General features: G+C 40.2%; 2 pseudogenes; both read right to left on the bottom strand.

The window, feature by feature from the left end:
- Positions 1 to 14,558: 14,558 nt before the first annotated feature.
- Positions 14,559 to 16,041, bottom strand: LOC117975300 (small integral membrane protein 3-like; annotated as a pseudogene).
- Positions 16,042 to 28,020: 11,979 nt separating this feature from the next.
- Positions 28,021 to 29,308, bottom strand: LOC100980583 (26S proteasome regulatory subunit 10B-like; annotated as a pseudogene).
- Positions 29,309 to 72,089: the final 42,781 nt, after the last annotated feature.

Genomic DNA, 72,089 nt, shown 5'->3' with positions numbered 1-72,089 from the left:
CCCCAATGGCATCTTGGAGAATGTCTTGTAAGTAGTAATGATAAATATGTTTAACTGAAGAGTTTTTAAATACTGTCCAAAGGATTGAAAACGTTTCACTGTGCTTAAAAATAGGAAACCTTTCCTAATTGTGGTGCATGCAATCTTCATTCACATAAGACTGGGTGAGTATTTCTCTTATATTTAGTTTGCTTGATGTCTTAAGCTGTCACAAGTATCTTTTGATACTTATGATCTCTAGTGACATTTTTCATTACCTAAGTATCAGTAGCTATTCCTTGTAGTAGATTTGCAATTGCTTAATGATCACTCTTATAGTGCAGCAGTCCCCAGCCTTTTTGGCACCAGGAACCAGTTTTGTGGAAGACAATTTTTCTATGAAATATTGGAGTAGTGGGAAAAGGGTTGAGGGATGAAACCGTTCCACCTCAGATCATCAGGCATTGGTTACATTCTCGTAAGGAGTGCACAACCTAGATCCCTTGTGTGTGCAGTTCACAATAGGGTTCATGTTCTTATGAGAATCCAATGCCACCACTGAAGTGACAGGTGTGACAGGAGGCAGAGCTCAGGCTGTAATGCTGGCTCACCCATAGCTCACCTCCTGCTGTGTGGCCCGGTTCCTAACAGGCCGTGGACTGGACCCCTGTTACAATGTGTACTCTCACATTTTGAGCAAAATGGCATAGGTCGTAATGCCTATATAGTAGAGAAAAATAACAAAATTCTGTTTGTGAAATATTTCTTTGTATTTTTTGATCCCATGATGACATAATAAAACCCAATCCCTGCCTAAGAAATAGTTTGAGATAAAATCTAAGAATAATTTTGTTGGAGAGTTAAGGTGAACAAGAAACTGGGTTAAAAGGAGAGCTTTATTTCAGCTTCATATATCTGACAAAATTGGGAAATTGGATAAAAGGAACTTAGGAAATTGTACTGAATGAAAATGTACTGATATTTTGTATTCATTCTGATGTAAAAGCATCTATTTCCCTCACACAGAGATGGACACATAATGGTCTCAAATCTAATGGAAGTGCTCATTTCCAAGGGTATTGTAGTTTTGAAATGAATTTGTTTGAGGATTCTAGGTCTAATTTCACATTGTTAAACTCTAAAATTACAGAAGCCTTTTCCAAAGTAATACTTGAACCTCTGAATGGCCTCATGGTGCACCTCAAGCATAGGCTTGTTGTATACAAAGTTTGATGGGCTTGTTTGCAATACAACAAACCCTTCAATGCAAAACATTCAAATCCTCCTCTCTATAACAACTGATGCCATATCTTAGCTCTTGCCTTTCCCATGGGCTAGATTTCTTTTTCTTTTCCTTTTTTTTGAGACGGAGTTTCGCTCTTGTTGCCCAGGCTGGAGTGCAATGGCACGATCTTGGCTCACCGCAACCTCCTGCCTCCCAGGTTCAAGCAATTCTCCCTGCCTCAGCCTCCCGAATAGCTGGGATTACAGGCATGTGCCACCACGCCCGGCTAATTTTGTATTTTTAGTAGAGACGCGATTTCTCCATATTGGTCAGGCTGGTCTTGAACTCTCGACCTCAGGTGATCCACCCGCCTTGGCCTCCCAAAGTGCTGGGATTACAGGCGTAAGCCACGGCGCCCGGCCTTCCATGAGCTAGATTTCTTCCTTCACTCATGTAAGAGCTTGGCCTGGGTGATGAAGTGACAGCCACTAAAAGTTTCTAAAGCAGGTAACAGGGCAGAGGTTAAGAGTTCAGGGTTTGCAGGTAGACCTTGGTTTGATTTCTAATTCTACCATTAGTTCTGTGGCTCTGATCTAGTTATTTAACCTACTAAGCCTTAATTTCTTCCTCTGCAAAAGGGGTCCCATGCATGTTAAGAGCTTAGCATGGTGCCTGGCACAGAAAGCACACATCAATATATATTTATGCTGTTAATATTATTAACAGAAATATCTTAGTTTTACTTCAAGAAAATAGCCGCCTTTGCTTTTTATGCATGAGTCACGAATTGGGAATTACTTATTCACATTGTTATTATAAAATAGCTTTATTGTGCTAGTTTTAAAAACCTGATAGTTTGGATGGGGACAATTTTCTTAAAAACAGCTCTGGAGAATTTGGTGGTTGTGTATCTAGTGTTAAAAAAGCCAGCCCAGCTTTGCCACAAAGACACAAATATCAGTGGCTCCAAATAGATATACAGATGGCCTTATGGAGCCCCAGATATTGTCTTACTCAGTTCACTGTGGGCAGGAAGAAGACCTATTTTTAAGGAGAGGGAAGGCGACCATAAGTGGTTAAAAATAGGGTGCTTCTCCATCCTCTCTCTGCTACTTTCACCCTCCATGTTTCCGACTATCCCCATTTTCCCTAAATTCCTCTTATCATCTCTGTACATGTTTCCCTCCTCCTTTTCTACTCTAGAAATAGTACATATTATGAGAGAGCAAATACTTGACACCATCCCCAGAAAGTCAGTGGTGGGGATAATGCATTTTTAATCCCAAACACCTGGCCTCCTTTTATTTGCCCACCAGAATGAGGTTTCTTGATTATTCAAAAAAGTCCTCTTACGCTGGTGCTCACAAATGAGTAAAAAGGTTAATAAATTTCAGGTCTACTTAGTAATCCAGGGAGATAGAAGTCTGCAAACAGAGATTTTTCTTTTTAGGTTGAATCTGACATTATGAAAAGCTACCCATCTTTTCTCATACTCAAAGTATTTACCCAGGCTTTAAACACTGGGTAGCAAGAGTGTGGTGAAGGAGCTAACATTAATCGTGGGACCATTTTGCAGAATCTCATGCACATTATCTCATTTAATTTTCATGACAATCCCTTAAGGAAAGCAACATCGTTCCCATATGACATAAGTGAGGACAGGAGGGGGCTTTGACATATCCTATCACAGAGAGGCCCATGCTGATGCAGTTTCATTAAGCCCTGGTGATCCCTTGTAAAATTTAGTCATCCTCTGCAGCCAACCTCCCTCATCCACACAGTGGTATCATGCTGCAATACTTTGATATAAGTGCCTCTTTGCCACTGTGCAATGCCAGTTATGGTGAGATATAGCTCCCATTTCCAGCCACCTTCTGTGGCCAGCCAATTCATGAGACCATGGAGAAGTGCAGACTCCGTCTTACTAGGAGAGGAGACAGTGGAACTGATAGCCCCTCCCTCAGCAGTACAAATACAACATCTGTCTCCTCAAAGCTATTTCCTCTGCTCTGGTTATGTAGAGGCAGGCATGTGAGTGCCTTTATATTGGCTGGGGCAGTGGAGGTGGTGGAGGATGATAGCGGGAGGTAAGGAGAGTTTTCTGAATTGATACCTCTCAGTAAACCCTGCATGGCCATGGAAGGGGTACCTGGTGGTTTTGGTCTTTGGTTACAATTCTGGGACAAGAGCATCACTTACACATGGATTATCAAATTTAGCTCTTATATAACAACCGTATGAGGAAGGTTTGTTCATGTAATATAGTAGTTACAAACATGGGCTTGGGCTTTAATTACAGGTCTTATATCATTCACGTCAAGTTCAAACATGACCACTGTTGTGCCTATTTCCTCTCTGTATCATGGGAAGAATGATAGTTCCTACCTTATGCTATTGTGAACAGTAAAAGAGATAATCTACATGGTAGTAAATGCTGTGTAAGTGTTTGCTATTGTTATTTTTATTTTCCAGATGAGGAAACTAACACCCAGATAGGTTCATAGCTGTTGAAGATCACATAGCTAATATGTGCCTCTAAAACCCATGCTCTTAGCCATTCCTTCACGGTGGTGTTACTTAGCCTTTTCCACATTCTGGCACACATGGAAAAAATGTGTGGTTATAATAATGTTATTACTCATACACAGCATTGGGGACAATTAATAGGATAGCTCAAGTCTTAAAGTAATTAGTCTGGGAGGCCCTGACTGTCCCAGGTCCCCTCTGATTAACTGACACTCTGGCTGTACTGGAGCAGGGAACAGGACCTGCTTCTCCAGGCCAATAGTTAGGTAAGTCTTCATGGAGAAAATGATGTCTTAGGTGTGGCTGAAAGATTAGTAAAATTTAGTAGCAAAAGCAAAGGATGAGAATGGGGAAGTGGGGAAGTCTGCTTAATTTTCTCCCGTAGAAAATGGAGATCATGGTAATACCTGTTTCACAGGTTAAAAATGAAATAAAGGAACATACATGGAAAAGGCTTTGTAAGATGTGATATCAGTGTTAGCTGTTACTATTCTTGAGGTAAATGAATAAAATATTTAAAACCGTAAAAGTGAACAGGGCATAGTGGTTGCAGAGATAGAACACTTCTACCAAACATTCACTTGGGGAAAGTTTACAGCTTTAATAGGATTCGTATCCTTTCATTCATCCATTTATTCATTCATTCTTAACCAAATAAAAGTGAACATAAGCTTTCTCCAACATTTGTTATGAGGCTCAGCCTATTTTCATCAATAACTGAAGCAAGTAGGAATAAGATCAAGAATCCTATAATCTCAAGCCAGGTGTGTCTCTGAAGTCCATAGTAGTTTTGCCATATCTGGGAAATGGCATGCCAGGCTGTCTCTATGTGATAGTCCCAGGGCTTCTTGGGTGAGGACTTGTCCAGAGGGGCAAGGCAGCTAGGCAGAAGCTTCTGGATCCCAAAACAAAGCTTCGATCATTGGAGGGAAGGGGTTTGGGGCTGTCACTCAGGTTGTCTCTGGCTCAGGGAGGGACATCTGCATCCTATAGAGGGAGCATGGGAAGGTCATGAGTAAAACTTGCACTGACAACGTTGTCCATCCCTGGAGTCCAAGGACATCTGCCTTGGACCTCCTGCCCTAAGCTAGAGTAAGCCAAGAAAAAAGAAGGGAAGCGAGAACTTCTTTCCAACTATGCAACACAATACCGAGACACCTTGCCACTCTGAGGGCTCCATGGCATCAGCTGTGGTAGGAGATGTCAGCACCTGCTGGAAATGGTGGCAACCAAAGGATGGAGGCCACAGAAGAAGAGAGAATAGCAGGTGCCATGTGGATAAGAATCAGATTTATTTATGGAAAATATTCACAGAGTGATTAAGGACAAAAAGTAGGAAAACATGGGTTACATACAGAACAAGGCAAAGATAGTTAAACCTTGAAAATTTTCCTAAGTCTTCATAGCCAATTCATTTCTGTACCCTTCAGCTACATACATGTTGAAATCCAAGATGAGCTCTGTAGACCAATTCATCTCAAAATATTATTTAAGAAGTTTTTTTTTTCATAGAGAGTTCATTTAAAATTTGTCCAACTTTGACATTTTCTTTTCTGAATTTGTTGTAAAATTCAAGTTGGGTAATTTACACAAATGCATCAATATTTTAAAAGCTACCAATCTTACACATGCAAAAAAGAAGGTTTACAATCTTCAGTAATCTTTAATGTAACACATATTCATTATATATGAGCTCTCAAAGGAGAAACTTGCGTTGTTCGGAATCCTAAGTGCTACCCGATGGCGTCTTTGGGAAACTTAAATACCACACATTTGCTTTGTAAAACCATCGTTGAGTGACTTTAGTGGATTAACCCTGAAAGTCATCATGACTGTTTTGTCTTTAATAATCTGGACCAAGCAAAAGGAGAAAAGTTTCTATGATGTGACATTCTTGTGGTCATAGTTTTAACAAGATATACTGCTTGAAATTTGCCTCTGATGCTGGAATGCTCATTAATTCTCAGAGAAGCTGACTCATTCTTTGTGGCTGAACTCAAATGTCACCTCTTCTGTGAACTAGTCCTCAAAACCTCGAGCAAGATTAATTGCTCCCATGGAGGTTGGTACATGCCTTTGTTATGGCACCGTTATTACATAGTGTCTTAGCTAGTCATGTGTTTTTTTACCCAATAAACTATGAACTTCTTGGGGTCAGGAAGGGTTCTTGGCACAGGAGGCACCTAGTAGACATTTGTGGAATTAGAGTACGTATCTATCATCAGTAGATACTACATTTAAAATATGGATAGATTTGCACACTTGTAAAAACCAAGAGAAAAATGTTCAAGGAGCTGTTGCCATCCAGATGTAGGACAGAAAAACGAATTTTGGGACGTTGTCATCTCAAAATTCCTTTAACTGGAGAGATTCAAGAGAAGTCAACAATATTTTGAGGTGAATGACTGAGTTAGTAAATGAAAGTTTCTCTTTATCCGGTGTGTACTTGATTAATACCTACATTTAAAGCTATTATTCAGGGGAGGGAAGGGGATGGGTCTGGTATTTGTCGAATTACTTCTGCCTACTAGGTAGGCTCTGTACTAGGAAGTTTCCATTACAGGATTTCACTTTAGGTGCAACCATCCTGCTGGTTGGGTTCTATCATCTTTTTTGTCAAATGGAGAAGCAGAAACTGCAAATTACTCAACTTGTATTTTCAGAGAGATTTAGTAATGTGAACAAAGTCATTCATCTAGTAAGTGGCTGGACCAGAATTCTAATGCAAGTCTGAAAAAAAGTCTTAGCATATACCTATACATATTAGGAAAAAAGGGAGAATTCAGCAGTTATTATGATAAATGAGGGGCAGCCCTCATCTTGTAGTTTACACTTACCCTCTTAAATACGTATCTAAGGAGAAGCGGGAGGTGGGATGGGGCTTGGATTAGGCAATATGTATGGTGGTTAAGCAAGTGGACTCAGAGTTAGACAACCTGGGTACAGAGCCTGGTTCTGTCTCCTTTTAGTTGTGTGACCTTGAGCAAATTATTTAACTTCCTCGAGCCTCAGGTTCTTTAACTGTAAAAATTGGTGGAGGGGAATACTCATCATTTCTATCTCACTGGATGTTGTTAGAATGAAATGAAAGAATGAACATAAACACTTAGCCGAGTGCTTGGCACACACTAATGCTCAAGACCTTATTATCATAATTATCCAATGCTCCATATTTACTACCCAAAGTCAACAGATAATTGCTTATCTTCCTACTTTCTTAATGTTTGGTAAATGCAGTGTTAAAGTGGAAGACAATTCCACTCAATAGATCTGCAGCCAGAGTATTGGGTTTGGAATCATTCAATCGGCGTTTGGTTCCTGGTTCAGCTTCGCAATCTTGTCTAGACACGTTGCTCAGTTTCTCTGGACTCAATTTTCTTATCTGTAAAATAGTGATCAAAACTATACCTAGCTTACAGAATTCTTGCCAGGCAAGAATTGCTAAGACAAGGAGTACATGAAAGGGCATTTAAGCTAGTCTAAGAGAGTCAGGAGGATCTCCTGGAAGGGAATGAAGCCCAAGTGGACACCTAGAAAAGAAAAGAACTTGTCAACTATGATATACACTTATGTCAATAATACATTATTATTTAAATAACATAAGTATATATAACTGACATTTGAAGTTATTTTGGACTGTATTTCCCATTTTACTGATTTTTCTTCGGATAAAACCTTTGAATTTCATTAAGTTTTAAGAAGAGAAATGCCATGATTTATTTTTTTTTGGTAGATTGTAAGTATCTCCAAAATTTGGTCCATCATTTTCCTAAAGATGTTTCTAGTGAAACGCTAGTCTTCTGCAATATCTTCAATCATCAACTGTGTAAAGTGAGAACTAAAATAAATATAGACTGAAACTCTTTCTTGCTTTCATATTGAATGAGATAAGTGCATGAGCTGAGAGAGAGGGAGAGAGAGAAAAACACATGTTTACATCTTGGATGTGATCCTGAGTTATTCCCTGGATATAAATAAGACACTTTGAAAGGCACATTAACTTTTCTAGGTCACGAGGGTTTTCATTAGAATGCTGGACTATAAATAGTTCCCTAGTGAGGTAAAGGAAATGATGCCCTATTCCTTCTCACTCCCAGAGTTCTTAGCACACTGGAGAACAACATTCTTTTGCAAGTGTTTGGCTTACTATGTGCTGGTATTGTTTATAAGGTCAAATTTTGGATTAACCTTTTGAGATTTAAAATAAAATCAGACAAGGGAATCTTTGTGAACATTTTATTTCTTAGGGAAAATTATTTTACATGGAATTTACCTAGTGTACCACATAAAAATTCTTAACACAGAGTATCTCGCACAGTGTAAAAATATATTTCCCTTGAGTAGCTTAAATGTCATCATGTTTGGTACAAAATAGGAAATACTTCATTCTGCAAATTACCTTGCCAGAGCTTCTCTGCTATGATCTCATACATAACAGTGATATCTATATAGAAAAGGATAATTGAGGAATTACCTGGTGAATTCAAACAACAGCGTCAGTCACAAGTGATAATTCAGATAGTATTTTGTTTTGTTATCTTTTATTTTTAAATTTTTTTATTGTTATTATTTTTTAAGAAACAGAGTCTTACTCTGTCGCCCAGGCTGGAATGCACTGGCCTAATCATAGGTCACTTGCAGCCTCGAATTCCTGGACTCAAATGATACTCCTACCTTAGCCTCCTGGGTAGCTGGGACTACAGGCATGTGCCACTATGCCTGGTTAATTTTCTTTTTCTTTTTTTTTTTTCCCCCCTGGTTAATTAAAAAAAATTTTTTTGTAGAGATGAGTTCTGGCTGTGTTGCCTAGGCTGGTGGAAAACTGCTGCCCTCAAGTGATCCTTCTGCCTTGGCCTCCCAAAGTGTTGGAATTACAGTGAGCCACTGTGCTTGGCCTGTTTTGTTACCTTTTTAGAGCAAGGTTATCTGTCTAAAGAATTAAAAAATTACCTATACTTATTTCAATGTATTTTGTCTGAAGTATTTCTGGGAGATGCATTGAACAGGCCACATTGGGATGAAGTGGGTTTGTTAGAATAGTAGGATCTGGCACATGGCTGGTCATATCAGGTTTTTGCTGGATTATAACTGCTTGAGGACACAAACTGTATCTTATTTATCTTTGAATCCCTCTGGTGTCTTGAATGTAGTAGCCATTCTCTAAATAGTTATCAAGTTGATTGAAATTCATTTTGTTATGAAAATAATTTCTGGGCCTCCTAGGAATCAGACAGTGTTTGAAAAATATATCCCTCAATGCTCATTATTACATTTGTTTAGTTTCTCGTGGGGACCCATATATGTTATTGAAACATGAAATATATCTGTAATAGGAAAATATGGATGTGACAAGAAAAGTAGCAGCAAAAATTGGGTGGCAACCTTTGGTAAATATGAGTAAAATCGATGCAGACCTGCTGACCTAACAGAATTCGTACAGATTTAGAGTTTTTGGAAACTGTTTCCACGGTTCTTGTACATTATACAGTTTGTCTTACTTTTCTCTTTTGACAGTTTTATTATTAAGTAAGCCAGAAAATGAGATGAGGAGATGCTTATCTCTCTCTCTCTCTCTCTGTGTGTGTGTGTGTGTGTGTGTAAACAAGAAGCCAATACAATTTCATCTCAATAAGATGAGCCCTGCTTAGGAGGATAATGACCATTAATTGAGAGACTAATATGTACCAGGCAGTCTTTAAATACATTTACATAGTTAATGCATACAACAACACTATGAGGTACCTGTTATTTCCATTTTTAAAGTTTATAAGCTGATGTTCAGAGATGTTTAATAATTTTCTCAAGCTCACATAGTTAGTGGCTGAGCTGGGATTCACACCCAAAACTCTTTGACTAGTGAATCAGTTTTCTTCCCCTGTATTGTGCTTGACACAGAGGAGGCACCCACGCACGCTTATTCTTAGCAGTGTCAAAACATCTTTTTTTTTTTGGGCACCATTTGTCTGTAATTATTACCTGTAGGATCTTTCTTTGAGCCTTAAAGCCAGATTAAGGCTTTGCTTATGTACAGCAGTAAAATAGTCCAATCTTAGCTTCCAGTACTGGCGATATTTTCTGGAAAGTCGGTAACTGGACAAAAGTGAGTCACTTTGAATAAAAGAAAAAAAGTGAAATAAGGGTGTTTAAATAAATAAATAATAAAAAGTGAAATAACATTTTCATGTGGTTCCTTCTACTCAGAATTCAAATTGCTCAATTAGTTGCATTAGGAGAAGACAAAGGATTAAACACCCTCATGTAGTTTTTGAGACAAAGTCTGGCTGTGTCGCTCAGGCTGGAGTGCAGTGGTGCAATCACAGCTCACTGCAACCTCTGTCTCCCAGGTCAAGCCATCCTCCCACCTCAGCCTTCTGACAACTGGGACTGCAAGTGTGCGCCACCATGCCCATGTCCGGCAAATTTTTGTATTTTTAGTAGAGATGGGGTTTTGGTATGTTGCCCAGGCTGGCCTCAAACTCCTGACCTCAAGTGATCCGCCCTCTTTGGCCTCCCAAAGTGCTGGGATCACAGGTGTGAGCCACCGCACCTGGCCTCACTTTTTAAACTATTGAATTAGTATCCTAGAGTTTTTACTTTCAGGCAGTAATAAAGACACCCTATGGAAGAGCTGCAGGTGGAAGAGGTTGAGAAGGATTCTGTGTTTCATGAGTTGATATAGGGGTCAAGGTGGTATTTTGTCTGGGGAGGAGAATGGTGATATAAGAGAAGCATGAGCTAGTTTCTAGTCAATCTTCTTTCCTATGCACACAGGTAAAAGACAATTTACCTATCTGACTTTTTTGTTTCAGTGATGTCACACTCAGAAGCAGTTAAAATAGCAGATAAGGAAACCCCTGGGTCTGTTGAGATCTAAACAACCTGTTTCTTTGTTGTACTATGTACCAGGTAAAGTGGTAAACAAAAGAAGCACAGTTCCAAACCTCATGGAGGTTATATAGTCAAGGCATGGAAAGGCAATATTTTCATATAATAGTATGTAAGAACTTTCAAAGAGAAATTGCAGTCAAAAAAGATTCAACTCCAAGGGTGAAAACTTGTCTCCAAAAGGCTCCTGGAGCCAGGCTATGGCTTGGAGTGTTCAGAGGGACTGTGGGAAGACAAGATAATTGAAGGAAAAATAAGGGTTCCAACTAGTTTAAGGTATTGACATCAGCAGGAGATTGCACCGCACCTAACTGGGGTTACTGGTGTTATTAAGCAATACAGACTGCCTGGGCATTAAAAACTGACTGGAGTGGGTATCACAGTGGTTTAATGCAAACTACCTTCATTGGTAACTTGAGGTAGGTATATCTGAACTCTAGCAGCTGATCACATCCACTTTCTGTGAAAAGGCTTTCATAATACTTTTTACAAAATTATTTATTTATTTAGGTAACAGTAACAGCACATAAAATTAATCATTTTAAAGTGAATATTTTGGTGGCATTGAGTGCATTCACAATGCTGTGCAACCGTCACCTCCAGTTCCATGACATATTCATCACTCCAAAAGGGAACCCTATACGTATTAAGTAGTTGTTTCCCATCCCCCTTTCCGCCTGTGCCTCATATCTACAAATCTGTGTTCTGCCTCTGTGGATTTACTTTCGCTGCATACTTAATATAAATGGCATCATACAATAGGTAACCTTTTGTGTCTCACTTTTTTCACTTAGCATAATGCTTTTGAGGTTCGTCCATGTTGTAGCATGTATCAGTACTTCATTCCCTTTTATGGCTGAATAATATTCCATTATATGTATACACCACCTCTTGTTTATTCATCCATTGGCAGACATTTGAACTGTATCTCCCTTTTAGTTATTGTGAACAGTGCTGCTGTGTGCATGGGTATACAATACATGTACTTGTTTGAACACCTGTTTTTAATTCTTTTGGCACTATACCTAGGAGGGAAATTGCTAAGTCATATGGTAATTCTACGTTTAATGTTTTGAGGAACACCAAACTACTTTCTCCAGTGGCCAAATGACTTTACCTTCCAACAGTACATGAGAGTTTCAATTTCTCCATATCCTCCCCAACACTTGTTTTTTGCTTTTTTGATAGCCATCCCCGTGGGTGCGAAGTGGCACTTCATTGTGGTTTCGATTTACATTTCCCAAGTGACTAATGATGAGCATCTTCCCATGCTTGTTGGCCATTTGTGCATCTTCTTTGGAAACATATCTATTCAAGTCCTTGGGCCATTTAAAAAATCATGTTTGTGGTTTTTTTGTTGCTGAGTTGTCATAATAATTTGTGAGCCATGTAGTTTAACTATGTTATGTTCAAATCCAACACCCAGAGCTGTCTTAGTAATGGGCTTGTTGGGAGGTGTGGGCAGGGAGAAGGAACATAGGAGAGGTGGAATTTCGTGTGTGGGTGAAAGGGGGTAACGTCAAGATTCACCTTCCCTCATAACTCAGAAGAGGAAGTGCTAACTCTGGCATGGCACTTTGATGGATTTGCCTTCCTAGAATCTGTGATCTCAACTTCATTTTCACCGTCAATGTCTGGCTTAGTAGTAAAGATCTACCATTTTTGAGTGCACTGCACACAAATTATCCTACTTAAGCTTCATAGTCATGCTGGTTGGTGCTATTATTTTAATTTTGCAGGTTACAAAAATCGAAGCTTGGGGAGATTATGTAACTGGTCCAAAATCACAACTAGGGCAGGGTACGGTGGCTCATGTCTGTAATCCTAGCACTTTGGGAGGTTGAGGCTGGCAGATCACTTGAGGTCAGAAGTTCAAGACCAGCCTGGCCAACTTGGTGAAACCCCGTCTCTACTAAAATACAAAAAATTAGCTGGGCGTGGTTGTGCATGCCTGTAGTCCCAGCTACTCGGGAAGCTGAGGCAGGAGAATCACTTGAACCCGGGAGGTGGAGGTTGCAGTGAGCTGAGATCAGACCACTGCACTCCAGTCTGGGGGACAGAGCAAGACTTCGTCTCAAAAAAAAAAAAAAAAAAAATCACAACAAGATGGAGGTTGAATGAGTAGAATTCCTTTCTCCCAGATCCATGCCCTTTCTCTGTTGCTCCATGGATGGCTCGCCACTTGTTTGTCTCATTACTGCAGCCTCCTAACCTTTCTCCCTTTCTTCAGTACCACCTTCTTCAGTCAGTCCTCTGCACTGCTGACATTGGCATTCTTTCTTAAACATAAATCTTATCATGCTACATCTCTGCTTGAAGTCTCTTAATGACTTGTCATCCTTCAAGATCCACTGTTTTCTCTTTCAAGTTACCATCTTTTGCTTCCCTCATTTGTGCCCTGCTTTACAGTCCTGTCAAACTACTCCCAGTTTCTGTAATCTGTCAAGCTACTTCATAACCTCATGCTCAAACATAGAGTTCCCTCTGCCTGGAATGTGTTAAAGGTCCCTCCTCACCCACAGTACATTATGAATCTTTCCCCTATGCCATAAAATGCACAAATATTGGCAAATGAGGTCGTCAGGGGAAAAGAAAGAGAGGAAGCTGTCGTTATTTACATACTTCACCTTGACTACCTGGAATATCCAAGAGAATTAACTGAAAAACAAGAAAGTAGTCAGATATAAGATTTTAAAAAATCAGTAGGTCTCCTAATCACCAGCAGTAACCAATTAGAAAATGTAATGGAAAAAAAGATCTTATTCATAATAGCATCAAAGTGATAAAATATCAGAAACAATAAAAATATGTAAATCCATGTATTTAAAAAACATTCTAAAATGCTATTGAAAGATAGAAAAAAGAACACCCGAGTCCATGCAAATATACTCCATGTTTCTGCACAGAAAGTTTAATGTGGTAGCTATGAGCCTAAAGCTTGAGTTTGAATGCCATTTCTACTCATTCCTTCCTTGATCATCTCAGGAAAATGGCTTCACTCCTCTAAGGTCTAGCTTCCTTGTTTGTAAAATGAGAGTAATATTATTAGTTAACTAGTGTGTCAAGTATAAGAATTAAAGAAAATGATATTTTCAGAACACTCAGCCCAGTGCCAGGCACATAGTAAATACTTAATCAGTTATCTATTATAGTAAAGATGCCAATTATCTTTAAGATGATCTGTGCACTTAATGCAATCCCAATTGAGGATTCGTTTTTGTGGGTGATTATAATTTTATTGGGAGATTATCTTTAGAGGTTATTGGTTTTTCATTTCATTTTTTTGGAGTAATGTGTTCTCTGAGTTGCAAATGTCTCACAACAAAGGTGTTTTGGTTTGGTTTTGCCTGGTGTTTTGCTGGTCCCATCTCTCTCTCTCTCTCTTTCTCTCCTGTCCTTTTATCCCTCCTTTATTTAGTACCCTTTAGTTATACTATAGCATACTGTAGAAAAGTCTACAGTAAGTGTACTGCTATCCTAGTGAAGAAATAGCACATTACCTGCACCTAGGAATTCCCCCTTGTGACCCTTCCTAATAACTAACCCCTCCCTTCTCCTCAAAGTTAATTTTTTTAGCACATTCTAACACTTTATTGGAAATTGGTTGCATACATCAATGAAATCAGATCGAAGTAAAAGCATCATTTTCACACAATAATATCCTGATATCTGTGCTATGCTATCTTACATAATTTAATAAATCCCAAGATGTTCCTGATTTTGGTATCAAAGAGCTTGAGTGTCCAGAAATAGCTCTATACAAATAATAATCATAGTATCTAAAATAGCCATCATTGTTTTGCATTGGTTCCAAAAGTCCTGGGAATATCTCTTAAAATATAAGTACCTTAGATTGGCTGCAGTGCTGGTGGGAGGGAGTGAAGGGGGTACACATGGAGCTAATTATAGCAGGAGCTGGGCAGAGGGAACAGGCTTCTTTAGGGTGAGGAACATAAGGGGATAGGGGCTGGAGATTCTGAAAGCTGGGCAGGGAACTCAGTCACCCTGCATTTTCCAACACTGCTTGAGTGTCTTTAAGCTAATAGAGACAGAGACTCCAGTGTGAAAAGATGCCCATCACCCCAACTCCCTTGGCATTGCCCAAAGATGGTAGAGCCCACTTCCAGATTATATAGGTGCAGAGAGTCCACAGAGAAGGTTCTGGAAAGTTCTGCCAACCCCCCCAACCCCTTTCCCCCTCCTACCCCTCTCCCACCAGCTATCACCAGCTATACTCAGTTCCCTCCCAACTGAGAAAACATGAGGGAGTAGCACTTTACAGAAAATAACTTTGGGCAGGCGCGGTGCCTCATGCCTGTAATCCCAGCACTTTGGGAGGCCGAGGCGGGCGGATCACGAGGTCAGGAGATCCAGACCATCCTGGCCAACACGGTGAAACCCTGACTCTACTAAAAATACAAAAATTAGACGAGGATGGTGGTGTGTGCCTGTAATCCCAGCTGCTTGGGAGGCTGAGGCAGGAGAATTGCTTGAACCTGGGAGGCGGAGGTTGCGGTGAGCCGAGATTGCGCCACTGCACTCCAGCCTGGGCGACAGAGCAGGACTCCGTCTCAAAAAAAAAAAAAAAAGAATAACTTTGAGCCAATGTGCTGCTGCTGGCCCCTTGGAATCATGTCAGGGTGCCCTTTGCTTGGTTTGACCTGACAGGCACTGGGAAGGTCTCTTGTGCCCCCAGTGTCCCCCTCACCACCTTTAAGGCATCAGCAGCAATTAGGTTCCCTGGTTCTTCAAAGCTTCTCAGCACCCAGCATAACACCTGTATATCTGTGGCGGCTTTACTGCTCACAAACAGCTTTCACTTCCACTAAGTCATGTGGCTCTCACAACCCTATGAGGTAGGAAGGGCAGGGATCATCTGCATTTGAAAGACACGGAACCTGGAACTCATAGAGTTAGGTCCCTCGACCAAATTCACACAGCTGGCCAGCGGCAGAATCAAAACCAGAACTCAAGTCCACACTCCACCGTCCTTCCCACTGCTTTTCTGAGCACAGGGAAGAGGCTGGCGGAGGGGACTCCTGTTCTCATCCCTCACCTGGCCCTCTTGGGAGGCTCGCGGACAGCCCCACTGAGGACCCGATGGGTCTGCGTGCGGTAGATGATGACTGCAGTGCCTGGGCACAGCAACAAGGAGGACATGATGACAATGATGGCCCGGATGCTGAGGACAGTGACCAGACATCCAGGGTGTGCTTGAGAAGCACGACTTCCATAGGGCCTTGGCTGGCTGCATCCATGTTGCTCCACCCCCAGATTGCAGATCGCGAAGGGTCTGCGGAAAGTTCTGAGGCAAGGATGGCTCTGCGCTTCCCAGGACCCCACGGGATTCGGCAGCGGGACGCCACCCACCCAGGTCTGGAATCTCAGCCCCAGCCAGCATGCAGAACGTGTTTCGGCTCCTCTAAGCCCCCTTAATTGGTTTTTAACAACTTTACCTTCTTTTGGACTTTATATAAATCATATATAAATGCAGTGTGTATTTTTTTGTTTGTTTCTGGCGTCTTTTCCTCAACATATGTTTGTGAGATTAAATCATGTTATGTATGTAGCTGCACTTCTGTTATTTTTATTACTGTATCTATCCTTTCTATTACTGTTGTAAATTTGGGTTATTCTCAATTTTAGGGTATTACTAATAATCTTGCTACAGTTTTGTACATGTCTTTTGATGTTTGTGTATATGTATTTCTATTGGTTGGGTATCTGAGAATAGAACTGCTCATAGGATACATATGTTAAACCTTAATATAATAGATAACACCAAAGAGATTTCCCAAAGTAGCTGGACAAATTTACACTCCTTCTAGCAATGTATGAAAGTTCTGGTTGTTCCATATCTTTCACAACACTTGATATTGTCAATATTATTAATTTTAGCAATTCTGTTGGGTGTATGGTGTTATTCCATTGTGGTTTTACTTTGCATTTCCCTGTTGTCGTTGAGCAGCCCTTTTTCAAATGCATTTTGGCCATTTGGGTATCCTGTCTTGTGAAAGGTCTGTTCAAGTCTTTTGTCCATTTTTAACAAATTGGGTTATCTGGTTTTTTCTTTAATTTATAGGAGTCATTTAGGTATTCTGGATATGAATTCTTTGTCTGATACAGGTATTAAAAATACATTCTCCCAGTTTGTGGTTTGCCTTTTTACCATCTTAATAGTATCTTTTTTTTTTTTTTTTCAAGGTAGAGTCTCACTCTGTTGCCCAGGCTGGAGTGCAGTGAGGTGATCTTGGCTAACTGCAGCCTCCACCTGCCAGGTTCAAGGAATTCTCCTCCCTCAGCCGGTGAGTAGCTGGAACTACAGGCACGCGCCACCTCACCTGGCTAATTTGTATTTTTAGTAGAGATGGGGTCTCACCATGTTGGCCAGGCTGGTCTTGAACTCCTGGACTCAAGCAATCTGCCTGCCTCAGCCTCCCAAGGAGCTGGGATTACAGGCGTGAGCCACCATGCCCAGCCTCTCAATGGTATCTTTTGATGTACAGAAATCCCAAATTTTAATAAAGTCAAATTTATCAAGTTTCACCATACCCACAACTTTGTTTTTTTTAGAGATAGGGTCCAGTTCTGTCCCAGGCTAGAGTACGGTGGTGTGATCATAGCTCACTACAGCCTTGAACTCTTGGGATCCAGCGATCTTCCCATCTCAGCCTCCCCAGTAGCTAGGACTACAGGTGCATGCACTACCACACCCAGCTAATGTAGTATCATTTTGGTCATATATCCATGAATCTATTTCTGGACTCTCCCTTCTGTTCCATTAGACAATTTGCTATCCTTATGCCAATGCCCTCCTGTCTTAATGCTAAGTCTTGATATCTGATAGAATAAGTTTTCTCATCTTGTTCTTCAAGAGTGTTTTGGCTATTTCTGTTTTATTTCTCTTCTACATAATTTTAGAATTGGCTTGTTAATTTCCGTATTTAAAAAAGCTGCTGGGATTTTGAATTGAAATTTCACTGGATATATAGATCAATTTAGGAAGACCTAACAACTTTACAATTTTGAATCTTCCAGTCCTTGAACATGGTACATCCCTCTATTTATTTAGATCTTTATATCCTTTCACTAATGTTTCTCTGTGAAGGTTTTTATGATAATTTCATAACTTAGGGTTCCTACATAGTTACATGTGGGGCAGGTTTGAAGTTTCAGTTTGATAAGATGATATATTTTCTTCTAAGAGTGGTCCCAGGTTATGGCAAACTTATTCATAGCTATCCTGGGCTGGTAGCCTGTATGTGTTTGATTCCTTTTTCTTTTCCTGTTTTTTTTTTTGTTGTTGTTTTTGTTGTTGTTGTTGTTGTTTTTGAGACGGAGTTTCACTCTTGTTGCCCAGGCGGGAGTGCAATGGCACAATCTTGGCTCACTGCAACCTCTGCCTCCCAGTTCAAGCGAGTCTCCTGCCTCAGCCTCCTGAGGAGCTGGGATTACAGACACCTGCCACCAGGCCCAGCTAATTTGTTGTATTTTTAGTAGAGACAGAGTTTCACTATGTTGGCCAGGCTGGTCTTGAACTCCTGACCTCAGGTGATCCACCCACCTCAGCCTCCCAAAGTGCTGGGATTACAGGCATGAGCCACTGCATCTGGCCCTGATTCCTTTATCACTGATAGCCATTTTAAGCTCCCAGCTTCTTGCAGAAGCTGTTCATAGTGCTTACCTCTAAAATGAGACTGAAGCAAAGGGTAGGTGGAAAAGGGAGCCCTCCATAGAGTCTTTTATAGTTATTTGTATAGTTGGATTTGTTATTTGATGACAATTAATACAACTTAAATTACCTGTAAAATTTAATAGGCAACTATTTCCCCTCCCCCAGCTCCCAAACTTTGGCAACCTTCTCGGTCTTCTCCAACCTTCTCAGTCTTCTCCTTTCTTCACCGGCTCATCACCTGTTCTCCAGCACCTAGCTTTCTTTGATTTGTCTTTGTTCCTTGAGAGTGCCATTCTTCTTTTCACCTGAGGGCCTTTGCATTTCTTATTCTTTAGGTCTGTAATGTTCTTCACAATTTTGCCTAGTTAGCTTTAACTCATCCTTCTGTGGCTCTCCACTTCTACAGCACATCCTCAGAGCAGCCTCCCATGAATTTCAGACAGGGTCATGTCCCCTGGTATGTGCTCTTCTAATATCTTATATTTCTCTCTTGCACCATTTACCACACTTTTAATTAAATAATTAATTTTGAAAGTAGTTGTATAATTCCAGATGTGAGCTTCATGTTTGGTCAGGCAGTATGACTGTCTCATTTGCTGATTAATTCCAGGACCTAGCAGAGTACCTCATACATCATAGGCCTTTGAGAAACACTTATTGAAGGAATCAACAAGTAAGGGAATAAGATTTTTTAAAGTATACGTCATACATTTATTACCAACAACCCCCTCAACTCCAAAATCGGGCACAAGGATTGAAAATAAAAAATTCATTGCACTGCTTAGTAAAAGCATTACTAGTAACTTTCATTAAAAATGGACAAACTTTGTTAAAAATTTATGAAGCCTTCAGATGATTTGGTTACAGATATTTGTAATATGTGCATTTAAAACTATATGTTAACTGATATAATGGAATATGATTTGAGGAAATGACTCAGCGAATGATTCTACAGACATCCTTGTGAGCATTCATAATCTGAAACAAACAGCAAAATGAGGTCACCAAATGTACCAACAGGGGGAAAATAACTTTCTAATGAAGGCCTAAAGATATCTGTGAAAACTATTCTCTGAAGCGAGTTGGGAGATCTCATTCAAAATTATTGCAAGAGGGTCAAATGTAAGAATCTTGGGAAATCACATTTCAGAGAATATATAAAAATCTAAATAGGCTTTCACATTTTCCAGATTTTGCTCAATCAAAATTCAGAACAGAAAGTCCTAATATGAAATCTTGGGTACCCCCATCTGCTCCTAATGAATAAGAAGTATGTTAAAGACCAAAATTATTGGCATAATAATCCATTACATATAAATCACATGTAGTGTAATCTTTATTTTTCTTATGAAAAAATCATGTTTAAAAATGGCAAAAAAGTACACATAGGCTGTTTTATATAGCTGTAAAAATTTATATCTGAACAGATCTAACATGATTCTGCTATACTCAGAATTCATTTTATGAGAACATGCAAGTAAAGTACTTTTTCTAATGTATATAAAGATACCTAATTAACAAGGCACATTGTACTAATGACTAGGAAAAGTAGCTTTTTCTCCCCCACCACCCTAAGAATTCTTGTCATGATTTCCCTTTTGCAGTAAAATTTTGAGAAGCAATTGGCAATTTAGGAGGTAACAGGGTATCTTTTGGTAAAATCTTGAATTGTTGAGCTCTTGGGACTGATCTCTCTTTGGGAGTGTCTTTTCTTTGCATGGGGCTTCTAGAGATGTGTGCAGATTTGCTTATTAAGTGTTTAGTGTGTATTAGATCACACATGAATGTGTCCTGACCAGCTCAGCCTAGCCACAGTGAGCAGCTTTGTGGCTAGCAAAAGAGAAAGAGCAGTTGATTTGTACCCAGCTGCTGTCACCTTGGTGATGTACCAGATAGCAAGCAAGCAGATGTTGGTTTGTTGCCTTTGTCCTCTTTCCTCCTAAAACAGTATTGGCGTTCCCATTTGAACACAGCTGTGAGTTTCTTGTGTGTTGTTATTTGTTTTTTGGTGTGAATTGTCATCTTTGATTTTTTTTAACCCCCACACTCCCCCAGACAAGTCAAAACCTCCAGGTGAATGAGTTTTTTGGGGAGAATCTTAAGTATAGTTTCTGATTCCCCTAAACCTCTTCATGGAAACTTAGGGATCTTAGGCTCCTGGATTGGGAAATTTGAATTATTTTTCTGTTGCTGTTTTGTGCAGTGCAGGCAATGTGGTTCTGTAGTCCCCTATACTTGGAGTGAGTTCTGAGGATACCATCTGTAAAACGTCTCTTCTAGAATCCCCACTGCCTGAAGTCTGTAAAGGCCCTCTGCCCACGAACAAAGGAGGGACTTAATAACCCACTAAGGATTTTGGTAGGAAAAGGTAATTATTTCCCAAGATGAGGGCTGCCTGGGAGACTCTTCTGCTATCCCCAGGAGTCCCTTCCTCTATGCTGATTTCTAGGCTCCTGTCATCCAACATCTTCAACTTCAGATGCAAGCTGGTCTCTTACTGCCTCCCTGGAGTTTTGTTGTTGGACAATTTCCTGTCCATGGATCCTCACGAGATTATGCTGAAATTTCATTCCCAATGTCATCAGGAATGAAACTAACCAAAATTGAACTCTAGAGAATGTGCTTTAATATATAAGAACACAGCTAAGTAATTGCTGTGTTGATCAGAGGAGGAAATCATTCACTATAAAATGCTGTAGGACAGACAACTCATTTTTAAGCAAGTTCATAATGGGAATTGCCTAAACAGAATTAAACTTTTATGGATTTTTTTTAAAAGAAACTATTTATTCATCAGACTTAAGAGAAACATTTCATTTCACTTAACTAACAGGGCAGAAATTTTTGAAGTCTCGATTACACAGGAAATGTGTTATGCACATGTTCATTAGAGTTTAATGGATGACTTCAGTTGTAAAAAAAGTTCGGCCATGTTGAGACTCTTGCTCAATGATCCCTGGTAAAATCCCCTTCTTGCTACTCACTCTGTAATCAGATGTTACATCTATCGACCCAATTCTTTTGAATGGTTTCTAAAAAGGAGAGGCCATTAGTTCAAATGTGCCATTTTCGCCTGTCAAAAGGCAATTTGCAAATGAACATTACACTCTAGGAAGCAGAGCTCTTCCATTCTCAGAAAAAAGTGATGATAATTGGAATTTGCATATGTTTCTTTTTTGAGAGACAGACCACAGAGTTTGTTTATGACTATCTTTAGCACCAACGGGAAGCTCATGATGAAATGGAGGGGAAAAGAGTTAAAATGTTTTAAAACTCATGGGAAATATGTTCCAAATGATCCAGGGGCTTTTAAAAGTCCATTTTAAAAACATGAGAATGGTGTAGCATGGGGTTGTTTTTTCGGTAGCAGGGAAGGGCATCACTTTGCCAACTGCACTTTCTGGCCCTGGGATCAGCTGCTCATTATTTGTCTGAAGAATAACTAGGTGGGACCAAGGCTGCAGTCTTCAGCAGTGGAAAAGGTGATTCTTTGTGAAAAACTTAACTAGTTGGTAGAAAGGTCAAACCAGGAATGCTGACTCCTTAGCAGCCTAACCCTAACCTCAACACTAACTTGGTTTTTAAAGAAGGTAGGTTTTTTTTGTTTTGTTTTTGAGACAGAGTCCCCCTCTGTTGCCCATGCTGGAGTGCAGTGACACGATCTTGGCTCACTGCAACCTCCGCCTCCCAGGTTCAAGTGATTCTCCTGCCTTGGCAGGAGTAGCTGGGATTACAGGCACCTGCCACTGCATCCAGCTAATTTTTGTATTTTTAGTAGAGACGGGGTTTTGCCATGTTGGACAGGCCGGTCTTGAACTCCTGGCCTCAAGCAATCCACCCATCTATCTCAGTCTCCCAAAGTGCTAGAATTACAGGCATGAGCCACCTCAACCAGCCTAAACAAGATAGTTTTTATATGAATAATCTTAGATGACAGGTAAGTGTTCACAAGCATGTTTTCAAACATTCATATCAGCCCTTAAGGGGGTACCAAGCAGTTTTCACTCTCTTACTTCCTCTAAGTCTCACATCTGCACTTTAAGTTATCCCCATCAGTCAGAAAAGGCCAGGTTATGCTGCTGCAACAAAAAAGTCTACCACCATGTGGTGTTGGTTTAGGGATTGCTGGTGGATGAAAAGAAAACCATTACCTGAGGCAGGAAGAATGTTTTTTTTTTTCCCCTGTGCCCTGGGGACAGACAATCTTTGAGATGGTGGCTGCTCTGTCTGCTGAGCTCCTAGAGTGAGATGAGCAGCACACCCCAGCTGAACTGTAATGCAAATAAACTTAATTTTATAGCCAGTAAGATTCAGCAGCATAACCTGACTTATTCTGACTACTACAATATTTAGTGTAATTTTACTGATAAACAGACAAATTCTCATAGAGGTTAAATAGCTATCCCAAGACTCTAGGCAAGGGCAGGGAAACCATGTACAGCTTCTCTCTAACACATCAGGCTGACTCTTCCTTTGTGTCTGGCAGAGCCATGAAAGATCCGTTTTTTCCATCAGCTACTGAATTCTCATTCTAATGAAGTCATTCTGATCCCATGTGCCTCTGGGAATGAACGTGGTCTTTTGCAGACCGAAACGTAACTTTTATTTGTTTGTTTAGCATTGCAGGTAGGATGACCAACCATCCTGGTTTGCTGAGGGATTTCCCAGGCATGGGAGCATCAGTGGTAAAATAAGGAAAGTCCCAGGCAAATTAGGTTGAGTTGGTCATCCTTATTGCTGAAGTGATTTCTCCTAGTAACACTTAGGAATTATGCAGCCTGGATTCCCACTGCACCTTGTAATTCTTTCCATTATAATATTTATCACATTGTGTTTTAAATGACTCAGACTGTTCAGTGTCTATCTGTACACAAAGCCCTGAACTCCTGAGACCAAGAACTATTTCTTTTCCATTTTGTATTTCTAATACCTTGTATGGTGCCTGCCACTTCAAAGGAACACAATAAATATTTATTGAATGGATGAATGAATGTTATTTCTCTGTCGTTTTTCATTTCAAAAACTGGTGTGATGTAATTAGCTTTCTCCTTTGAGGATTGATTCTACCTAGATAATAATTTAACTATAAAGAAAGCTAGGAATCTTTCTTAGCTGCAGCTACAAGCTTGCATAAAGCTTTCAGTGTGACCCATAGTGTAAAATTATATAAACTCAGCACTGGATTTCAGCATAAACCAATTCCTTTTAGACTGACTGAATAATTGAATCTCCTTGTTTGGCATTTGTTTAAAGAGAGAAGGTCATGGGACAAATGGTGGATATTTGAGGCTATGGAAACATATGTTATAAATTTGGTTTAGCTGTTTCTGGTAACTGGCATTATTGTGACTGAAGACCCAGGCTTCCCCAGTCTGCCCTCCACCCTCGGGAATGCATAACTAGATGCTTTTCAAAAACCAGAGGCAGAAAGAAAATCGCCATGGGCACGCCTCACTGATAGACTGCATTCATGCCCAGTTAAGGAAAGCAAGCAGAGGACTGAGAGACTTGCTCCAGAGAGTCAGACCCAGGGCTCATCCAGTTGAATCTTTTCATAACAGGCCTAAGAGGTGTGCTGAGAAAGCTTGGTGGTTCTTGACTCTACTTACATACTAACTCCTCAGACATCTTTGCTAATCACCCACAGAGGTTCTCTCCTAAGTGACTAAGCTTTTCTGAGAAGTGACTTGAATTCTATGAAGAGGCCCTCTGGATTGGTGGAAAAATCATGGAACCTGTTTTAGGGGACTTAAAAAAATCCCCATCCTCAGTTTCCTCATCTGTAAAATGGGTTTCATTTTACTTACCTTTCTTACTTCACAAGATAGTTCGTGAAGGTCAAAGGAGATTACATCAGTGAAAACAGTTTGAAGATTGTAAAATGCAGAAAGAATATAAGATAATATATATTTTCTGCCTCTGTTAATTCACCTGATTCTTTCCCCATCCTATAACAAAACTTGCCTAAGCTTGCCTTCTGGTTTAGAACTTCCTTTTATTTATCCCAATTTTTTTCTCACCACAGAAAGAGAAAAAATGTTTGCTGTGTGCTTTGTATGTGCACTGTCTTCATAACAAACTTGTGATGCAGGCACCTTATCAGAATTTTACACACAGGTACTAGTTCGTAGTGGTTTGGTAGCTTGTCCAAGGTCATACATGCAGCCAGATCTTGGGTTTAGACTCAATTGTGCCTATCTTATAGGCCATGCATTTTCCATCCACCACACAACCTTTCAAGTTTTAAAGGGTTCCTCTCCATTTTTTTTTTTTTTTTTGATCCTGGATTTGGTATAGAAGTTCACCTTGGGCTTGATCACAGCATTTTGATTTTCTAGAGTTTGATCATATTCTTCATCTTCTGTCACTCCAGCCTGAAATGTCCTGCTCTTTATTCTGGCAGTCCTCTCCATTTTCTGGATCTTTATACTTGCTTTTATTTGGATATTTCTTGAGATGTAAGAGCTAACGCTACATGTAGTAGTCCAGGTGAGGCACTCCAGCGTTGGGTACCAGGGTAGGATAATGTTTCCAGATGTATTTTCAATACTCAACATGATGTCCAGACATCATTTGTTCTTTTGGCTGAAGCAAGGCAATTCCAGCGGAATGTCCTCTGGCATAGCCAGCAACCACGTGGCCAGCCCATTGGGAACATAATGTTTTGAGGTCTCTAAAATCCATTCATTTATTTATTCAATGAATGCTTTAAAATACTTGTGCCAATCTCTATTCTAGTTGCTGTGGATAGGGTAAAATAAAACACGTCAAGTCCCTGTTTTCTTAGAGTGTATTGAGAAGTATGGAAAGACAGTTGATGAATACAAAAATGTATATGACAGGTGGCAAGGGATATGCAGAAAAATGAAACTGGAGAAAGGGAATAAAGGAGGAGTGGGCAGCGGACTTGCTTTTTTAAAATAAGATGGTTAGATATATTCCTGATAAGGTGACATTTGGGCAGAAATTTGAACGAAGCAGAGGTCATCTCACGGAAGAACAGCCCAGGCAGAGAATAGCAAGAGCAAAGGTCTTGGGGAAGCTACTTGCCATGTTTAAGGTTATGCCAGTGTACTTGGATCAAAGTGAGAGTGGAAGGGATTCGGGGAGATGAGGTAAGAGATAAGGCAAGAGCATCAGGATCAAAGAGAGACAGATGATGTATGGTCTTGTAAATTATGGCTAGGACTTTGGGTTTTATCCTGTGTGAAATAGGAAGCCATTATAGTATTATGAGCAAAGAACTGGCCTGATCCAACTGAATATTTTAAGAACTTACTCAGACTGCTTTGTGGTGAGAGGCATGGTGGAGGCAGGGAGGCCAGTTAGACAGCTGTTGTAATAATCCAGGTGAGAGATGATGGTGGCCTGGATCAGGACGATGATGGAGGTAAGGGCAAAATGTGGTTGGATCCTGGATATAGACTGGATAAGAGAGAAAGAGAAAAGCCAATGATAACTCCCAGTTTTCAGCCTGAGAAATTGGACACACTGGGTGAACAGAGTTACCTTTTATTCAGTTGAGGTATACTGTGGGAGGCACATGTTTTGTGTATATGCGTGTGTGTGTATGTTTGTATGTGGGGGTAGGGAATCAGGAGTTCTATTTTATATATTTTCAGTTTATGTCCAAGTTGGGATATCAAATAGGCAGCTAGATATGAGTATGAAGTGTTCAGGGTAGAGGTCAGGGTTGGAGTTATACATTTGAGATCTTTCAAGTCCTGGGGTGAAATGAGATCACCTAGATAAATAGAGAAGTAGATAAAAAAGAGATCACATGACTGAATCTTGGAGCACTACAACCTACCATTTAGAACTTGAGGAAATAGATAGAACCAGTAAAGAAGTGTAGTTTCTTAGAAAGCTGTTTTGGTGGTTGTGTGGCAGCAGCTACCGTAAATACTGATGTATATATTGGAGAACTGCTTCCAAAGTGGAACAGGATCATTGTGAAAAAGCACAAATGAAGAAAGAGGCTTTTTTCTTATCATTGAAAAATCTGGGCCAGGTGCAGTGGCTCAGGCCTATAATCCCAGCACTTTGGGAGGCCGGAGCTAGAGGATCGCTTGAGCCCAGGAGTTCAAGACCAGTCTGGGCAACATAGTGAGACCTCGTCTCTATTATTTAAAAAAAAAAAAAAGAAAAAAAAATCTGTAGAAGATAGGCCAGTTACTCCCACAAGAGAAAATTAGGTTGAATTAGTTCAGGTTAGGGAAATTTGCTTAACTGACTAGAAAGCAAAGGGATTATATATTCCTGGGAATATAAGCAAAGGATAGAGACAAAGTTCCACAACTCTTGATACCACAGATATGCAAGTTATAAGTACATGCATTTATAAATTCACAAATCAGACTTATATCAGGATATGCATATTAACAGAATCATCTACACAATGCATATAAATACAGTTTGGCCTTCGGAATACTTTTTTTTTTCAGTGGCAATTGGTGTTAAGTTTCCTAAGTCACACAAAGAGAGATTATTTAACTCAGCAGGGTGCGGTGGCTCACACCTGTAATCCCAGCACTTTGGGAGGTCAAGGTGGGTGGATCACTTGAGGCCAGAGTTCGAGACCAGCCTGACCAACATGGCAAAACTCCGCCTCTAAAAAATATACAACACCAACAAAAAATTAGCTGGGTGTGATGGTGTACATCCATAGTCCCAGCTACTTGGGAGGCTGAAGCATGAGAATCACTTGAACCTGGGAGGCAGAGGTTGCAGGTTGCAGTGAGTGCAGATAGTGTCACTGCAGTATACCCTGGGTGACAGACAGAGACTCTGTCTCAAAAAAAAAAAAAAAAAAGAAGAAAAGAAAGATTATTTAACTCATGATGTAACTCAAGTGTGGGCCTAATTTTTCAATTTTTTATTTTTTAAAAATGCATCACAAGCTATTTTATTTCAGTGTATGGGAGTGTTTGACAGAGCAACATTTTTGTAAGCAAACCTTGAGAATATATTGCATGAGTGTCCAATCTTTTGGCTTCCCGGGGCCACATTGGAAGAAGAATCGTCTTGGGCCACACATAAAATACATGAACATTGACGATAGCTGATGAGCTACAAAAGAAAAAAATTGCACAAAAAAATCTCATAATGTTTTAAGAAAATTTACGAACTTGCGTTGGGCTGCATTCAAATCTGTCCTGGGCTGCATGTGCCAGCCGTGGGCTGGACAAGCTTGTATTAGAGCATGTTTCTTTCTTCATTGGTACTTACTGGTAGAAGACGAGATATCCAGCAATAAAAGGCAAATGTAAGCATGGTTTCTTTAAGATGCATCACAAGCTGTTTTCTTTCAAGAACGGAAGTGTTTGACAGAGAAACATCTTTGTAAGCAAATCTTGAGAACATGCTATTAGAACATGTTTCTGTCTCCATTGGTTCATATTACATGGCTTTACCTATGGAGCTATAAAAGGCAAATGTAAGTATGCTTCCTTTTTTTTTTGGAGAACGGAATCAAACAGATTTTATTCAACTTTTTAGATGAGGAAAACAAATGATACAAAATAAGTCATAAGAAATACTTTCTTATGCCACTATCTCAAACCACTTTCAGTGTTTTACAAAATGCTCACACAGCAAATATGAAAAGCTTCAACACACTCTTCCTTTGCAACTTGCTGCAATAAATGCAACATTAACAAACAACACATTTCTTCTGTATCAATCTTAAAAGTTGAATTACTAATTTTTATGATGTTACCCATAGATATTTTTATTCATATACTTTTAATGACATCATTGCCAATACATACATTATTTTCTTTAACTTTATTTTTACATTAAGCCAACATCTGTCATGCAGCTATCAAAAATCTTAGAGTAAATTACATAGGTTTGTAGTCCAATTTAGACTCTAGCTTGTCAGAATCAGCCACTTTTCTGACTGCTTTCATGAAGTCTTCCTGTACTACAAAATCATGATCAGCACGAATTGCGAACATGCCTGCTTCAGTACAAACATTTCTCAGGTCTACTCCATTAAAGCCATCTGAAAGCTTCACAATTGCTTCCTAATCTCTCTCACCATGCTTTGTAATGGGACCTGCATGGATTTTCAGTAGGTCTAATCTTGCTTGTTCATATGGCAAATCAATATGTATTTTTCTATCTAATCTTCCCGGATGCAGCAAAGCAGGATCCAGTGTATCCGGTCTGTTTGTAGTCATGATCATTTTAACTCTGTGCAGAGTATCAAATCCATCCATTTGATTCAGTAACTCCATTGAAGTACTCTGAATCTCTCTGTCAGCTGAAGTACCCTCAGAAAACGGACAACCACCAATAGCATCTATTTCATCCATAAAAATGATGCACGGTTTATGGTTCCTGGGATAATTAAACATTTCTCTGATCAAACAAGCACTTTCACCAATGTACTTGTCTACAATAGAACTAGATACAACCTTTAAGACATTGTAGTCCAGCTGGCTAGCAACAGCTTGTGCCAAGAGTGTTTTTCCCATACCTGGTGGTCCGTGTAACAAACAGCATTTTGGAGGCATTATTCCTACCCACTGAAATAACTCTGGGTTTGTAAGAGCTAATTCTATCACCTCTCTTAATTCCCAGATCTGTTCCGATAGCCCTCCAATCTCAGAATAAGAAACATTCCAGGGGTCCTCATGAGACATGTTATAAACCAGTGGATCCACCTCTCTTGGCAAATATCTCATGATAGTTAGTGTAGTCATATCCAAAGCGACTCCTGTTCCTGGCTTCAGCTTACTTTTGTCAAGCTGTCGACGACAACCCACAACACATCTTGGTCCATTTGTAGCTTTAACAATGAATTTTGCTTCAGTTAACTGTTGAAGCACTTCACCCACAATCTGCCCAACACTTTGTAGGGCCTTCAGATCATTTTCAGACTTTTCATACTGCTTGGTAAGTTCTTTCAATTGTTCCCTTAACTCGTTAAGACGGCCGTCGATCTTGTGCTCAAGCAGCTTCTTGCGGTAGTCCTGAAGCACCTTACCTCTAGAGTCCACCATGATGAGAAGCTGCTTCCTTTTTTTAATGATAGATTTAGTGCGTATAAGTGCAGCTTTTTTACATGGATATACTGTGTCGTAGTGAAGTCTCGATTTTTAGCGTAGCCATCACCTGAATAGTGTAAATTGTACCCATCACCTGAATAGTGTAAATTGTACCCATTAAGTAATTTCTCATCCCTCACCCCCTCCCACCCCAATTTTCAATTTCAATCATGTTCTTAAGAGTTTTTTTCAATTGCAATTCTTGTCTGTGCAACTAACTCATCTGATAGATAGACAATCAAAGCAGTATGTATAAGAAGAGCGAAATATTAACAGATTCTGTAAAAGCATAGTCTCCTTTTATCCTGTGGACCCTTGCACCACCTCCCTTCCCCTAGTGCTGCATCCCAAATTTGGCCAGCTAGAGGTAGGTCTCCAGTTCCCAAGGGGAAGTAGAGTCAGAGAACAAAGATATTGTTCCCAGTTAAGTTTGAAATGTCTTGATCTTCGCAGAAGACAGATTTAAAGAATAGGTCAGGCATGGTGGCTCACACGTATAATCCCAGCACTTTGGGAGGTCCAGGCAGGCAGATTACCTGAGGTCAGGAGTTGAAGACCAGCCTGGCCAACATGGTGAAACTCCATCTCTATTAAAAATACAAAAAATTAGCCAGGTGTGGTGGCACAAGCCTGTAGTCCCAGCTACTTGGGAGGCTGAGGCATGAGAATCACTTGAACCTGGGAGGCGGAGGTTGCAGTGAACCGAGATCACACCACTGCACCAGCCTGGGCGACAGAGCAAGACTCTGACTGAAAAAACAAAAAACAAAAAAAACAAAAGAATAATAGCAAAGAGATAGAACTCCTATGGGCTGGGTCATTGGGGGAGAATTGGAGAGGCCGAGACACTGACGGAGTGTTAGAAGTTACTCTCCCCTGCACGCCTACTTCATTTTCTGAAGATATGAATGGGGTGAATGTCATTTCTCCAAACATCACATATACTCAAGCTGCATCCTCTAAGTTCTAGAAAAAGCTCATTGTCTTCTCTGGCTTAGTTTCAGAGAAGCTCTATGATAAGTTTGTCACCAGCAGAACAACCAGGATGTCCAGTTGCCTATTGTGCTGGGGGAGAGTTGGGGCTTTGTGGAAGAAACAGTGGTTGGATCACTGTCTTTAGGAGGAAGGCTCTTCTTGCTCCCCTTCCATGTGGTAGTAGGATGGGCTGAGGCTGCCCCTGCTTGGGAGAGGCTGCTGCCCTTGGCAGACCAAGAAAGGATCAGCTGAGCCTTCTTTTGGATGTCTTCATCTTTTCATAGTTTTTTGAAGGGAGCCTTCTTCGTGCCCACAAACATAGATTTAGTACCCGCTTCTTTGTGCTCCAATACTGTCTCTATTACAGGACTTACTGCACCATCCACTTGTCTGTCCCCTACTAGACTTGTGAGCCCTTCGAGAACGAAGACCAAGTTACATTTGTCCTTATATACCACGCCAGGATGGTGCCTAGGTCATGGTAGGCAAGCTATAATTATATGCTATGTTATAAAGAAAAACAAATGCATTCACTCTCCATGCTGTTGAGTGCTCTGTTACCTGGTTGGAGTAACTGGAATAAGTAGAGGAGAGTGCAGGCCTATGCAATACAATGCGTTCTGTTCAACAGATGTTAAGTAACAATAACTGCAGCCACCTACAATGTGTCTTCTCATCTTTATTTCTTTTCCTTCAAATAACAGATTGAGGCCTATTTCCCCAGAAAGATGGATAATTGCAAGATTATCCACCTTACAATCTGTTAGCTAGTCCCCTTCTTCCTAAGACTTTTCCTGTCATCACTGTGACTGTAGCCTTGCCTTAAGTACATTTTATAGTTAGTTCCCTCTTTTGGCCACATTGTGTTCTTTGAAATCATGTCTTTGTAAAATGGAACATTTTCTCCTGTAGTGACAAGGTTGTAATTAAAACTAAAGGTTGACCAAAGACTCAGTATCAGATAAAATATAGTCATGATCAATAACATGTGAAAAAGACAAACCTGCAACTACAGTCCTCTAAAACAATTTAAAATAGTAAAATCACACCCCAAGTCCTATATAAAAGTCATAAGCACACATTGGTTATACAAAGATATGTGGAACTATGTAAATGTATGTAAAAACATAAAATTACATCCTACTTTATCATAAATTTTTCCTAAAACTAATACACATTAAGATGATGTTTTTAACACATTAATGAATAACAATTTATTCTGCTTTTAAATTAAAAATGGGGTATTGGAAGATGATTTAGATAGTTCGAGTCTCTTTTTAAAAAAGTCAAGTCTAAGCAAGTTTGAAGTTATGTTCCTTTTGCCCTTTGTAGGTTGTCCTCTTCAAAGTGGAGGCCTTCGAAGTGATTCAAGTGATTCCATAGTTGCACCCAAATTAGTAGGCTCAAGAAATGTTTCTTGTTGTTTATGGCAATGATGGTGTTTCTTTCCTCTTCTGAAAAGCTCACCCAATATTTCTAATCTTTTTCTTTCCTTCTCTTTTTCTTTATTTAAAGCTAAAGTCATAGTTGCTCAGTAGAAGACCAAACCAGAGCTAGGCAAGGACACGAAATGGCCTTAAATCCCTCAGGCTCTGCTTCCTTCTGTGAGTGATTCTTCCTTGATTTAATTTTTATTGTAGAAGCAATAAAACAATTGCTGATTGTGAGCAAACTCCACAAAAAGAACTTCAAAACATCTGGGACAAGATTTCTAAGAGGTCTGGCTGACCCTGCATAAAATTCAGTAAAACAATTCAATCAACATTTATTGAAGGCCTACTGTGTTCCAGGTCTGATGTGGGGCTCAGGAGATGCTGAGGCAAAGGGAACATAACTTTGGCCTTCAAGGAGCACCTGTGAAGCGTGGGTGTTAGGGAAACTGCACCTAAGTCTAGTTGTGAGAACTTCCTACAGAACGGTAGCAGACTTGGGTCATGTTCTCTGGGGTCTTCTCGTCATATGACTACCAGGTTTGTGAATGAAACTGATCTACAATCATGTCTGGTAAGAGGAAGGATATTTAGAAACTGTTATCCAATAAGCCTCTGTGTTTTCTTTCTTTCTTTTTTTTTTGAGACTGAGTCTCACTGTCACCTAGGCTGGAGTGCAGTGGCACGATCTTGGCTCACTGCAACCTCCACCTCCTGAAGCGATTCTCCTGGCTCATCCTCCAGAGTAGCTGGGATTACAGGTGCCCACCACCATGTCCAGCTAATTTTTGTATTTTTAGTAGAGATAGAATTACACTGTGTTGGCCAGGCTTGTCTCGAACTTTAGACTTCAAGAGATCTGTCTGCCTTGGCCTCCCAAAGTGCTGGGATTACAGGCATGAGTCACTGTGCCTGGCCAGCCTCTGTGTTTTCTAGTGAAATTTGAGGATTGGAATTTGCTTCATGTTTAATTAAGAAAACTCTCATAACCCCATTGAAAACATAAATAAGATTATCATAATGTTGGGTAAAGGCTGATAATATAGCCAGATAAAGAAATAAAAGGGTGAAACAGTAATGAGGAAATGAGCCCTTTGGTCTTAAATTGTGGAATGTATTGAGTAATTGTTTAAAGAGAACCAGATTGGCTGGGCGCAGTGGCTCATGCCTGTAATCCAAGCACTTTGGGAGACCAAGGCGGGTGAATCACCTGAGGTCAGGAGTTTGAAACGAGTCTGGCCAACATGGTGAAACCCCCGTCTCTACTAAAAATACAAAAATTAGCCAGATGTGGTGGTGAACACCTGTAATCCCAGCTACTTGGGAGGCTGAGGCAGGAGAATCGCTTGAACCTAGGGGGCAGAGGTTGCAGTGAGCCATGATAGCTCCACTGCACTCCAGCCTGGGTGACAAGAGCAAAACTCCATCTCAAACAAAAAAAAAAAAAAAAAAAAAAAAAGAAGGAACCAGATTGGATAGCCTAGGCTGGATTTACATAGTTTAACCAATATTCTCCCTCAGAGTTTTTAAGGGTTTTTTTCAGGAGACAGTAAGATGCACACTTCAATGAAAATAATATACATCTGTGTGCATGACAGTTTTCTGGGAAAAACAACTAGCATCAGGGATAAGATTATTTTCAAATAATGTGTCAAAAAACAAGACATGGAAGCAAAGAATGAGTGAGTGCAATTCACATGTTAATGCTTACATGGAATTCTGTTTGTCTGGAAAGTTGTTGCTGTGTGGCAGACTTATCTGCTTTTTTTTGCCTTATAAAATAATTCTCAAGTGACTTTTTGATAAGTGTGAATACAATTAGAAACAAGACCCCAAAGATTTTCTATTTCTCTGGAGCTATATAGCCCTGCATTTGAAACCATTACACTAAGCTTGTTACATATATATTTTTTGCACAGAATACATTTCTAAAAATAGGATATGACCTCAGCAGAAAATTAAGCAAAATCATGTGGTTGTCTTCATAAGCATAATGCTTTAGAAGTCAAAATATATGCAAATAAACCAGAAGGAGTCCTGAGAGCCACCTCCGCCCCCATGTCTCCATTGCAGTCTCTTCCTAACTCTTCTACTGTCCTGCCTCTGCTCCCTCCAGTTCAGCTTGCACATGGCCTCCCAAGTAATTTGAACAGGACTGACCTCTCCCGCACCAACCCCTTCAGTGGCTCCCTTTTGTGCTCAGTAAAGGCCAAACTCTTTAGCATGGCATGTGAGACCTCTGTAATCTGGCCTTTGAGGCTCATCTCCCCCCATTATCCAGCACACACATCCCCTATATTCTCATCATACTGCACCCTTCATGGAGCATGCCATGTAAATATCTTTATGCTTTTGCATAGAATATACCTTCTGCCTAAAAAGCAGTTCATATGTCACTTCTGAGAAATCCTTTCTAATTCTTTCAGGAAAGGAATGAGGTCCCTCTCTGCGTAAACGATCTCTATACCATCACTTGTCAAAACGCTTTATCATTATTTGTCAAAATGGAATCTTCTTTTTATGTCTCCATTGCTACTAAGACCCCAAAGTTTGAGACTGAAAATATGGGTGCCATGTACTACCATAATTCCAACATGAAATGCTAGACCACAAGGGCTGGGATTCGAAGACCTGTTTTGTGAGATCATTGTCTATTTCTGGGACTTAGAAGAGTTGAAGAGTCACAGGGAGAGGGATGATTTCTTCCAAGAGCATCGACTATAGGTAGTTTGTTTCTCTCCCTCTACCCACAATGAGGGACTGGAGGAAGAGACTTTCCTTTCTCCTTGAGTCAAGCAAGAGGGCTTCAGCAGGAGCATTCAAGAGAAAAACAGAAGTCTCATGGGGTGTGAGGGCTTCAGTTCTGTGCCTGAGAATATTGAGGTAAAAAGACTGGGGCTGGAGCCACCTGTCTGATGGCAGAGCACAGGGAGACAGACCTTCGCTGGGAATAAGCTGCACTTTCATTCATAAAAGCTGGCAAGACTGCATGAGTGTTTCTCATTGACCAGACATGGACTCACCAACACAGAACAGCCTGGAGCTATTTTTGGACCCTGCCCAAGAGGACAGCCAGAAGACAGGGAACTGTGACTTCAGTAGAGTAGGTATGAATGTGGATGGCTAGGGCCACAGAGAGGAATGAGAAGCCAGAAGACAGGCATTGCCCACATCAAGGGGCTTTTGAGAAGACTCCAGTGGGTGTACCTCTGTGGATCCCACAAAAGCACCCATGATAGGAAGGGTCAGCTCCAACATCCTCTGAGGCCAGAGAGCACCAATGCTCGCAAGAGTGCTTGACAGGAAGAAACCTCTTGCTGTTTCTCTCTGTCTTTCCCAGCTCCAGCCCTGGAAGAGCCAGAGTGTGGTGGGTTGTGGGGAACAGAGGAGAAGAGACGCACAGGGGAAGGATATAGAGGAGAAACTGACCACGGCCCTTCTTTCCCATTGCCTTCTCTCCAGCCTGAGGCAGCCCAAGTCAGGGAGCTGAGAAACTTTAACTTTGAGTGACAATTAAATTATTAAACTGAACTGAAATCTTACTGTTCTTGTGACTAACAGATACAAGGACTTTGCACTAAGAGTATTCAAAAGAGTTTATGGAAGCTGCCCAAGATTTCTTCCACTTTCCGTGTAGGGAAGTTCACAGAATGGGATTAGACAACTAGCAGAGAGAAAGACTAGAGTTTCTACCTGCCAAACCCCAACCCTAGTTTGGAGACCTACTTATTCAATGTACCAGTGACATTTGTTTATTAATTTGTTGCCTCTTCATACTGAGAGCTTCTTGGGGATAGAAACTCATATATTATATTCATCTTTATAAACCTTAATGAAGCAGTATCTGCCACATAGAAAATGTTTGTTGAACGAATAAATGAACAAATTAATTGATAAATGGGAGTGATATAGTATCACTGATACAGTATTCAGGGTCCAAAGCTGGGCTTTGCCACTGATTAGTTGTGGGTTCTTTGGCCAATTTCTTAACCGTGAAAGACTTGATTTACTTACCTTTTAAAGTGGCAAGAAAATAGTACTTACCTCATCAGATTTATTTGAGAATTAGTTGTGAGGTACTGTACTGAAAATTCTCAGCACAGTGGCTAGTACACAATGAATGTTCAATAAATGTAAGTTGTAATGTCATTTTGCTGTTGTTAGATTTGGAGTTGCATGGATTACTATGTAATGACCACTCCCCAAACCCAGCTGAGCCTGGTGTCCTTGATCTTGGTAGTATGCCCTTGACCCCAACTAGGCCTGGTGATCTTGATGCCTAGATCTCCCTGTTTCATCTCCTCAAGGAGGAAACTTTGTTTTCTGCTGGGCTGAGGAAGGGCAGTTACTTTGCTCCATTGGGTAGCAAAGAGTTCTGGCTGGTGGACAAACTGCTCTTACATGGACACTCAAATAACCCTCTGCTTTCTAGAGATATCTGGGACCTCTCATTCCTGAGTCTTTCTGGAGTTCTATAGCACAGGTCAGCCATCTTCTAAGCTCCTCCCAAAGCTGTTTCAGCTTCCTTGGCTTTGCTAAATCAGTTATCACCAACACTTCAGCTTCTGATATTTTCTTGTTTTTGCTTCTTCTTTGGCCTTGTGTGTACCTATACCTTTAACAAGGTCTTTTACCGTAATTCGGCAGAGGGTAGGGGAGATTGGGAAAACGCTACAATAAATATGAGTGTTCAATCTGCCATGGATAGCCTGAAGTATGTGTAACTTTAATAATAAGAAAAAATAAAGGTAGTTGTAAAAAAGAATTTATTTAGAGATATAAAATGTACTTGTCCATATTTTTATACATTTAAAGTTAATAATACAAAGAAATGTGTGCTATTTTGGAAAATAAACCACGTAGAAAATTAACACATCGGTCTTTTGATGAAGTAGCAATCACAAAGAGGCTGAGGTTATTAGAGAAGCCTTCGTGGCAGAGGTAGCAATTTTCCTGGGCTCTGAATAATGGGTAGAATTTGGTTTTATTAAGGATAGGAAATGGGTCTATAACTCATTGATACATTAGCAGTCATGTGTAATTCAGGGTTTTATCTACTGTAGTAGCATTGCCTTGAGCTTCTCAACATGCCTTTTCTTTGTTATCCTTCCTTTTGATAAGAGAACAAGACCCCAGCCAAAGCCAGAATGCCCTTTGGCTTCCAATGTGCAAGAGCCAGTAACTTACCCTTCTTCCCTCCCCCTTTTCTTTTTGCTTAAGCTAGTTTTAGTTGGATTTCAGTCATTTGCATCAGAAAGAGTCCCAACTGATATGACAGGGCAATGAGACTATATTTAACTTGAAATTTTCTTATTATTTATTTATTTATTGAGTTGGAGTCTCACTCTGTCGCTCAGGTTGGAGTGCAGTGGCACGATCTTGGCTCACTGCAGCCTCCGCCTCCTGGGTTTAAGCAATTCTCCCAGCTCAGCTCTCCAAGTAGCTAGGGGCGAATACCACCATGCTCAGCTAATTTTTGTATTTTTAGTAGAGACAGAGTTTCACTATGTTGGCCAGGCTGGTGTCAAACTCCTGACCTCAAGTGATCCGCCTGCCTCGGCCTCCCAAAGTACTGGGATTACAGGCGTGACCAACAGCGCCTGGCCTTAACTTGGATTTTAGAAGAACACAGTGGACAGAGCTAGAACTCAATGTATAGTCTAACTTAAAATTACAACTTGCAGATTGTTTCTCATTACATTTATTGCTGGTAGATAATTCTTATCCTTTGACTCAAGGCAGAATGGGAACAGACTTGTGTCTGCATTTTTCCCTTTGGAGCTTGTTATTTTTCTCATAACAGATGAATTATTTGTAAGCAAAAATTAAAGATAAAAATCAATTCCCATCATCTTAAAAATATGTGGTGAGCATGTCCCTAGAGTTATGAGAGTTGCAGAGTAATTCATCTGCAGAGTGCTGCTGGAAGGCAGAGCCCACCAATTCCCCACAGTTCAGGGTTAAGGGAACTGATCCTTTAATGCTTATAAATCAGAAGTTTTTGCTGCAGCAACCAGGGGAAACATAGCAAATCTTTAGGTGACATGGCAAATAACTTAATTATAGATAATTAGTAAATAACTACACACTATGGGTCTACTACTGTTTTCAGTGCTGTTTATGTATTACTAAAAACCCAAGGATGAAGTACTGTTACTGTCATCATCCCCATTTGCCGGATGAGAAAACTGAAGCACAAAGTTAAGCCAGGATAGGCCCTCTGGCAGTCTGATGCCAGCATGACATGCTCTTGATCATTGCACTACACTGCTCTAGGTTTTAGTCAATTTACAGAATTTTAAGTGTATATGCTCTAGGTTTTAGTCAACTTCCAGAACTTTAAATGTATAAAAATATGGACATGTGCATTTTATGTCTCCTTTGTTGTATAGCAAGTCTCAGGTCTACACTGACAAACCAAGAGATTGGGGTTTAAGTCAAAAGACAGTATTACTCAAATAATCAGGAAAAGGGGGAAAATCAATTTCTGCCTGAAATGCATTCCTCTATTTGTTTTAGTGGTAGCCACATGAATTTTCTTAGTTAGATTTTAAATATTGTTACTACAAGTCTGGACGTGGTGGCTCAAACCTGTTATCCCAGCACTTTGGGAGACTGAGGCAGGTGGATCACTTGAGGTCAGGAGTTCAAGACCAGCTTGGCCAACATGGTGAAACTCTGTCTCTACTAAAAATACAAAAATTAGCCAGGCATGGTGGTGCATGCCTATATTCCCAGCTACTCGCGGGGCTGAGGCAGTAGAATTGCTTGAACCTGGGAGGCAGAGGTTGCAGTGAGTTGGGATCGTTAATAATTTGTGAAGTCATTGTAGTACAATAAGAAAGATATTTGATGAGCTCCTAAAACCTCTGGAATTTCCTGAGTGAGGAGGGTGATAAGAGCATCTTTTGTTCTAATGAGGTGACTTTGGGAGGCCCATAGTTTCAGGATGGGAGCTGGTCCCCAGAAAGACCAAGCCTTGTTTAGAAGCCTGGAACTTTTTTAGCCTTACCTCCCAACCTCCAGGGAGAGGAGAGAGGCTGGAGATTGAGTTAATCACCTATGGCTGCAATCACATCTATGTAATAAGATATCCATAGAAACCTCTAATGATGGGGTTTGGTAAGCATGTTGAGGTGCTGGGAGGATAGCGTACCCTGAAAGGGCATGGAATCTCTGTGTCCTTCCCTTCCGCCGTACCTTGCCCTAAGCATCTCTTCCATCTGGCTATTCCTGAGTGGTACCTTTTACAATAAACTGGTAACAATAAGTAAAGCATTTTTCTGGGTACTGAGAGTCATTTTAGCAAATTATTGAATCTAAGTGGGGGGGTCAGGGGAACCCCTGAATTTATAGTCAGTCTAGCAGAAATGTGGGTAGCCTGGGCATTCACTGAGAGCTGGCATCTGAAGGGAGGACAATCTTATGGGACTGAGCCCTTAACCTGTGGGGTCTGGTGCTAACTCTGGGAGTCAGTGTCAGAATTGAATTGAGTTGTTGGAAAAGACACCACATATTTGGTTTCTGGTGGAAAGAAACCCCACTCATTTGGTGTCAGAAAACATGGGATTTGCTAGAACAGCCCTTACTAATATTTGGTTTGGGAAGAGAAAGGATGAAAGGGCGGGAATGAGGAAAACTTTGATCCCTAGATGGCTACCTAGTCACCCATAGTATGAAACTGCAGTCTCGTTGTGATCAGTTACTAAAGGTAAAAGTTAGGCCGGGCATGGTGGCTCATGCCTGTAATCCCAGCACTTTGGGAGGCCGAGGCGGGCACATCACCTGAGGTCGAAAGTTCGAGACCAGCCTGGTCAACATGGTAAAACCCTGTCTCTACTAAAAATACAAAAATTAGCTGGACATGGTGGTATGTGCCTGTAATCCCAGTTACTCGGGAGGCTGAGGCAGGAGAATCTCTTGAACCCAGGAGATGGAGGTTGCGGTGAGCCAAGATTGAGCCACTGCACTCCAGCCTGGGCAACAAGAGTGAAACTCCGTCATAAAAAAAAAAAAAAAAAATACTAAAGGTAAAAGTTACTGGTGGAATTTTGAAATGGTGGTAGACCTTAATTCCAAGGAGTTGGCAATTGGATTTGTAAGACAATGCAAAATAATAACAAGCATCCTAAATCTACAATCTCTTGGTTATTGTTATTTGTAATAGCTAAAATGAAAGTAAAAGTGTGAGTGCTGGGTCGGACTTTGATGGTGGAGTAGGCTCAGATTTTGGTTGGTCTGAGCTTCAGTCACTAGCCTCAAAACCACCCCTAAAGGGGAAACTTAAGCTGAGAAAGTAACTCTAAATCCTCTGGTCACCAAGAAGGTAGACCACATGGGGGAAAGACAAAACCAAAAAACGACTTAAGCCAATGGTATGGCGTGAAGGAGTTGTCTCATTTTGTGGATCAGTTGTCATCAGCTTCCCAAAAAACCTTTACTAAAATGGATTGTGAGAGTGACAAATTTAGGGGCAGTTTTTTTGGTTTTAAATGCTGCAGAGTGCAAGAGCAAGTTTGGTTAATACAGGACCTGCAGCTGACTGTGGAACAATTGCAGATGGCGAGACATCATCCAGACACACAGGAGGTTATTCTTGAGAAAACCGGCATCCTGGTGGTCTGGATAAAAGCCACTGTAAGGTGTAATTACCCAAAGATGGGGGACTGTTCAACTGTCTCTACAAAGGCCAGGCAGAACACCCAAGATGAAGCAGCTGATGTTCTGTAGGCAAGCTATGTCGGATTGACTTTATGATGACCAAGATATTCATCTGGGAATATGCCTGTTACCCAGGACATGGTAAATACTGTGAGTAAGGGGACCCTTCTTACATGGGCACCCCACGTAATCCTACTGCTGCAAAACTGAACAACGGTTTGAGTAGAACAAGTGTCTGGCGCCTAATGTGTGCTCTCAAATTGGTTTGAATCTTAGATACTTGTTCCAGATCCTGGTAGCAATGAACAAAACAGACAATTCATGGTCCCCATGGAGCTAATACTTTGATGTTCTATTACAGAAATGGACATGGGATGGAGACACCTGACATATTTAGAGAACTAGAGGCTCCTTCATTGCCAAAGGAATCTTGGGAATTTACAGCCGTAATTCTGTATTGTAATTATGGACAGAGCTTTATATCGGGTGGAGGTCAGTAGGACTGTTGGAATGCCAAAGTTGGCTCCCTGAGTTTGTCTTTGGCTATCGGGACATCCGTGCCACACTTTAGAAAATCTGATGATAATTTATTTTTATTTAAAAATTTATCTTACAAGTATTTCATCTGTTATGAGAGCAAAACACATTCCAGAGGGGAAAATGCACACATTCCTGTACTCCATGTCCGAGAAGGCAAAGTGAATACTTTCTGCTGCCAATATGCTTAATTAGGGTAGACAAGGGAGACAGTACCACTTAAAATTATGTTTTTGTAAAGTCACATAAGGAAATGGACATAATATTGAGTGGTCAGAAATCTATGTTCTAGAAATTTACAAAAATGCACTGGGTCTGTTTTATAAGAAGAGGAATTAAAAGAAACATGAGTGGGAGTTAAGTATTATTATAAAATGTTCTGCAGATTTAATAATGTAGTTCTTTAAAATTTGTCATTCCTGCACAGCAGGGAGATAAGACAATTATTTTTGGTGCTTTATGAGCATTGTTTAAATTATTCAGTATTCTCTTTTATAGCTAAATTCCTGAAGTAAAAATATATCAGAAAATTAATGTACTTTTATTTATACAATAACAATACCTTATAACTAAGTATGAGCTGATCACACTTAGGTGCTCTTTCATCAAATACTCCCAATGCTTTGAAATATAAATTATAACTGATATCACTTTAGGTATGAGGAAATTATGGTTCAAGAAGGTTTTATGATTTTCCCAAGATGCAAGTCGTGTCGTTGGGACCAGAACTTTGGAATTCTGACTAGAGATTTTGAGCTGGATAGATGTAGTGATCAAGAGAATGAGCGCTAATGTCAGTTGGATCTGGGGTTGTTCCCCAGCTGTATCCTTACTAATTACTTAGCCTCTCAATCCTCCACTTTCCTCTTCTGAAAATGGGGATAATATGACCTAACTCATAGCCTGGTAGTGAGGATTAAATGAGATAATTACTAAATGTGAAGTGCTTACTTGGCACATAGTATATATATGTTCAGTTAAGTATTGCAAATATTACTGATAAAGAATAAAGTGGAAAATAAAAGTAATGACTTAATATTGTCTTCTTATTTGGAAGAAAACAATAGATTAAAACAGTGGAGGCCAGGCATGGTAGCTCATACTTGTAATCCCAGCACTTTGGGAGGCCAAGGCAGGAGGATCGCTTGATTCCAGGAGTTTGAGACCAGCCTGGGCAACATAGTTGAGAGCACGTCTCTACCAAAAAAAATAAAAATAAAAATAAAAATTAACCAGTTGTGGTGGTGTGTACCTGTAGTCCCAGCTACCCAGCTACTGGAGGTGGGGGAGGCTCAAGAAGGAAGGATTGCTTGAGCCCAGGAGGTTGAGGCTGCAGTGAGCCATGATGGAGCCACTGCATTCCAGCCTGGGTGACAAGAATGAGATCTTGCCTCAAAAACAAACAAACAACAGCAACAACAACAACAAAAGCCTAAAAAGCAAAAGAACAGTGATTCTCAACTGGAGGCAATTTAGTCCCCCACCCCCATAGGACATTTGATAATGTCTGTAAACATTTTTGGTTGTCACAAATGGAAAGGTGCTACTGGTGTCTAGCTGGTAGAGGCCAAAGCTGTCAGAAAACATCCTACAATGCACAGGGCGGGCCCCACAACAAAGAATTATCTGGTCCAAGTGTCAGCAGTCCTGAGGTTGAGAAGCCCTGCATTAAAACAACAAGAATTCATTGAGTATACTTAAAAAAATGTATTTGTTTTTGTTTTTTGATAGAGATGGGGCCTTGCTATGTTGCTGAAGCTGGTCTTGAACTCCTGGTCTTAAGCAGTCCTCCCTCCTTGGCCTCCTAAAGTGCCGGGATTATAAGCATGGGCCTCCACACCCAGCCCTTATTGAGTATACTTTTAATGAGCCAAGTAAACATCACTTCTCTAAGCACAGAAGAATTTGAAAATAGGAGACAATATATTATCTTTGCGAGTGTAGGACACAAAAATTAGTGTAAGTAAATGACATAGTTTATGTTGGACATATGAATAGAATGATAATCTAGAGTTTTTGATAAGAAAGAAAAGTTACCCGTTAAGTTCTTTGTGGCTAAGAAGTGACAGTTTTCAAAACTGACAATTCATAGTTTATTTTAAAAAAATAAATTTTCATGTGATAGGATCACTTAAATTCATCAGCAAATGGCCTCCTTCGCTAGGTTTCCATCATTCATTGAATACTTTTCAATAGCCAGGGCTTTAGTAACACCAGTAAGATATGATTTGATGAAAATAAGTTATAGAAATTTGCATTTAAGTGAGGGCTGGATGCGGTGGCTCACGCCTGTAATCCAGCACTTTGGGAGGCCTAGGTGGGTGTATCACTTGAGGTCAGGAGTTTGAGACCAGCTTTGCCAACATGGTGAAACCCCGTCTCTACTAAAAATACAAAAATTAGCCAGGTGTGGTGGCACATGCCTGTAATCCCAACTACTCAGGAGGCTGAGGCAAGAGAATCACTTGAACCTGGGAGGTGGAGGTTGCAGTGAACCGAGATTGCACCACTGCACTCCAGCCTGAGAAACAGAGGGAGACCGTGTCTCAAAAAAAAAAAAAAAAAAAGAAATTAACTAAGTAACTAAGTAACTAAGTGGGAAATTAACTAAGTAAGAAAGTAACTAATTGGGAAAACAATGTAATTTAGATGTATTAGTATTAAGACCAAAATGCACTATTCTCCTACTTAGAAATCAGGAGACCCAGTACTTTTCACAGTGATCTTAACTTCCCTTAATTTGAATATCTTAAAACTAATTATATTATGAAAATGGAATCCCACATACCAATTCACTTAGAGGTATTGATCATGATGAACTAATTTCTCTAGATTTATAATCTGAATAATTTATTATTATGCAATACACCCCACATTAATGGCTTCTACAAAGTAAAAGCAAAAAACTAATCTTTCACCAACTTCTAATCATGTTTGAAGAACTTCCTGTATATATGTCAAAATCAGTCACCACAGAGCCCAGAGATATCAGATTATATAATGTGCTGGTGTAGAGAGCAGATATAAAGGGGTATTTTTTTAATTTTTAATTTTCGTGGGTACGTAGTAGATGTATATATTTATAGGGCATATGAGACGTTTTGATACAGGCAGGCAGTATTATAATGATCACTTCATGGAAAATGGGGTATCTGTCTCCTCAAGTATTTATCCTTTGCATTACAAACGATCCGATTATACTCTTTTAGTTATTTTAAAGTGTACAATTAAATTATTATTATATACTATAGTCACCCTATTGTGCTGTCACATAGTAGGTCTTATTCATTCTTTTTTTGTACCCATTAACCACCCCCACCTTCCCTCCCACCCCCCAACTACCCTTCCCAGCCTCTGGTGACCATTCTTCTACTCTCTATCTCTAGGAGTTCAATTGTTTTTATTTTAGATCCCACACGTGAGAACGTGTGATGTTTGTCTTTCTGTGCCTGCCTTATTTCACTTATCATAATCATCTCCAGTTCCATCCATGTTGTTGCAAATGACAGGATTTCATTCTTTTTTTACAGCTGAATAGTATTCCATTGTGTATAAGTACCACATTTTCTTTATCCATTCATGTGTTGACGGACACTTAGGTTGGTTCCAAGTCTTGGCTATTGTGAATAGTGCTGCAATAAACATGGGAGTGCAGGTATCTCTTTGTTATACTGACTTCCTTTCTTTTTGGGAATATGCCCAGTAGTGGGATTGCTGGATTATATAATAGCTTTAGTTTTAGTTTTGAGGAACCTCCAAATCTCCATGGTATTTGTACTAATTTACATTCCCACAAACAGTGTATGAGGGTTCCCTTTTCTCCACATTTTTGCCAGCATTTGTTACTGCCTGTTGTTTGGATAAAAACCATTTTAACTGGAGTGAAATGATATCTCATTGTAGTTTTTTGTTGTTGTTGTTGAGACAGAGTCTCACTCTGTCGCCTAGGCTGGAGTGCAGTGGTGCCATCTTCATTCACTGCAACCTCTGCCTCCCAGGTTCAAGTGATTCTCCTGCCTCAGCCTCCCAAGTAGCTGGGATTACAGGCATGCACCACCACGCTGGGCTAATTTTTGTATTTTTAGTGGAGACAGGGTTTCACCATGTTGGCCAGGCTGGTTTCAAATTCCTGACCTCAAGTGATCTGCCCACCTCAGCCTCCCAAAGTGCTGGGATTACGGGTGTGAGCCACCATGCCTGACCTCATTGTAGTTTTGATTTGCATTTCTCTGAAGATCAATGATTTTGAGTACTTTTCTTATACCTGTTTGTCATTTGTATGTCTTCTTTTGAGAAATGTCTATTCAAACCTTTTGCACATTTTAAAATCAGAGTGTTAGATATTTTCCCATAGAGTTGTTTAACTCCTTACGTATTCTGGTTATTAATCCCTTGTCAGACGGGTAGTTTGCAGATATTTTCTCCCATTCTCTGTGTTGTCTCTTCACTTTGTTGATTGTTTCCTTTGCTGTGCAGAAGCTTTTTAACTCGATGTGATCCCATTTGTCCATTTTCACTTTGGTCGCCTATGCTTGTGAGGTATTACTCAAGAAATTGTTGCCCAGATTAATGTCCTGGAGAGTTTCCCAGATGTTTTCTTGTAGTAGTTTCATAGCTTGAGGTCTCAGATTTAAGTCTTTAATCCATTTTGATTTGATTTTTGTATATGGTGACATAGGGGTCTGGTTTCATTCTTCTGCATATGGATATCCAGTTTCCCAGCACCATTTATTGAAGAAACTGTTTTTTATATAAATGGGTTTTTTAAAAAAATGAAGAATATTAAAGAAAGATGCATTGTTTCAGCTAAAGCCAGGCTTACCACCGTAATTGTACCCTGAACACTGTTTCAGGAAGGACCTCAAAGGTATCCATGCGCTCAACAAGGGGTACGGCATATGCTTCTCTAGTCCTAGCAGGGTCAGCCTGCTGCCATGGTTGGAGGTGAGGACCAGATGTGGTGCTGAAAGGAGAAGACTGGGGGTGGGGGAAGGGTGGTGGTATCATTCATTCAGTATGTATGTACACGTGTGTTTATTATTTATCCAGTTTTTAAATAGTGTGAGAATACACATCATTTAATATATATTTATTGATCAACTAATATGTGCCAGGCCTGTGTTTGTGCTGGCAACAGAACAGTAATGAAGGCGGAAGAGAAAGAAAGGGAGACAGCTTGACAAGGAAACACCTGGCTCCCCCAACCCTTCATAAGTTCACACATTTATAGGTTGGTGGGGGAAAAACTTATCTAAACTGAAAATTAGACAAACTATTTATTACACACAGTACACTAACAAAATACATAAATACAAGAACAAAAGGTAAAGTGGATTATGAGTAAAAGAATAACTGTAGGAAGTAATCTAACCTAGGGGGTCAGAGGAGGTAGCCAGTAGGTATAGTCTTGCTTAGTGTAAAACAAACAAAACTCCCACAAAAGCAAAACCATGGCTTTGGTTTGATAAACAGCATAATTCAGATATCAAATATTCCTAGTTAAGTGTGTGGTTCTAGGCCTTTAAAAGACTGAATCATGCGGCAGGTGGTGGTTATTTTCACCATGAAGTTGGTAGAACAAACCAAAGTTGACAGGATATCAAAAATCCTGATTGGCTTTAGTTACTGAGTGACTGCTGGGAGAAAAGTGGTTTTAAGAAAGGGTGAGATTGGTGTGTAGGCAAAGAGCTGGGAGAGAACTCCAGGTCTAGGAGATAGTTTGGAAGGAGTAAAAAGCAAACAAGAGGTAAACAGAATGATGTGATGGGTGGAAAAGCACAGGAGCCCGTGGGGAAGACTGGGCTTTAAGGGCACAGACAATGAAACCAGCTAGAAGGCAGGAAGTGCACCCTGGGGTGGCCCTCCGGTACAGGAACCTGACCTGGACAGGAAGTGAAGGGTATCATCTGAGGAGCAGGAAGGGGAGATGTGAGGGAAATAAGTGTCCACTGCATAAACCTTGCTAGAGCTTTTATCCTGTTACAGGGTTGTAGGCAGCTTGGAGCTTCTCTAACAAAATAATCTGGCCTGCTGGGAGGTATTTGTGAGCGACAAGAAGGGAGACGAGAAAGGTTAGAGTGTGGGCAATTACCATGGGGCTCTGTCTTGTCTCGGCTCCCTTTTGGGTGACATAAGATCTTTGTCTTGGATCCAAACAGGATGAAAATAAGTCTCATTTCCTCCCCTCTCCCAACCCCCTTCCTCCCATGATGAAATGATCTATATGGGACTCTTGGTTCACATAAATCTTTGTGCTTTAATAAAAACTAAAGGTTCAGGAGTGGGAAGTGGTTAAGAAGTTGTTTGCTGGGGATTATATCAATAATTCATCCTGTTTAGACTGAAGAATGACAATGATAAAGAAGTTAAAACAAAAAACAAACAAACAAACCCACTAGGGTAAATGGGGCAGGGGAAATTGAGAAGTGAAAATGAAGACAGAATTGAACATATGTGAATATAAACTTTTTTTTTTTTAACCAGCTGTAAACAAAGTGGTATGAGGAAAGATGGGAAGAGATATAAAAATAAACAGCATTAAGTTAAAGGGGGTAATTATAGGAGCCAAAATGAGAGGTGAGTGTCGCAAAGGATCCAGCTAACTTTAGAGACTTGAGAAGTTTCTTCAAACGTTTCCTTTCAGGACACTGTGGGGCTTTCAATCTTTCAGGATTTAACAAGACCCTAAATGTATATGCCTTAAATTCACACAAACACACACTTTTTTTGTTTGTTTGTTTTTTCCTGTTGGGGGAGAAGAGAGAGTAGGAGATGTATTCTTTGTTGTCATTTGGAAAACAGCTTCCGGTACATTTTATTTACTTTTAAAAGCCCTGGAGAATAGTCAGCAAATAGAAATTGGTTTGCAGAAATAACATGGCTTCCTGGAACTTAGGGGGAAGGAAATGGGTGGTTTCTTTAATTACTATAGTATTTGTTTAGTATAGTGTGTCTTACAACTAAAGATAGAATTCCGGCTAATGTCCAGGAGGGAAGGTGAATTTGGATATTAATGAATTCGGAAGCTTCATACAGTTGTGTTGAATTTACAGGTTAAGTAAGACAATAATGCTCTTTGTTTTCCCTATCCTGGCCAGATTAGAGTGGACTGAAGTTTGTTTTCAGATATCTAATCAGTTTAAATTCAAGTGCATTATTATTTACATATGAAGAGCTAATGACTTTAATGTAAGCAAGTAAGCTTATTTACAACAAAGAAGTGACTGGGTGACAAGAGGAGTGTCGATATTGCCTTAATTAGTTGATTTGCCAATTATTCTTTTCTGCTGGGTGTGATAGTACTTTTCCTAATGAGCAGCAGAAACAAGAATGCTCCAGCAAAAGCGATTTTAACACAGTAGTAGCAATAGCTTCTTGGCCATTTTAGGTCCATTAGTGCTGAAGTTGTCGACTTTATACAATTTTTCAGACTTCATAAGATTGAAGAACCAAGTGTATTCCTGTAGGTTTATCCTATTTATTTATCAGCTATGTGACTTAGCTCAAGTCTGAGAAGCTTAAAAGGCATTTACTGAAAGTGGAAATAAATTAGATGGCAGGTTTGAACTTAAAGAAGAATTAAAAATATGTCCCACAGCAGTGCCATGCATTTATTTCTTCAGGCTTCTTAAAGACATTGATTGGTAATAGATGCATCTGCGCTCATTGGTGTGGGAAGCCCTGGGGGAATGGCTAGAAGGCGCCTTCATTTTCTTTTGTGTAGGTTTGCATTTCTTCTGTATTTGAAAGTCGTGATACTGAAGAAATTCAAAAATCCCCAGGAGATTCCATGTCCACATAACAAATGCAAACTTATCTTTACTTTAATGTGTTCACTTCTCATAACCCCTTGACTGGAACCCTTCACTTCATCCAGTCTGAGAGTCCTGTAAGTTTCTGCCGCAGGCATGCACATTCCTGACACCACGCTTTTGCTTGGCTGTGCCTCCTGCCCAGAATGCTGTCTATTCTCTTACGCACATCCTCTTTGTATCCCATTTTTGTCCTATTTCTTCCTGATTCAGAGAGGGTGGTGATTGGTGGATATGGCTAACATTTATTAAGTATATCTCATGCTTTACATACTGTGGTGGCAATTTATGTGCATTGTTTAATGATACCCCCGTTTTACAGGTAGGGAAAGAGAGGCTTACAGAATGTCACTGGGCTCACACTAGTAAGTGGCACAAAGCCAGAATATAAATCTAGGTCTTTCTGGTCATTTCTGGACTTAATCTTATAGTGCCTTGAATTGTTTCTTAGCTATTGCATCTACTAAGGCCTTATTTCTCTAACCAGATTGTCAGTGGCTAGAGGCAAGGAGCTTATCTTTTAGTCTGCATACAGCAGGCCCTCAATAGTGATAGCCTTCTATTAAAGTGAAAAATAACATGTAAAACGTTAAAGGATTTTTATTATTTGGTTAAACACTGGAAGAAAGAAACAAATCCCAGGAAACTAATTTCTCAAAATTACTGCATGAACACAAGACACTGTGGTTCTTAGTGTGATCAGTACCACTCCCATGGGTGTCTGGAAATGTGGGGGCAGTCCTTAGGTTGTCAGGATTCTGAAGGTATCATGCAGTTAGTGTGTGGTAGACAGGGACGTCAAACACCTTGCAGAAAGTAGGACCGTTCTGCACCCTGCAGGGGCCCAATAAGGGAAGCAGCACCTGGAAAACATGGACCCAGATGCCAGATTGAGTTCTAACCTGCCTCCACCTTTTACTAACTGAGTAAATCTTTCTCATGTTAACTATGTGCCCTCTCCACTCCTGGCACATGGTTAGTGCCCAAAAGCATCAGCTCATAATTACTATCCTCTAGAAAAGTGTCCCCCATGGCAAGACATGATCTTTGCGGAGTGAGAGAACTTACTAGACTAATAGTAACAGTGTAAAAATCAAGGTGTAATGAACATACAGAGTGGAATAATAGATATTGGAAACTCCAAAAGATAAGAGGGTGGGGTGGGAGTGGGGATGAGGGATGAGAAATTACCTGTTGGGTGCAATGTACAGTATTTGGGTGATGGGTACACAAAGAGCCCAGACTTCACCACTACACAATATATCCATGTAACAAAACTGTACTTGTATTCCCTAAGTCTAAAAAAAGAAACCAAAACTAAAAAAAAAAAAAAAAAAGAGAATCAAGGTGTGTCCCAAAACAGTGCTTCTCAAACCTTAATGTGCTTACACATCTCCTAGAAATCTTGTTAAAATGCAGATTCTGATTCGAGGTGGGGCTAGGATGGGACCAGAGTGTCTGCATTTCTGATAAGCTCATGATCCCAGAGCTGCTGTTGGGTACCAAAGTTCTAAAGTACCTTGAGGGAGAAGCCAACTTAATAAGTGAAATAATGAAGCATTTATTACATATCTACTATATAACTTAAATGACAAAAATAGAGTAATGGAGGTTGGATATAAGGAGTATAGAATTTGATTTCTTCACAGAAGGAGCTTCCATCTGCTTTGCCACTTTTATCTGAGAGACAGAGAGAAAGAGAGAGAGCACACACATTTTCCGTAGATAACTATATTTTTCAAGGGAAAAAGGCAGAGGGGTTATTTCTTATGTGTGTTTCCTCACACAAAAAGGCCATTTTGGGTCCCCAAATAATTTTAGAGAAGGTATTATAACTAAATAAAGGAAAAACTTGGCAGCCATTCTTGGATGCAGGGTGTAAGCCTTGCATATCTCAGAACTAGTACGAATGGTGTGCATTTGGGTGTTTCTCTGTGTGTGCAGTTTTACATGTCTGTGTATGAGCTGGAAAGTGTATTGGGCCATTGCTAGGGAATTGATTTCTTAAACATCACTAGAGAAGAGGGATATTTTCCCTGATAAAGATTAAAGCGTTAAGTTAAGGGGCAGGAGTTCCTAAGGCAGCCTTGACTAGGAACTTTGCATATTACAGGCAGTCGATGTTATTTGAATGTAGTCATTGAGAGAAGAGACTACTCATTATCCACTTAAAATACTTCCTGGCTGCAGCATGGTGTTGTATGGAAGCCAAAGCAATTGGCTTTGCATTTGGCCAGCTGATTTAGCAAGAAATTTCGCAAATGATGCAGTCCTTACAGATGGTGCTGTTGGGTTTTTTAGAATGTTTTAAAACACTGATGGATTTGACCATGAACTGAATTTCCAGTCTCTTAGATTCACCTCCAGCCACCCCTTGACGATCTCCATGGCAACTGGAGACAAGGAGCAGACCTTTTCTGCAAACTTATGATGAATGATTTCCTTTAAAAACCACTCGCATAATAAAAATGTTTTGGTGTAAACTTAGCCAAGGGGAACTCTTGAAACTTTCAGTTTCTTTGCCTAACTCTGAGTTACTTGAGTCACATTTTTGCATGGTTCTTGATTGACTTTCTGGTGCTCTGCCTGGAGGTCTTTGCTTATCTGTGAGTTGCCTGAGTCACATTTTTACATGGTTCTGGTGCTCTGCCTGCAGGTCAAGAAGGAGCCAGTATCTCCAGGAGGAGTGAGAGAGTGCTCTGCCAGTGTGAAGTGTGAATCCTTGAGAGGCTGTGGCAAGGGTCCATGCCTGAATGTGTAGAACAAGAACAGCTGGAGGCTGTGGCTTTCTCCAGGAAGAGGTTTCTAAATCTGCCTCTTAGAAGATATCAGAAAGTTAAAGGTACTGTACCATCTTCACAGGCCGAATTCTTACTCAGATCTTTACAACAGGGACTGGTCCTGATCTTTGCTGTTGACTGCTTTCTTGTTTTCTTGGTTTCTATTTGAATCATCACCTTTTATTCGTCTTCCTTGGTGCCCTTTTGGTTGTGCTTATTTCGGCTTTATGTAAGCAGCATCTCTGGATGCATAAATGAGGCAGATAAAATTCCCCAGGGTGACTGATCTGCCCTTCATCTATTTTGAGCACTGCAAAGAAGTTACCATGGCCCACAGCATAACTCAATCAGTGTAAGCCAGTGAGCACATTCTGAGTTTTTTTTTTTTTTTTTTTTAAATAACCTTTCCTGGAGGCATTTGGCATAAGCTAAGCTTAAAGGCACATGATTCAGTCATTGATTATTCAAGACATGTCATACTTAGGCTTTTCTAATAACCATATTGTCACTGTCAACTAGATATTGAGCTCTGGTTTCTAATTTTGCACTGGAAGCTGTACAAAGTCTATTGTGTTCTGTGTGCGTGTGTGTGGCTCTGGCAATGCAGAAATGGCAACAAGGAAGTCTCTAGCACCCATGAAAATACTGATGAACACCAATTTGCTTTCTCTCAGTCAAGCCATCTTTCTTAAGACAACCCTTGTCCTGTAGCTTGAACTGTTTAATCCTGTAGCTTGAACTGTTTAATCCTTGTATATCTTCCATCCTTTCCACCCTCAGGGAACCTCCATAAGGTGAGGACAATGTGTCTTTTTTACCACCTGCTATTGTCTAAATGTTAGTGTCCCCCTCAAATTTATATGTTGGAACTAATACCCAATGTGATAGTATGAAGAGGTGAGTCCTTTTGGGAAGTGATTAAGTCATGGATCAGTGCCTGTGTTAGTCAGGGTTCTCTAGAGGGACAGAACTAATAGGATATATATATATAAAACCAACTCATATATATATATATGAGTTTGTTAAGGATATGTAATAGGATATATATATATATATATAAAACATTCGTATCTATCTATCTATCTATCTATCTATCTATCTATCTATCTATCTATATGAGTTTGTTAAGTAGTATTAACTCATACGATCATGAGGTCCCATACCAGGCTGTCTGCAAGCTGAGGAACGAGGAAGCCAGTCCAAGTGCCAAAGCTGAAGAACTTGGAATTCAATGTTCAAAGGCAGGAAACATCCAGCAGTGGAGAAAGATTTAGGCTGGGAGGCTAGGTCAGTCTAGCCTTTTCACATTTTTCTGCCTGCTTTATATTCTGGCCACACTGGCAGCTGATTAGATGGTGCCCACCCAGATTAAAGGTGGGTCTACCTTTCCCAGCCCACTGACTCAAATGTTAATCTCCTTTGGCAACACCCTCACAGACACACCCAGGATTAATCCTTTGCATCCTTCAATCCAATCAAATTGACACTCAGTATTAACCATCACAGTGCCCTCTTAAAAGAGGTGCCTTGCCCTTACTGCCATTTGGTAATACAACAAGAAGGCACCAGTTTTGAAGCATAGAGCAAGTCCAGACACCAAATCTGCTGTTACCTTAATCTTAGACTTTCCACTCTCCGGAACTGTAAGCAATACATTTCTGTTATTTATAAATTACCCATTTAAGGTATTTTGTTATAGTAGCCTGAACAGACTAAGATATCACCATACCTCTGTAGTTTAGCACAGGGCTTAAGCTTAAGGCAGCATTTATTCATTGGTTCATTGATTTATCAGTTCATTTAACAAGCGTTTATTGGTAAACACCAACATTCCAGCTTGTCTTGGAATGAAGTTTCCCCATCTTTGATAGGAATACGTGCTTATCACTTCCATGTTTGCTGTGAGAGCTCCCCTATACCTCCTCTACTTCTTGGAAGCATGCTCCTCTAAGGTTGTTAGCTCTGCCCTCCTATCCAGATTTGCTCTTTTCCTTTGCATCTGCAGAATCAGCACTATTTCTATAACAAAGTGGTTCCCCTTACTTCTGAATGTCACTGGTTTCTTTTATTAATTTCTTTCATTCAAGGTTAAAGAGGTAGTTATATGATGTGACCTGTGATGGTTTCATGGTGTGTCTGCTTTGGCTTGGATAAATCACATCCCCCAGAGCTCCTTTTCTAGTATGTTTCTGACTAGAGTCTCTTGCAAAAATTGGAAGATGGAAGTGAGGCAGCAGCTATTTTGTAGCACGCACGTACCTTCTCCTAATTATTGAAACACTAATCTAGGTGCTGCTGTGAAGGGATTTTGCAGCTGTAAAGTCCCTAATCAGTTGACTTTAAATTAGTCAAAAGAGATATTTTTCTATGTGACTTAATCAGTTAAAAGCTTTTTAAAAGAGAGTCTAGACCAGGGGTGTCTAAGGGAGAGAGTACAGTCATGGGTTCTTAGTTTCTGTTTCTCATTGGGCCAGAAAAGCCCCTTCCTCATCCCTCTTTTCTGCTTATTACTAGAGACGGAAACTAAAAACTATGGCTTCAGGTTGCTAAAAGCCTAAAACAAAACCAAACAGAACAACAACTACAAAATAAAGTGGTTTGGATAAGCTTGATCTATACCCTCCCTGAGGTCAGAGATTCCAAGTAGTAGAGCAGAAGGAAAGTTGTAGAACTTTTCTACGTTTTGGGACAAAAACACTCATGTTGTTGCTGATCTGCTGATTTGCCTTGTTGGTGTGAAGCAGCAGCTAGTCTATAATTCCTTTACTTTCCAGATGTATCTACTTCCAATTTCACTGACTCTTGGGTTAAGTGTATGTGTACAGCTCCATGACAAAGAGCCCTGACTTCTGCATGACATCCTCATCACTGAGCTCATCCTTGTGGTAGTCTAGCCTGCTTATGGCTTTCCCTTTCTGATTACCTGCCTTGTGGATGTCAGGCCGGCTTAGCCAGCTCCTACAGTTGTGTAAGATAATTCTTTGTAAAAAATAAATGGATATATTAAAAAACAAAAACAAACAAACAAAATCTTCTGCTGGTTCTGTTTTTCATGTCAAACCCTGACTGATACATAAACTGAAGAAGCAATTGTTGCCTTATATATCATTCAGTTGGACGGTTTGGAACCCAGATGTCCACCAGCATTCATTCAATTATTCATAACTGTACCATAGTTGACAATATAGCAATAAACAAAGCAGATATGGACCCTGCCCTTGGAGAGTAGATTCTAGCAGGAAACAGATGTTATTTAATATTTATAGGATAATACATTAGCATAGAGTTGTCAGAAGGTGTAACTAGGAGACCCTGCCTGAACTTAGGTGTCAGAGAAGGGAAGTAAGGGCCTGGAAGAAAGAGTGAGGGTCTGACAACAAATGAAAGTAATTCAGGAGGTTCTGCAAAGTTGTCGTTCATGGCAGTAGAAGGGATGAGGCTTGGGAGATAAACGATAGAGGGCTATGCAAGCCAAGATAACGATGTCTGACTTTACCCTAAGGGACAAATACTTTTATTTAAAAACCTTCATGTTTTGGAATCCTATATAGTTATTTTATAATGTCACAATGTGGTTATATTTTGAACCTTTGAAGATCCCATGGTGTTAGTGTGTTTGATCCAGCCATTCCTGCCCCTGTCCTCTTATTTTTTTGCACATTTTTTACAATCCTCTTGTGTAACCCATGATGCCCTTTCTATTGTGCAAGCATCAGTTGGCTACTGTCATACTAGTCATAGTATTTTTAACTCGTTCTCCTGCCTTATGCTTTGAATTCTCACCCATTGAAAGGAAAAGAAAACAAAACCTGCACTTTTCAAATTAATTTACCTGACAGTTTCCTCTTGTCAACGTTTACTTTCTGCTCTATTTAGATGTACAGAAAAGCTTCCCGAGGGTGGGCATTCCCCAGCCTCATTATTCCTGTTCTTCTGACACCACCTGCGGTGTGGGAGCTTAGCCCTTCCTGAGGCTGTTAACCTTTTCTTACTGCTGAGCCCCCTGATGCTCTAAGGATTTTCTTAATGAAGTAATTGATTTACTTACTGAAGTAAACGCCATCCTTGAAAACTAGAGCAGTAAATACCATCAATTCTATGGACTAGAGAGAGGAAACACTGAAATGGTGCTAGAAGGTGCATGACAAAACCAGTCACAAATCTGAATGAGGTTGAACAGTGTGAACCTAGGGTCAGTTTTTTCCTTTTTTTTTTTTTTTTTTTTTTTTAGACAGGGTCTTACCGGGCTGGAGTGCAGTGGTGCAATCCTAGCTCACTGCGTGTAGCCTTTAAGTCCTGGGCTCAAGCACTCCTCCCGCATAGCTGGAATTACAGACAAGGGCCACTGGGCCTGGCCAGTTTTTGCTTTTTTTTTTTTTTTTTTTTTCTCTTTCATTATTTTCAGGTTTCCCTGTAGCTGTCTTTGGGAAAGCAGTGAAGTATACAGGTTAAGCCAAATTGTAAATTGTAAAGCCAAACTGATTTGGGTTGGGAGTCAAGTTCTACTATAGCCTATTTCTATACTTGTAACATGGGAATAATATTACTACATGTAATAGGTAAAAAACGTGACATGTGCAAAGTAACTAGCTTAGTGCTAGGCACATAGACGGGGCTCAGTCAATTTGGCGTATTAAGCATTATGATCTTTATTTTTCATCTCCAAATATTTATTCTGGAAACTGGAACATGCTGATAAGGTAAGCATGTGACACTGGAAATGCAAAATGAAAATTTACATTCTCTAAGCCACAAAGAGCTACATTCACACAGCACTGGGGGAGGTGGGCAGGAAGAGGATAACCTACTCCCAGCCAAAGGAGGCTTCTGACAACCTTCTCCTAGCAGCAAGGACTCATGTGTGAGGCTCTCAGCACCTGAGCACTCACCAGTCCTAAAATCCTGGAGTCTTAGACCCCCAAATCTTAGAATCATCTCTTAACAAAATTTTATTTTTAAATTGACACATAATTGCACATATTTATAAGGTACATAGTGATGTTTTGATACATACAATGTTGAGTGATCAGATCAGGGTAATTAGCACATCCATCATCTCAAACATTTATTAGTTCTTTGTGTTGGGAACAGTCAATATCCTCTCTTCTTGCTGTTTGAAAAAATATAATATTGTTAACTATAGTCATCCTACAGTGTCACAGAACACTAGAATTTATTCTTCCTATCTACCTGTAATTTTGTATTCTTTAACAAATCTTTCTCTATCCCCCTGTTCTGCCTATTCTTCCCAGCCTCTGGTAACCTCTGTTCCACTTTTTACTTCTCTGAGATCATCATTTTTTAGTTTCCACACGTAAGTAAGAACAAGTGGTGTTTCTGTCTGTTCCTGGCTTATTTCACTTAACAGAATATCTGCCAGTTTCATCCATGTTGCCATGAAAGACAGGATTTCATTATTTGTAATGGGGGGGATAGTATTTCATCTCATGTATATACCATATTTTCTTTATCCATTCATCTGTTGTTAAACATTTTGGTTGATTCCTTATCTTGGCTATTGTAAACAGTGGTGCAATAAACATAGGAGTGCTGATATCTCTGTGATATATTCATTTCTTTTCCTTTGGATAAATGCCCTGTAATGGGATTACTGGATCAAACAGTAGTTCCATTTGTAGTTTTCTGAGGAACTTACATACTGTTCTCCATAGTGGCTATAAAGAGTTTTTTTTTGTAAATAGTTCCTTTACGAAAATTAGCCGGGCATGGTGGTGTGTGCCTGTAGTCCCAGCTGCTAGGGAGGCTGAGACAAAAGAATTGCTTGAACCCAGGAGGCGGAGTTTGTAGTGAGCTGAGATTGCACCACCGTACTTCAGCCTGGGTGATAGAGCAAGGCTCTGTCTCAAAAAAAAAAAAAAAAAAAAGTTCGTTTTTCTCTACCTCCTTACCTGCATTTGTTATTTTTTGTCTTTTTGATAATAGCCATCCTAACTGGGATGATAGACAATATCTCATTGTAGTTTTCATTTGCATTTCTCTGATGATTAGTGATGCTGAGCATTTTTTCATATATTTGTTGGCCAACTGTACATCTTTTCTGTTTGGATCATTTGCCCATGTTTTAATTGGATTTTTTTTTTCTTGCTGTTGAGATGTTTGAGTTTCTTGTGTATTCTGGATATTAATCATCTGTCAGATGAATTGTTTGTAAATATTTCCTATCATTTTGTAGATTATCTTTTCACTCTGTTGATTGTTTTTCTTTTTCGCTACCCAGAAGCTTTTTAGTTTGATATCATTCTATTTATTTTTGCTTTTGTATCTTGTGTTTTTGAGGTCTCATTCATAAAGTCTTTTCCCAGACTAATGTCCTGAAGCATTTCCTCTTTATTTTCTTCTAGTAGTTTTATAGTTTTGGGTCTTACTTTTAGGTGTTTAATTCATTTAGGGTTGGTTTGTGTATAGGTGAGACATGGGGGTCTAGGTTCATTCTTCTGCGTATGGATATCCAGTTTTCCCAGCACCATTTATTGTAGAGACTGTCTTTTCCCCTATGAATATTCTTGGTGCCTTTGTCAAAAGCAGTTGGCTATAGATACATGGATTCATTTCTGGATCCTCAGAATTGTTCTCAGTGAACAATTCTGTTCCATTGTTCTATGTGTGTGTTTTTATACCAGTACTTTGCCATTTTGGTTACTATAGCTTTGTAGTATATTTTGAAGTCTGGTAGTATGATGCCACCAGCTTTATTCCTTTGCTTAGGATTACTTTGGCTTAGGATTACTTATGTCTCATAAAAATTTTAGTGTTGTGTTTTTCTATTTCACTGAAGAATGTCATTGCTGTTTTAATAGGGATTGCAGTGTATATTTCTTTGGGTAGTACAGTCATTTAACAATATTAATTTTCTCAGTCTCTGAACATTTTTTTGATTTTTTTGTGTCCCCTTCAATTTCTTTCATCACTGTTTTACAGTTTTCTTTGTAGATGTCTTTCACCTCCTAGATTAAATGTATTCCTAGGTAGAGTGTGTGTGTGTATGTGTGTGTACTTTTTGTAAATGAGTTTGCTTTGTTGATTTATTTTTCAGCTAGTTTGTTGTTTGTATATAAAGATGCTACTGATTTTTGTATGTTAATTTCTGATATGGTTTGGCTGTGTCCCCATTCAAATCTCAACTGAATTATATCTCCCAGAATTCCCACATGTTGTGGGAGTGACCTAGGGGGAGGTAACTGAATCACGTGGGCTGGTCTTTCCCATGCTATTCTCATGATAGTGAATAAGTCTCACGAGATCTGATGGGTTTATCAGGGGTTTCTGCTTTTGCTTCTTCCTCATTTTCTCTTGCCACTGCCATGTAAGAAATACCTTTTGCCTCCCACCATGATCCTGAGGCCTCTTCAGCCACGTGGGACTGTAAGTTCAATTAAACCTCTTTTTCTTTCCAGTCTTGGGTATGTCTTTATCAGCAGCATGAAAATGGACTAATACAGTAAATTGGTACCGAGAGTGGGGTGTGGCTGAAAAGATACTCAAAAATGTGGAAGCAACTTTGGAACTGGGTAACAGGCAGAGGTTGGAACAGTTTGGAGAGCTCAGAAGACAAGAAAATGTGGGGAAGTTTGGAACCTCCTAGAGACTTGTTGAATGGCTTTGACAAAAATGCTGACAGTGATATGAAAAATAAGGTCTAGGCTGAGGTGCTCTCAGATGGAGATGAGGAACTTGTTGGGGACCAGAGCAAAGGTGACTCTTGTTATGTTTTAGCAAAGAGACTGGAGGCATTTTATCCCTGCCCTGGAGATTTGTGGAACTTGGAACTTGAGAGAGATGATTTAGGGTATCTGGCGGAAGAAATTCCTAAGCAGCAAAGCATTCAAAAGGTGACTTGGGTGCTGTTAAAAGCATTCCATTTAAAAAGGGAAACAGAGGATAAAAGTTCAGAAAATTTGCAGCCTGATGATGCAGTAGAAAAGAAAAATCCACTTTCTGGAGAGAAATTCAAGCCAGCTGCAGAAATTTGCATAAGTAGCAAGGAGCCTAATGTTAATACCCAAGAACATGGAGAAATGTCTCCAGACCATGTCAGAGACCTTCATGGCAGTCCCTCCCATCACAGGCCTAGAGGACCAGAAGGAAAAAGTGGTTTCATGGACTGGGCCTGGGGTCCCTGTGCTGTGTGCAGCCTAGGGACTTTGTGCCCTGTGTCCCAGCCACTCCAGCCGTGGCTGAAAGGGGCTAACATATAGCTTGGGCTGTGGCTTCAGAGGGTGGAATCCCCAAGCCTTGGTAGCTTCCACATGGTGTTGAGCCTGTGGATGCATAGAAGTCAAGAATTGAGGGTTGGGAACCTTTGCCTAGATTTCAGAAGATGTATGGAAATGCTTGGATGCCCAGGCAAAGGTTTGCTGCAGGAGTGGGGCCCTAATGGAGCACCTCTGCTAGGGCAGTGCAGAAGGGAAATGTGGGGTCAGAGCCCCCACACAGAGTTCCTACTGGGGCACTGCCTAGTGGAACTGTGAGAAGAAGGCCACCTTTCTCCAGACCCCAGAATGTTAAATCCACTGACAGCTTGCACCGTGCTCCTGGAAAACCCACAGACACTCAACAACAGCCTATAAAAGCAGCTGAGAGGGAGGCTGTACCCTGCAAAACCATAGGGGAGGAGCTGCCCAAGACCACGGTAACCCACCTCTTGCATCAGCGTGACCTGGATATGAGACCTGGAGTCAAAGAAGATCATTTGGGAGCTTTAAAATTTGACTGCCCTGCTGGATTTTGGACTTGCATGGGCCCTGTAACACCTCCCCCGCCCCCCCTTTTTTTTTTTGCCAATTTCTCCCATTTGGAACAACTGTGTTTACCCAATACTTTTACCCCCATTGTATCTAGGAAGTAACTAGCTTGTTTTTGACTTTACAAGCTTATAGACAGAAGGGACTTTCCTTGTCTCAGATGAGACTTTGAACTGTGGACTTTTGGGTTAATTCTGAAATGAGTTAAGACTTTGGGGAACTGTTGGGAAGGCATGATTGGTTTTGAAATGTGAGGGCATGAGATTTGGAAGGGCCGGGGGTGGAACAATATGGTTTGGCTGTGTCCCCATTCAAATTTCAACTGAATTGTATCGCCCAGAATTCCCACGTGTTGTGGGAGGGACCCAGGGGGAGGTAATTGAATCATGGGGGCCAGTCTTTCCCATGCTATTCCGTGATATTGAATAAGTCTCACAAGATCTGGTGGGTTTATCAGGGGTTTCTGCTTTTGCTTCTTCCTTAGTTTCTCTTGCTGCCATCATGTAAGAAGGACCTTTTACCTCCCACCATGATTCTAAGGCCTCCCCAGCCACGTGGAACTGTAAGTCCAATTATACCTCTTTTTCTTCCCAGTCTTGGGTATGTCTTTATCAGCACTGTGAAAACAGACTAACATAATTTTGCATTCTGCAACTTTACTGAATTCATTTATCAGCTCTAAAAGTTTCTGGTAGAGTCTTTAGGTTATTCTATACATACGATCATATCTACAAACAGGAACAATTTTACTTTCTCCTTTCCAGTTTGGATGCCTTTTGTTTCTTTCTCTTGCCCAATTGCTCTGGCTGGGCCTTTTAGTACTATATTGAATAAGAGTGGTAAGAGTGGGCATCCTTGTCTTGTTCCAGTTCTTAGGGGAGAAGATTTCAGATTTTTCCAGCTCAGTTTAATGTTAGCTTTGGGTTTGTCATATATGGTTTTTATTACGTTGAGGTATTTTCTTTTCATACCTAATTTATTTAAAGTTTTTATCACGAAGTGAAGCTGAATTTTATCAAATGCTTTATCTTCATCTATTCATATGATCATGTGATTTTTGTACTTCATCTGTTGATGTGAGGTAATACTTGTATTGATTTGTATATGTTGAACCAGGCTTGCATCCCTGGTATGGATCTCACTTGATTGTGGCATATAATCTTTTAGATGTGTTGTTGGATTCAGTTTGCTAGATGTTGTTGAGGATTTTTGCATCTGTGTTCATGAAGGATATTGGTCTGTGGTTTCCTTTTTTTGTTGTGTCCTTTATCTGTTTTAGGTCTCAGGGTTATTAAGCATTATGATCTTGAACAAGGTGACTTCTCCAGAGGCAAAGGGGGATTTAACTGCCATTTACTCAGCAGTTTACTCAATAGTTTATCTTTCCCCTTTTTACTCATTTTCATACAATGGGAGTAAGAAGCCTTGTTTGCTTTAAAAGCAGTACCTGATTTCTCAAATTCCAAATCAGGAATCATGATAGAAAGCCAGGTTCATGAGTTGTGAGGATCCTCGTAGAACTTGCCCAGATTATTTTAAAAGTGCATTGGGCCAGGCACGGTGGCTCACGCTTGTAATCCCAGCACTTTGGGAGACTGAGGCTGGCAGATCACTTGAGGTTAGGAGTTTGAGACCAGCATGGCCAACATCGTGAATCCCTGTCTCTACTAAAAATACAAAAATTAACCAGGTGTGGTGGAACACACCTGTAATCTCAGCTACTTGGGAGGTTGGCAGGAGAATTGCTTGAATCTACTTGAATTCTACTTGGCAGGAGAATTGCTTGAATCTGGGAGGCGGAGGTTGCAGTGAGCTGAGATCGCGCCACTGCACTCCAGCCTGGGAGACAGAGTGAGACTTTGTCTCAAAAAAAAAAAAAAAAAAAAGTGCATTGGAATGAAACATTTTCAGAAATAGATAGTGGTAATGGCTTACAATATTGTAATTGTATAATTAATGCCACTGAATTGTACACTTAAAAATGGTTAAAATGGTAAGTTTTATGTCATCTATATTTTACCATGATTAAAAAAATACTAAAAAACCAAACCAAAAAAAATAAAAAAAAAAAACCCAAAAACAAAAAAGCAAATTGGAGACAGGCCTGCTGGCTGTCTGAATAATCCCCTCCACCCACTAGCAAATGTAGGTTAGCTCAGTAATAATGTGACCCACTTAAGAACTGTATGGGGACTATTGTTGCTAACTGATTCCAGAAGGTGAGTTAGAAAAGCCCATATCTAACCTCCTCACTTTACAGAAGTGAGGTCGGAGACCCTGCAAGTGTGACTTGCTGAAGACTGTGTAGCACCCGAATACTCTGGGAACGAGCTCACCAATGCTGCACAACACCATGCTGATTCACTGAGGCCACTGGAACATTCCAGGCCTTCTGAGCACTGAAATGAGGCCTCTTTTTGTCCATTCTTACTCCAGGTGCCTAATCCTTGTCGCTAAGCATCCAGTTGCTCAGAGTTCTAAAATTGTACAAAGCAGGACCAAGGCATTAGGTTTCAGTCACAGCCAAGCAAGTGTGGACAGTGAGTAATGTCTGAAGATTCCATAGCTTGATCACAGCTACTTTTGTCCTGCTGTCTGAACTCCATTGTCAATTCTCAAACAGGCCACACTCTGATGATAGGGGCCATTCATATGCTGTTCCTTCTACCTTGAATTCCCTTCTCTACTTTGATATTTCCTATTCTTCAGGTTTCAGGTGAAACATAGCTTTGTTTAGAAAGCTTTCCTATCCTCCCAGCCTATGTTAGCTCAGCCTATTGTGTAATTTCTTAGTAACCTATACTTCTTTGTAGTCTTCATCATACTGGTAATTATTTGTATTATGTCTGAGTTCCATGCATGAGGGCAGGATCTTGGTCTGCCCTGTCTGCCACCATTTCCCAAGAACCTAGCGTAGGGTCTGTCTGGCACATTTGTGTTCATTAAAGAAAAAAAATAAATTAACCCTGTCTTCTTATGGAAGAATGAAGATAATGATATAGCCTTACTTGTATTAACAGGCATGTGTGGCTGAAGGAAGTAGGGTAGACACTCCCTTTAATCTGTAGGCATTAGTTGATACTCCAAAGAAATATGCAGATGAGCAGGGTGGAGGGGCTGAGTGCGACTGCTCACATTTGCATTGTATGCATGTGAGAGTAAACAGTAAATCAACAGCAGAGGGGATATAGGTTGGATATAAGGCAATGTTTTCTGGTATGATATTAAAGATTGTTAAAAATGGGTCGGATAACAGAGGAAGGTTGTGGAAACACCTTCCCTAGCGGCTTCAGAAAACAGGCCAGAGTTCCATTTTAGCCGGTTATTTTAGGCCTACTCCAGGCAGCAGGGTAGACTAGACATCCTCTTAGGGTCCAATCGTTCTGTTCCTCTGACCCATAATAAATAAAGCTATAGATGCCGTTGTTGCCAATACATACACAAATGCAAAATGCTTCTACACAGTCTTGTGGCTGTAAATGTTGCTAGTTCATCTTCTACTTAGAGTTCTGAATTCACCTTTTGTTTAGAAAATTACCTCAGTCTTTAAGCATGACAATCTCTTTCTCTAAAGGATTTATTCTATATTTCAAAGCAAGAACTGCAATGCATACCAATTTAACGTTTGTATTGACACTTACCTTAAAATGTGGAGAATACAAGCTAGGAAAAAGGATTTAAAAAATAGCCTGCTAGTCCGACTAAGTTCCAGCATACAAACAGAGTGATCTGGACATGTTGTGTGTCATAATCCCAGTGAGGAGGCTGGGACAAATTTTCTTTCTCTGCCTTTAAAGTGAAGGAAGGGAATGGTCTTGAATATGCAAATGAATCTAATTTAATTAACTTTTATGACCACAGCTCCTTTGAGATAACCATGGGAGCCAATTCGATTTCATTAAAATTCAGCCATTTCCCTAAAGCCTCCATGAGACACCCTTGTCTTTTCCAAGAAAAAAACAAAAACAAAAGCAAAATGTGAAAAGATCTAATCAGAAACAATGAAAAAGAGTAAGTTATCTGCTGCAGTTCTTCTATTTGGTCTCACCAGAAGCTGCTCACACAGTCATTTACTTCAGTTTGTCACTCCTGAGTCTGGCGCTGCCAGCCACAGAGTGAAATCATTTCAGGTCAGTCATGTAACTGCTGACCCAGAGTTTATCCTAAACTGGGGCTATGAAAGGTAAAGGTAATGATATTTCATGCTTCTGAGCAAAAACTCAAGCCTCGTGAGGCTGAGGGAAGAATTGCCTTGACCTCAGGCCAGAGATGAAGACGAATTTATGCCACTTCTTCCTTTGCCATAATATTCTTTCCTTGTGCTTCCCCTGATTACAAATATAATACATATTTATTGGCCAGGTGCAGTGGCTCATGTCTGTAATCCCATCATTTTGGGAGGCCAAGGCAGGCAGATTGCCTGAGGCCAGGAGTTCGAGACCAGCCTGACAAACATGGTGAAACCCCATATTTACTAAAAATACAAAAATTGGCTGGATCTGATGGTGCGCCTGTAATCCCAGCTACTTGGGAGGCTAGGGCAGGAGAATCACTTGCACCCGGGAGGTAGAGGCTGCAGTGAGCCAAGATCGTGCCACTGCAGTCCAGCCTGGGCAACACAGCAAGACTCTGTCTAAAAAACAAAAAACAAAAAGCACTCCATATTTATTGTGAAAAATAAAAAAGAGAACAGAATGACTAAAAGAAGCTGCTCAGATCTTGGAAGAGTTTGGAAGGCTCTTTCCCAATTTTGTTTCCTTTTTTTTCCCCTTAATAAGCAGACTTTTAGAGGACTTTGTGGGTGGTGGTGGTGGTGGTGGTGGAAGACGGGGGTGCTAAGTTTGTGAAGTGGGGATGTTACATTCAAGTTCTTTTTCTTTTTTTTTTTCCTTAAATTTTTTTTTTTATTGTGGTAAAATACTCATAACATTTACCATTGTAATCATTTTTAAGTGTGCAGTTCTGTGGCATTAATTACATTTACATTGCTGTTACCCATTGCTGTCATCCCCCTCCAGAAATTTTTCATTTTTCCCAACTGAAACTCCGTGCTCATTAATAATAACTGTCCAGCTCTTGGCTACCACCATTCTACTTTCTGTCTCTATGAATTTGACTATTCCAGGTACCTCACATCAGTGGAATCATACAGTATCTTTTTGTGATTTGCTTATTTCAGTTAGCTTAATGTCCTCCAGTTTCATCCATGTTGTAGCATGTATCATGTCAAAATCTCCTTCCTTTTTAAGGCTGAGTAATATTTCATTGCACATATATATCACATTTGCTTTTCCATTCATTTGTCAATTGACACTTGGGCTGCTTCCACCTTTTCGCTATTGTGAATAGTGCTGCTATGAACACGGGTATACAAATATCTCCTTGAGACCCTGCTTTCAATTATTTTGAGTATACACTCAGAACCTTCCTTTTCTTTTAAACCTATATTCCACACACTCACCTCTCTTGTTTCTAACACTATGCAATTACATAGCTGCCCATGGTTTCTAAATCCTGGCCCCTGAATCATTGTTCATGGTTGAAAAGTATGTGGTGGTTCCACCCATTATCCGATCCACCTGAAAGTGCCTTGAGACACGTTCGGCAATGTGCAATTGGGTTTCTGGGAGCTATGCTACCTGCTAGTTCTAGAAACATTAAATGTCACATGACTTAAATATTGCAATTAATTTTAGCATGACCAGAGGCAATATTTCTACTTCTTCACATAGGCGAGCTATGTCTAAAACAAATATCTTCTGAAGAGTAGGTCACAGTGCTGTGCATTACATGATTATATAATTGTGCAGGCTACTAATTGGAATGTAGAGTTAAAGTTACTGTAGGAGGTTTTTCAACTGAGTAGATTAAAGAACTCAAAGTTTATATTTCCTTTAGTTAGATTTTTAAAATAATAAAGTACTTAAATTCTAACAAGAGATACACAGTTATAAAATAATTAGAAAGAAAAAAGATGATGTGATAAACAGACCACTTCTGTGCTTATAAGACAAAAGGAGAAAGAAAGGTAATAAAAAACAATTAAAACCAAAGTTATTTTCCCACCGATAATTTTATCTGTCTTTCTTTTCAAGTCCTTTAGTCTCAAAATTATTCACTCTTCCATGTCCTAGTCCAGGATGAATATTCTGTGCCTGAATTATTGCAATTTCAACAGCTAAAATCTATTGAACACTTAATTCCATGCCAAACACTGTTAGCCTAAAGCATGTATCAGCTTACTTTAACCCTTATATCAACATTCTGAAGTCAGTTTTATCACTCGGGGCAACTGAATATCTAATATTCATTCTCCTCTCTTCTTGCTTGCCCACAGAGTGCAATTTTGCTTGGAGTATCAATGTATTCAACTAAATACTCATGTTCCCAGTCTCCATCACTGCTAAGAGGCTCTGTGATCCAGTTCTAGCAAATGGGATGTAAGCAGAAGTCTGCTGGGGGCTTCTGGGAAGCTTTTTTCTTTCCTGATAAAATGAGACACACATAGCTAGATTAAAGCTCTTGACGTGCCCCTGCTTCTTTCTGTTTTAAGTCTATGACCTAAGACAGAAATGTTATGGCTGGAGCTATAGCAGCCACCTTAGAAACACAAGGCAATAAGCCAACTTGCTAAGAAAGGCAGAGTTGAAAGCTAGAGAGAACCTGGAATCCTGGTGGCATTGCTGAGCAGTTGAATCATTCCCAGCAACTGCCTACCTCTCTACCTTCAGTTATAGGGGAAAAATAAACTATTTATTTAAGCTATGAGTAGATGGGTGTTTAGTTACTTGCAGCTGTAAGCCTTCCTAATCCCATGTTTCAGTTAAGGAAATAAAAGCCTAAGTAACTTACTAAAATATATATGATCCTTCAGTGGTGATATGGTGATTCGAACTTATATTATCTGACCTAGAGTCTAAGCTTAGTCTCTTAGACATGGTTCTATATCACATCCCCCTTGTGCTATACTGCAAGGTCTACTTATGAGTTTTTCAGGAAATAAACTTGATCTTGAGCCTCCCTCTTACTTCTTCTTCTCACAGATGCCAGTGTGATACATCTAAAGCCAGATCTGACCTTCTCACTTTCTTGCTTAAAATCATCAACAATATTTCTTTCTGTAGAGCTGGGATGTAACCTCAACTGTCTTGAGAGCCAGGTAGATAAAATAATTGATAGAGGCAAGTAGATCATAAGAAAATCAATTTTGTTGGTGTATTAGTTATCTACTGCTGTGTAACAAATTGCCCCCAAAACTTAGCAGCTTAAAACAATAAATCCTCATTTCTTATATGGTTTCTGAGGGTCAGGAATCTGGGAGAAGCTTAACTGAGTGGTTCTGGCTCAGGTCTTTCATGAATTTGCAGTCAAGATGTTGATGGGGGCTTCAATCATCTGAATACTAGAATGGAGCTGGAAGTTCTGCTTCAAAAAGACTCACTCCCATGGTGATTGCTGGAAGCTTCACTTTGTCACCATGTGGGCCTCTCCTCACAACATGTCAGCTGTTTTCTTCCAGAGCCAAGTAATCTAAGAAAGGCAGAATGACAGCTAGCTTGGGAAATGGAATAACATCACTTCTGTCACATTCCATTGGCCAAACATATCAAACTTGATACAGCATGAGAGGGGACTGTACAAGAATGTGGATACCAGGAAATGAGGATCAGTGGGGACCAGCTTGGAGGCTGACAACAACAGGTAGATATTGGACAAAAGGGTAATACTTGCTATTTAGTTTCAGCCAATTGTTCCACTACGTGGAATACAGGTCTTATGTTACTGGATTTTCCCATTTCTCAAATAAAGTTAGAAATACAAATTTCTGAGTTATATCCCATGATAGTAAATGCTGACTCAGAATTGCAAAAAATCCTGTGCAGGTCAAATAAAATACAAATGCAGTTCAGATATGGCCTGTGAGTTGCCATTTTGCAACCTCTGTGGCCCATAGCTTGGAAAACATATGTAGGTCCAATTCCAATCTGTGATACTGCCTGAAGTGATATTTTCAGTAGGATTTTGAAGACAAGTCCAGGCCTAGCCAGGAATGTACCATGGTAATTTAATAATGTCTTCCATGGATAAAGGAGGGGAGAGTGATGACATATGTGCCTCAGATTGACAGAGACGGCTATATAATTCATTACCCAAACTAGGATACTTTTGAGAGTAAAGGGAGGTGCTATATTAATTACGCTGACATAGTGACCATAAATTAGGACTGACTCAGGCAAACCAGGATGTGTGGTCACCACCTGCACCGCCCTTAGTGAAACCTTCCCACTTCTGAACCCCGCTGCCCACACTCCTGCTGTTCCCCTGCTCTTCCTATCTTCTCTTCCCCACTCATCTGTTTCCTCCTGGACTTCAACTTCTTCAAGTTCCAGTGGAAGTATCACTTCTTTTCCTGTTGTCTTCACCTCCTCCCCTCCTTTTCAGGTGAATCACTCTTTTACCAGAGTTTTGTAGTATTTTATACATATCTTTAATGCAGCATTTCTGACAGCAACCTGTGCACAGGGGCCAGTGGTTACTCATTTAGGATTCTCAGTACCTATCTTAGCATCTGGCTTAAAGTAGGTGCTTGATGATAATTTATTGGAATTTTATTTTGAATCTCACCTCCCCTCTTTTTCTCTAATACCCTCTGCAGGAGATGATAATGAATAGTGAAAAATGCCAAGCAGACAATAAGCAGAAGGAACAGAGGAAATCCACAAACTGGATAATTGTTTCTTGAGTAACTGACCATCAATCTAGATAGTGGTTGCAGTAATTTCAAATTCTTCTCTTCCTTTTCACTTCAGGTGAATGAAACCTGTTTTCACCGAGAATGAGCTTCTGTCTTGATAATAAGAATCGCTACTATCGCCCATAACGTGTAGACTAAATTCTCAGTGTATGTATGTGTTTTATAAAAGCTATCCTCTAGGAAGTTCATAACTAAGCAGTGAAAATCAATCCCAGGCATCCACAGGACACGTAGGAAGATTTATTCTCTCATGTACGCATCTAACACTTAGTAATACTTGTGCATTGTCTATAAACCTCAGGGGGGGAAATAGAAACTGCGGGATAGCAATGCTCTCTATAAATGCCCATGAGTGAAATTAAACTGGAAGATGTTAAAGGGAAAGCTCCGTGGGACTGAGGTGTGTTTTTGGTGGAGATGGGTAGAGTGAATGGTAGGACGCCATTATAATCCAACAAATTATTATTAATTGTAATCCTAATGTCAGAGAGGTGGGGTGGAGCAAAGGATAACCACGTGCTACCTTTTCTTTGGTAGGCTTTCATTTGGTCTCTTTTAGAATCAGAAGACCCAGAAAACTTGGATCCAGTTCTGGCTCTCATCCCTCTGGGCAGTGTGATTTGGAGTAAGTCATAACTTTTCTCTGTGCTATCTTCCTGGTTAGGAAGGGGCTACTAATAGCACCGATTTCACAAGGTTATATGAATAAGGTATGTGAAAAGACTTTGTAGATTGGGGTGAAGTCTACAAATGGTAGTTAGGACTATTCTCAGGCTGATGTTCAGGCAGTGTGTTGGAGAGAGAGTGGGAGGGAGGAACGGAATGGAGAACCATATTTAAGCCGCCCCCAGGCCTCCTCTGAAACCCTCCCATGAAAGCACGTTAATAATACTACCCAATAAATCAGGAACACTTAGAAATTAGTCTTGAACAAGATTAAATTTGCCAAGGAGGGCTGGTCCTGACATCACATGCTTTAAACCTGTGGTTGGCAGCCAATTGGTTGCTCTATTATTACCTGCTCTGGAGAGGGTGAGTCTAAAGTGGAATGCTCTTTCCTTGGTTCAAGCTGTTTCTGCTGAGTCCCATAGAGTTGATTATAGTTCTTATACTCTGTAACTGGCTGTTTCATTCTTGACTCACCTCCAGACTCATAAATATCCCACAGAAAACACAGAGGCTTTAAAAGTTGCTTATCTTTTAACCTTGTGCTGTAATATGTTTTGTAGAATTGCCAAGACATACAGTATTTTTCCTGCCTTTCCAATACCTATTCAGGAGCAAAAACCATGATAAACTCCCTTTGCATCTTTTGTAAGAGAGATAGACAAACGCCGGAGAGTTTCTCTGCAGTTGTGTGACCTTGGGTAGTTTCTTCAACTACAGAAAGAGAGGTAATAATAACTAATGTGGAGGCTGTTGTGAGCATGAGGAATAATTTAAGGAAGAGCACATGGTACATGGCAAATGTCCCATAAACATAATTGCTGTTGCTATTAATAATAACGTGAAAAGCATTCAGAACAAAACATTTGAAATGAGTCCTGGAAAGATTAATTTATACTTAATAGTCAAGAGACTATCTCTCAATATTTTCTATGTGCTGATTTAGAAGAAAGTCCCTGCTCTAGCTGGAGAGACAAATGTCACACACAGAAATTTAAATAATGCAATAGATGGAGGACATTTCAATATATAAAAAAAACTATTAAAGAAGATAACCCAAGATGGACCGAGTGTACCTACAGCGATTTTGTTGTTGTTTTTTTGTTTTTCAGTTGAGCACATGCTCTGGGTGCCACTCCATCATATATTGGAAACAGCATTACTTTATAGTAAATCATGACCATGGTGTATGGCAATGAAGGTGCATCTGAAGCAGCCGGCACCCTATGTGCTAGCTGGCTTTTAGACCAGGAGACTGTGAATCTGTGGTCAGGATCTCTTTAGGGCTGGCTAAATATATACTACCCACTATCACTCACTGGAGCTGCAGACCCTAGTCTTAGAGTTTCACTTCTTAAAGACCTTCATCCTTATTAAAATGGTAATATCCTTACTGTCATCAATCACTGACACATTGGTATGAGTGAGTTTGAGTCTGGTTTGAAGAGTAGGTTTACTGGAGGAGGAGGCTCACAGGGAAGCTGGGAGGGAACCCACAGCTACTCTGCAGAGAAGGAGAGAGGGAGGTGAGGTGTGGAGGCAAGGGGAAGGGAGGGTGGCTATACTAACAGTCTCCTGGCTAGAGAGGAGGATTGGACCATTTTGCATTCTTTTTTTTTTTTTTTGAGACAGAGTTTCACTCTGTTGACCAGGTTGAAGTGCAGTGGCACAATCTTGGCTCACTGCAACTTACATCTCCCCTGTGCAAGTGATTCTAGAGCCTCAGCCTCCTGAGTAGCTGGGATTATAGGTGTGTGCCACCATGCCTGACTAATTTTTGTGTTTTTAGTAGAGACGGGGTCTTGCCATATTGCCCAGGCTGGTTTTGAACTCCTGGCCTTAAGTGATCCACCCACTTCAGCCTCCCAAAGTGCTGGGATTACAGGTGTGAGCCACTGAGCCTGGGCTATTTTGCATTCTTAAAGTAGCTTTATTGTCCATGCCTCTTCTCCTCTATGCTAGCACTGGTTATACTTACAAAGATGGAGCATGATTTTCTTCCTTATTCTTCTCTTTGTTCTAGGAACCAGAAAGAACAGGTGTTAATCTTACTAGCAAGGAAAGGAGGCCTCAGCAATAGCGAGAAACCGAACTTATTTGTGAGGCCTTGCATTTTGATGTGAATTGTTTCCAGGGATTTAAAAATATTCAGTAAAACACAAAAAAAGTAATGAAAATTTTTTAATAGCCTGAGGTGAGTATGGTGTAGTTCTTCTGGTGGGAAAATTATATAATGTTAAATCATCCTTCTTCATGAAGATATATGTATTCATATATGAAACTGAGGTTTCATAGGTTGTTGTGAATGGTTCAAAGAGCTATGGATAGGCTGGGCACGGTGGCTCATGCCTGTAATCCCAGCACTTTG

Source organism: Pan paniscus, chromosome 10 (assembly GCF_029289425.2).
Source record: "Pan paniscus chromosome 10, NHGRI_mPanPan1-v2.0_pri, whole genome shotgun sequence".
Lineage (NCBI taxonomy): Eukaryota > Metazoa > Chordata > Mammalia > Primates > Hominidae > Pan > Pan paniscus.
Note: the sequence above shows the minus strand (reverse complement) of the source record. Positions and strands in the feature narration are given on the sequence as shown.